General features: G+C 35.4%; 1 protein-coding gene across 1 annotated transcript; it reads left to right on the top strand.

Annotated features, from left to right (window-relative positions):
* The first annotated feature begins 5,578 nt into the window (after positions 1-5,578).
* Positions 5,579-40,566, top strand: HCRTR2 (hypocretin receptor 2). The gene is made up of 7 exons (XM_007471200.1): positions 5,579-5,627; positions 9,761-9,939; positions 16,933-17,176; positions 24,402-24,517; positions 33,802-34,022; positions 36,997-37,118; positions 40,062-40,566. The coding sequence occupies exons 1-7, from the start codon at positions 5,579-5,581 to the stop codon at positions 40,289-40,291; spliced, it is 1,161 nt and encodes a 386-aa protein (XP_007471262.1). The 3' UTR covers positions 40,292-40,566.
* Positions 40,567-57,051: the final 16,485 nt, after the last annotated feature.

Raw genomic sequence — 57,051 nt, 5'->3', positions numbered from 1 at the left:
CCGCTTTGCCCTCCGCGCCCCTGTTGCTGCGCTCTCCTCCGCGGCTCCGAAGCTCCCCGCTCCGCCTCCCGCAATCTCTGCCCGCGAAGGGGCTTCCTAGTGTGTGGAGACCTTTCCTCCTTCACAGCTCCCTCCCACTGGTGCAGGTGCCGTCCCTATTCTATTGTCTCTGTTTTTAATTAATTTTTTCTTTTGCCCTACCCAGATACGTGGGGAGTTTCTTGCTTTTTGGGAGGTCTGAGGTCTTCTGCCAGCATTCAGTAGGTGTTCTGTAGGAGTTGTTCCACATGTAGATGTATTTCTGGTGTATCTGTGGGGAGGAAGGTGATCTCCGCGTCTTACTCCTCCGCCATCTTCCCCCCCTTCCGATCGTGTTTCTGTTTTATAACCTTCTTCTATGCAGTTTCTCCAGGTGTATTTGTGCCTGTGTGAAGACCCTGTCTTTCAAAATCCCTTCCCAGATGATTTATTAATTGTGGTATTGTAATTATTCCCCATACTACCTCATTGGAATCAGCATGAGAATTCCTGCCTATGTTAAAATAATGAGCAGGCTCCAATGAGAAAGTTTTTGTCAGACTGTAGACTTTTATATTTTCTTAAGGAAACAAAAACTGAAATGCATTCAGAATATTGTTGTCTGTGCTTCTATAATAACTTTTTCTAAAGTTTTCTTTCTCTTAATATTAGATAACCTTTTGGGGGGGGATCATGTCACAGCACTGAAGTGTTTCTTGACAGTGTCCCATCTGTCAGATTTGCATGAAAAGTAGTGGCATCTTTGCCTGCTGCTCTTCTGAGCACAGACAGAGAGATTTGTAGACAACCTTGCCAAGATGTGTGGGTGGAGATGGGTTACTGAGTCAGGAATTATTGATATATTTTCCCAGGAAAAGAAGGAAGCATAAGTAACAATAAGGGGGGCCAAAGAGGTGAGGTGCAATGAAGATGAGAAAAAGGAAAATACCTGGGGATTTCATGGAGAGTTTGTTTTACCCTTGGAAGACCACACCAATAGTCAACTTTCCTATGTGTTAAATCTACACACTGTAATGATTCTGGATGAATCCCTTCCTGCTTTCAAGATAGATTCCTCACAAGAGTTAACAAGAGTTAAGAGGCTACCTTCTATGTGTATTCAATGGCTTTTTTGCTGTTTTTAATTTAGAAAAATAATTGTATTTCACCTTGACTCATTCATTTGTATATAATTTAAAAGATGTTAGTCAAATTTGTCCTTTCTTAAGGATTCTCTTTGGTCTAGAATATGGTCTAGAATATCCCACTTGAAACAAGTGTATTTACTTATACGTTATAAAGAATATTGCAATTCATTTAATGTTTAAAACTCACCTCTTAAGTGACAGGGTAAGCACTTTCAAAGTCTTTCACTGACACTTTGTGGCAAAAGGTGGAACTACAGCAATTTTTTTTTTTTCTTTTTCCGGTACGCGGGCCTCTCCCTGTTGTGGCCTCTCGCATTTCGGAGCACAGGCTCCGGACGCGCAGTCTCAGCGGCCGTGGCTCACGGGCCCAGCCGCTCTGCGGTATGTGGGATCTTCCCGGACCGGGGCACGAACCCGTATCCCTTGCATTGGCAGGCGGACTCTCAACCACTGCACCACCAGGGAAGCCCTACAGTATTTTTTAAAGTTGTTTTCTGACATGTTTTATATGGGTAATATAACAAATAACAATCAAGAAATTATCATCTTGCATATCTGTATACATACATATGTACATTAAATAAAGAACAATCAGGACATTGCATAATCATTTAAGACACTATCTAAATTACAATATCACAACCTACTACAAACAAAACTTTGATTTCACAAAGAAATAATTTAAATTATATATTAAAAAATCATGTGTTGTCTGTCTTTAATACTGCCATTAGAACTGAGGTATATTTGAATAATTGTGTTTTCTTTCATTATTTTAGCTGTTCATGAGTTTTTAAAAAACCATAAAATGAGCAATTAAGATTGTCCCCTGGAATTTTCATTCTATATTTAGGAATTTTGAGGAACATTATTGTCAAAAATTTTGCTTCCCATTTTATAGCTCCTTTTTCCATGGAAAGTGGTTTTTTAAATTGTGATAAAGTATACACAATTTAAAATTTACCACTTTAGCCATTCTTAAGTTGACAATTCATTGGCAGTAAGTACATTCACATTGTTGTACAACCATCAGCGCTATATATCTTTGTAACATTTTTCATCTTGCGAAACTAAAATTCTTTCCTCTTAAGCAATTATAGCCCATTCTCCCCTCCCCCCAGACCTGGCAACCACATTCTTCTTTCTGTCTTAAAGGATTTGGCTACTCTAAGTACTTCATATAAATGGAATTATATAATCATTGTCCTTTTGTATCTGGCTTATGTCACTTAACACCTATATCTTGTTTTAATGTTGAAAAATTAAATAAATGTGAAAATGCTTAAATAATTTGATATATATAGTACAGATCTTTCGAGATGCTCAGTAACATGCTAATTATATACCATGCACAGACTCCTCTTGATATTATAATATCAATTATTAGTTGACATTTTAAGACCTAAGAGTATGTTTAATAAAAGATGCAATCTCATCAACATTTTAACAGGATATCACCTTAGTTTAAATTTTTCTAAGTGCAAGGATTGATTTGAGAGAGAAATTCACTTTGTCCATATGCAGTGTGTTAGATACTAAAAGAAAAATCAGTTTATCATAAGTGCAGATTGAAGTTGCAAAGGGTTTTATTGTACCAATATTTTATTTTCCTATTTGAAAGCCAGTTTAATCTTTGGCACACCCAATAACAGGTTACTTTTAAAGACTGTATCTCTATATTATGTTTTAAATCCCTCTCTACATCACAGACTACAGATGCTGTCATACAGCTAGAGTCAGGTTCCGTCTGTTGGTCCTGCAGAGCAAAGATGGGAGCTATACATCTTTGGATTCTTACAGATGAAGAGATGATGAACCAAATGAGGGGTGAAAGAGGAAGGACTAAAATGGACTTTTATCTTGGCACCTCTGTATCTCAAAAGTCTTTTTTTCAAAAAATCTGTGTTCAAGGTGGATTTTCATTCAATCTGCATCCCTGCCTTCTGGCATCACCTTTCACCCCCATGTGCACAACCATTCCTCACTTGTTCCTGATTAATGCAGGCAGACTTGTAAGTGCAGACTAACCACAAACTAACTTTAACATTGGTGGATCATGATCATTCAGAGAACCGATTTCAAAAATAGTACCAAGTTCATGTCTCACATCCTGCCAAGGCTCATCAGAAGACAGTATATGGGGAATTGAGAGCCAAGAAAATAACTGGCAGGCAGCCAAGTTCTCTGTCAAATGTCAGGCCTTAAAAGGAATGAGGAAAATAAAAGCTCCATTCAGCCACTGGGTTTTTTCTCTTCTTTTAAAGAACCTCATGGGTAAATGTACAATACCAAAGGCACCAACATGCTACAAGTGGATGAACAAATCAATGTTATGAATATTTTTTATTGCAAAGTAAGTTTTAGGCAGTGTTTGTGTTGGAAGAAAAGCTTTCGAAACCAAGAAGAGTAAGAGAAAGGAAAAGCCCATCTCAAAATGAAAAAGAGCCTTTGAACCAGTAGAAAAATAAGAAAAAAAATACAAATACCCATAATAGTTCATAATAATTTTAGAATGTGATTCATGATGAGGAAATGTACAACATGTAATATGTTTTTATTTCTTTGTTTAAAATTTTTTTCCTTTTAAAAAAAATTTTTATTGGAGTATAGTTGATTTAAAATGTGTTAGTTTCAGGTGTACAGCAAAGTGAATCAGTTATATATATATGTGTGTGTGTGTGTGTGTGTATAGGTTATTACAGAATATTGAGTAGAGTTCCCTGTGCTATACAGTAGGTCTTGTTAACTATATTATATATAGTAGTGTGTATGTGTTAATCCCAAACTCCCAATCTATCCCTCCCTGTCACCCTTCCCTGCTGGTAAACATTAGTTCATTCTCTAAGTCTGTGAATCTGTTTCTGTTTTTAAAAATAAGTTCATTTATATCATTTTGTATTAGACTCCATATATAAGTGATATAATATGATATTTGTCTTTGTCTGACTTACTTCACATAGTATAATAACCTCTAGGTCCATCTATGTTGCTTCAAATGGCATTATTTCATTCTTTTTTATGGTGTAATACGGTTTTAAAAAAGAAAGAAGACATATTGAGTTCGGCTAATTAAGAGAAATTTCATGAAACCAATTTTTTTGTTTGATTGCTTTTGTTTTTTTGCTTTTGTGTTTGTTTGTTTGTTTTTTGGGGGGTAGGATTTAATTAGTTGAAAAGAGGATTGAAATGGAGTGTGGCCATTTCCAAAAGGAGGAATGGCATTAGCAATCACCTAGTGTGGAATGTTTGCTATAAAGTGAGATATCAAACTTATCCTGAAGCTCTGAGTATTTTATGGGAAGCATTGCAAGACATAGAGGGAAAGTTCAATGAGAACTGGGTTGCCACCTGAGGATTTTGTACTTAATTCCAAAGAAAAGGAGAGACTCCTATTGAAATGAAAGAGTTAATATAACTGGAGTGAATGGTATCACTGGATAAAATGGATAGGAGTAAAGAGAGGCAGGGTGCAGGACAAACTATTAGGAGGTAATTGTGACATCCTAGCTAATTATTACCACAATCTGACCAGGTATTTGCAAAAGGAATAGAAAGACAATTATAGAGGTAAGAGATATCTAAGGGATTTTAAACATAAGGTATCGGGGAGAAAAAGGAAGAATGTTATATTTCAGGGAGATATAAGGTCCAGGAAGAGTATATAAGAAAAGATGATGAATTTAACTGCATAAATTTGATGTGCTACCAGGAGAAGGTTGTTTCCCTTATATCTTTAATATTTTGAATGGGAAAATGAATAAACTAATGGATATTTATTCAATCCAAACTGAGGAGATATGCACCTGAAGATGTGTGCTCAGTTCTGGATAGCCAGCTCAGAGATATCTGCTGGTAATCTGCAGCATTTTCACAATAAAGAGACCAGGGTCATGAGAGAAGTAATCCTGCTATTATGTAGGAAGGGTCTGCCAATGTTTAACCCAGAGAAACAAAGTCTTGGGGAACAGGCATAGTCATAATCTTTAGTATTTTGAATGTACATAATGTAAACACCATACTTAAGATATTGTAATTGGCACAGTAATATTATTTAACATAAAGTCCAAATTCAAACTTCTCCAATTATCCCAATAATGTTTTTTAGAATATTAATTTTTCCCTCTCTTTTTTCTCCCTAAGATTTAGAGGTAAAGAAACATCTACATGAGGGAACCAATTTCTAGCAATTGTATACATATATGATCCAAAAAAAGTGTGACTTGGCTATTAAGAAATCTAACAAGATCTCAGGCTGTCTTAATAGAGAAATATTAACGAAAGCAGTCACCCTGTTCTTTTCTGTCCTGGTTAGACCACAGCTGGAAACATGTGTGCAGTTGCAGATAGCTCATTTAGAGCCATCAATGATTATCTGGAGTGTGCTCAGAATAAAGGGATCAGGGTGATGTGAGATGCGAAACCCTGCATTGCACATGAGGGTTCTGGAGATATTTAGCCTCGGTAAGCAGAGGCTTGGGGAATAGCTGTGGACTTTAAGTATCTGAATGGCTACTGTTATAGGCTGAGCTAGAAGAACAGAGCATCAAGCCACAGAGAATTATTCTTAAGCCTTAAAATTTAGTGAAATTTGCCCTGCTGACTTGAAAACTTGCTTTAGACTGGTGACCCGCTTTTTCTTCCAATTTCTACATTTTAGAATGGGGATATCAACCTATCCTTATCCCAAGATGACATTTTGGAAGTAGGTAACTTGTCTTCTAGGTTTCGCTGGTTCATAGATGGAGAGGAGTTTTGCCCTGGGAAGGCCCATACCCCAAATCTCACCCATTCTTGACTTAGATAATATGTAGGTGAGATTTGGGATTTAGAGTTGATGCTGAAATGGGTTAAGAATTTGGGGACCGTTGAGATGGAGTGAATTGTATTTTGCATGTGAGAAGAACACAAATTTTTAGGGGTCACAGGACAGACTATTATGAATTGAATTGTGTCTCCCCAAAAATATGTGAAAGTGCTAATCCCCTGAATATCAGAATGTGACCTTATTTGGAAATAAGGTCATTGCAGATATGATTAGTTGAGTTAAAATGAGTCATACTGGAGTAGAGTGGGCCACTAATCTAATATGACTGGTGTCCTTATAAGAAGATGCCATGTGAATACAGAGAGGCAGGAGAACTCCATGTTATGATAGAGAGAGAGACTGGAGTTACAGAGCTGCACCCTAGGGAAGGCCACGGTAGCCAGCAAACCACCAGAAACTGCGAGAGAGGCAAGGAAGAATTTCTCTACAGCTTTCAGAGGCAGCTTAGCCCTCCTGACACGTTGATTTTGGACTTCTGGTCTCCAAAACTGTGGGACAATAAGTTTATGTTGCTTTAAAACACCCAACCTATCATACTCTGTTAAAGCAGCCCTGGGAAACTAATACAGGTACAATGCAGAAAAAAGTAGATAAGGTTTATTCCTTGGGTTCCAGGAAAGAATAAAGAACCCATGAATGGAACTGAAAGGGAAACAGATATCAACTCAACATGAACAAGAACTTGCTGGTAGGTAAAGTCAACACAAAATGTAGTCAAGGACTTAAGCAAGTCATAAACTCCCGACTATTAAAAATATGCAAGTAGAATGAATCAGGAATACTGCAGAGTTGATTTATGCATCAAGTTAGACTGAACTCCAATTCCAGAATTTTATGAATGTATGTTAAAGTCCTGCCAAAAAAAGCCTGGCAGCTGCCTTCCACCTTCTGCTTCAATGATAGATGCTGGTATATAATAGAATGGCATGCAGAGTTTATAAGATTAAATCTAAGCTCGGCATTTACTAGCTATTCATCCTTAGGTAGGTTCCATAACCTCCCGAGCCTCAGTTTTCCACATGTTAGACAGGGATATTAACAATAATCATTTCATAGTGTTATTATGAAGATTAATAATTCAAATTGCTTAGCACAGGATATGGCACAGAGTAAATACTATAGAAGTGTTGGTTGAGAATCTACTTGTTCTCACATTGCTTAGACATCATGCATTAACACTGTCCTCCCATCATTGCCGTTCCTCACCTCCAAAATAGGGAGAATTGGGAGTCAAACTAGAATGGATTGCATTTTTTAAGTCTTGTTTTCTTTTCTAGATCCCAAATTGCACCATTTGGACCACTTATTGACCAAGGATCAGAAGTGTGATATTTTTTGTCAATTTTCTCTTAACAAGCTGTAATAATGTGTTAGTCGACTGCTAAGATGGGTTTGTGTGTGTGTGTTTGTGTGTGTGTGTGTGTGTGTGAGTGTTTCAAGCGTTTCTGAGAAATAAATGATTCAACAGCAGCATTTTCAGATAATAAAGACTATGATTTACCCTAATAAAGCTCACTTGAGCTTTTGGTACTTGTGTGCTGGAGCTAAAGGAATATGTGAAGTTTTCACAATTAAATCCTCAGAAATTCAGGTATTTCATTAAATTGGCATCTGTTGGTGATTGAGGGTAATTCCAGCTTCAGGAGCTAGTAAAAGCATTTTTCAGCATCTGAAAGTCATAATAAACTGGCGCATAATTGTCAAAAAGGAATCCTCACTCAGTGACTTAAATTTTTAAAATGTGCTTTTATTTCTTCACTGCATAAGGTTACTAATCACTGCATCATTTGGGTGTATAAGCGACAGCTCTGACAGGGTAATGATACCCCAGGTAAATTCACAGTTCCTTTCAGTGAAGCAAACCCATCAGTAGATGTGGGTAGCAGTGCTTACATCTATATAATTCTGGAACCAGTGATTATGTAACCTTTGGATATCTCAGAGGGCGGACAGAGAATCAAAGAACTATGTGTTCTTTCCATAAATAGAAGCTGAATGAGATAGCACAACTTTTACACAGGGGGATACACTGAAGGAAAAGGAGGAAGGCTTGGCTGAGAAAGTGTGTTTCATCTGAGCTGATGTTTAGAGGCCATCGAGAGTAATAGAAAGGAGAGAGATTGAGTTTCTAGAATTTATATGTGCTTTTTTATATAACTCCTTCATTTTCACAAAAGAAGGTAGCCAGTGTGGTGGAAAGACCAGCTCTTCACTTGGTGTATAAGCCCAGTTATAACTGTGGTTCTCTGTTTTATGAGCCATTTGTCCTCAACAAGTTCCTGTGTCTCACTGACGTCATAATATATAAAACATTGGTAATGATACATTTCCTTGGGATTGTCATTGAGGTTAAACGACCTAAGGATATGAACCATCCACTTCAGTATACAGCAATAGTAAGGACTTTTTTGGTTGACTTTGTCTTTAAGCCTCTTCATCTCTTAAAAGTCCCAAAGGCAGAGTTTGGGAGCAGGTAGGGGTCAATGTCATGGATGAGGCAAACATTGCAGTTCATTGAAAACTAGTGAACTCCTAATTCATCTCAACTCAGTAAATATTTCTTGAGTATTTGCTGACCACCGAAGGAGTAGAACGATAAATCAAAGATTGTTCTTTAACTCCTGGAAAATGAAATTCAAAATCGAGTAAAAATAAACACAGCCTTATGATCCATTGAAAAATGTCTTGAAAAGTAAATGAACTGATTTTAAGCATATATTCAGCATTCACACATATTGACCATTTTGCTGAAAACACAGGACAGCCTTAAATTATCTCCCTTGGCAATATTTATTTGTGGATTTGCAGGGGTACCAATTAGCTTGACAGTGTTCCCTCAATAGTTATTTTCTTTGTTTAGTCACTGTCTTAGTCTGTCCAGCCTGCTGTAACTGAGTACCATGAACTGAGTGGTTAATAAAAAACAGAAGTTTTTTTCTCACAGTTCTGGAGCCTGAGAAGTCCAAGATCATGACTGTGGCAGATTCAGTGGTCAGAGTCCATTTCCTGGTTCATAAACAGCAGCTTTTTTGCTGTATCCTCACATGGTGGAAGGGGCAAAAGATCTCTCTGGAGTTCCTTTTATAAGGACCTAATGCCCTTCACGAGGGCTCCACCCTCATGACCAAATCATTTACCAAAGACTCACCTCCTAATACCATCACACTGGGGGTGAGGATCTTTCTATTTTATTGATGTATAATTGATTTACAATGTTGTGTTAATTACTGCAATACAACAAAGTGATTAAGTTATACATATATATACATTCTCTTTTTATATTCTTTTCCATTATGGTTTATTACAGGATAATGAATATAGCTCCCTGTGCTATACAGTAGGATCTTGTTGTTTATCCATTCTATATATAATACTTTGCATCTGATAACCCCAAACTCCCAGTCCATTCCTTCCCATATCATCCCCTTTGGCAAGCACAAGTCTGTTCTCTATGTCTATGAGCCTGTTTATGTTTTGTAGATAGGTTCATTTGTGTCATATTTTAGATTCCACATATAACTGATATCATTTGGTATTTGTCTTTCTCTTTCTGACTTACTTCACTTAATATGATAATCTGTAGTTGCATCCATGTTGTTGGAAATGGCATTATTTCAGTATTTTTTATGGCTGAGTAATATTCCATTTGTATCTATGTACCACATCTTCTTTGGGTGGGGGGCACTGTCAGGATCTTAACATATGAATTTCTGGGGAGCACAGACATTCAGTCCATAACAGTTACTATTCCTTTTTCTTTCCAAATTAGTTTGTGTGGCCGTGTGGAAGAACCACCACATGAGGACAGTGACCAATTACTTCATTGTCAACCTTTCTCTGGCTGATGTGCTTGTGACCATCACCTGCCTTCCAGCCACTTTAGTAGTGGACATCACTGAGACCTGGTTCTTTGGACAATCCCTCTGTAAAGTGATTCCTTACTTACAGGTAATTATGTTTCACACTTTTGGGGTTCAAACACAGAAACTACTGAAAAAGTATAGTCATTTTCAATTATAGTCATGGCCTTTTGGTAAATTACCTAGTGAGCTAAGAGAGAAATATTCTTGCTTAAGGAACTGGTAAACTTAAGGAAAGTAATACTAGGTAAACAAGGTAAGTTCTGGGTAAAAATAAAATGTCAGAATTCTCAAGTCATCAATAAATGCTGCACAAACCTTTTACCTTTTTGGTATCTAATTTTCTGATTATAAAATAAGGAACTTGACCAAATTAATGATTCAGCCTTTCCCAGTCCAATTAATTGAAGACTACCTGTTTTTATAAGTTGTCTCATTTACTACTGAGAAATCAAAAGCTATATGATCAAAGCAGGACAGGGAACAGGTTTTAGTGCAAGTTTTGAATTAAACTACCAGGAATCTGGTAGAGAATCTTTGGAATCTCTATTCTGCCATTCACCTATTGTATGCTATTGAGCCAAATATGTAAGCTCTTTGAGATTCACTTATTTTAAAAGATTAATAATTTTAATTATAGCTATCTCCTATGGTGGTTGGATTAGTTTACTTAGATAATTTATATGAACCACTTGGCATAGGGATTACTCTCTGGAAGACGATGATCTTATAAAAACATAATATGTTCTCAGTAAACATCAGTCATGGTCATCAGAATTAGATGTTTTATTATTCAGTTCTGAAAACAGCTTTTCTATAACTAGTTTCTCTACAAGAAATTAAGAACAAACACTTCCAGAAAATAATTTTCTGATTGATATTCTGATAGCTGTAAAATCTTTAAAAATTTTCCCAAGCTGGTGTCCAGAGCCACAGTTCTAAAAGACATGGATTTTCTTTAGCAATTGGACAGTGAGTGAAATGGTGACCACTCCCTACTGGTTCCCTTGACCACCCTCCATCCCCCGATATTTATTCCATCCAGGCTCCCAGTTGGTTTCATAATATTTGGAGGAAATGACAATATGCTCCCAATAATGACAAGTTGGGGCAGTTAGAACAATTGAATCTAGATACAGACCTTACGGTCTTCAGAAAATGGACTCAAAATGGATCATAGACCTAAATGTAAAATGCAAAACTATGAAACTCCCCAAAGATACCATAGAAGAAAACCTAGATGACCTTTGGTGTTTTGATGACTTTTTAATATATAACCAAATGCCTGATGATTGAAATAAATCACTGATAAGCTGAATTCATTAAAATTAAAAACTGCTGCTCTGCAAAAGTCAATGTAAAGAGAATATGAAGACAAGGCACAGACTGGGAGAAAATATTTGCAAAATACATGATGATAAGGAACTTTTATCTAAAATATACAGAGAGTTGTTAAAACTCAACAGTATGGAAGCAAACAACCCAATTAAAATATGGGCCAAAGACCTTAACAGACACCTCACCAAAGAAGATATACAAGTAGCAAAGAAACATATGAAAAGATGTCCCTTATCACATATCATAAGCGAAATGCAAATTAAAATAATGAGATATCACTGCACACCTATTAGAATGGCCAAACTATGGAACACTGATAATACCAAAAGCTGACAAGGATGTGGAGAAAGAGGAACACTCATTCATTGCTAGTAGGAATGCTGCAAAATGTTACAGCCACTTTGGAAGACTGATTTTTTTTTTTACAAATTTAAACATAGTCCCAACATATGATCCAACAATTGCATTCCTGAAAATTTACATCCACACAACAACTTGCATGCAAATGTTTACAGCAGCTTTATCTATCATTACTAAAACTTGGAAGTAACCAAGATGTCCTTCAGTAGATGAATGGGTAAATAAACTGGGGTACAACCTGGTAATAGAATATTATTCAGTGATTAAAAGAAATGAGTTATCAAGCAATAAAAAGACATGGAGGAACATTAAGTACTTATTACTTAGTGAAAGAAGCCAATCTGAGAAGGCTATGTACTGCATAATTCCAATAATATGACATTAGGAAAAAAGACAAAACTATGGAGATAGCAAAAAATATGAGTGGTTGTCAGGGGTTGGAAGGGATGAACAGGCAGAGCACAGAGGATTTTTAAGGCAGTATAACGTAGGATATTATAATGTTGGATACATGTCCTTATACATTTGTCCAAATGTACAACATCAAGAGTGTACTGATTATGGTGTGCCAATGTAAGTTCACCAATTATATCAAATGTACCACTATGGTGGGGGATGTTGATCATGCAGGAGGCTATGTGGGAACAGGGGGTATAGGGAAATCTTTGTACCTTCTCCTCAGTTTTGCTGTGGTCTTAAAAGTACTCCAAAACTGAAGTCTTGGGAAAAACAAAAGTTGAGAGAGACCACAAATAGCTCATTATTAGAAATTATATAAATTAGGCTTTTGGATCTGAAATGTTACAGAGACCTTTACCACAATAGTTCTTCAATGACTCATTATAAAGAGAAATAATACATTTTTAGGTCAGAACTCACTGACTACTAAGTGGGAAATGCCATGAAAGTTATAAGCCTCATTGCAAGCATTAAGTTTAACTGCAATGCTAGTTTTGTCAGTCGTCTGAAAATCATGAGTGGTTTACAAAAATAAACTATAGCAAAATTTTTTGAGAGAAAGAGTACTTTGAGCAACAGAGAAAAATATCACCATAGAAAAACATCACTAAGCAATGGGTCTTATGATTACGTGGAGACACTGGGAAAATCATAAATAGCAGAGAATTCTAATATGTCACCATTTCTGTAGTGCTTCCAGAAAGTTTTTTAAATTTTTCTTGGTTCCAGTAACCACCCAGGGGGAAATTTGGGGGATCTTCTTAAGTTTTAAGATGGCTTAAGTTGCCCAGAATCTTTTGTTGGCTGAGTTGTTCTCTCTGCAAACCAGAAGTTTCCCTGATGGAGAGTGGGGTGATGGAGAGGGATGCATCACCCTGTAATAGGTGCAGCCCTGCTCTAATACACAGCAATAACTTCTTATAGACTAGGTATTCCAGATTCTCTTATGTGGATGCAAGGACAGCTTGAAAGCAATGTGCAACCATGAATGATGCAGGGCACGGGTGTCTCCTAATGTTCATTATGACAGTATTCTTTCCAGCAGCACAACTTAACAAGTCTTAAAGTTGAAAGAACATCTTCATCTCTTGATAGCTTCTATCTGATTCTCTATAAAGTGTCCAGTTTAGTCAACTTGACTAAACAACAGAGGATCAACAGTTGATCCTCTTCGCCAAAGATCAAGGACAAAACTATTGATAACCACAAGATCTGACCCATTCATTACCTCATTCAACATTACTTCTTGATGGAAAGTTGTAAATGCACAAAAATATTGAGGCACTGGTATAACTCACATCTCCAAATTCTCTCAATATTTATTGTCCGTTTTCCATACAATTTTCCCAAGTAGAAGGAATAGGGCCAATGTACAATAAGCCAATCATTTGAGTAGTTATTTTTTTCCCTTAATGGTGACGTTCTGAAACCAATGGTCCCTCATATGATACTTATGTCCTACTGAGTATTTAAAAACATATACAAAACACCCAGCTAAATTTTAAGGTTATTTGGTTGCATTTAAGATTCTTTGGACATTTACTAATTTCCTATTATTTATATGTTATTTTTCTTCTAAATACAATTCAATGCAACCTTTAGATTTATGAGTGGTATGCTGTAAGACTTCAGCAAACTCTCATCAATCTTAAAAATATTACAAATATAATAAAACTTAGCTAAATAATTAAAATGTCCCTTTTATATCTTTAATCACTCCATAGGTCCACTACCAGTAACATTTATTGGGCTATTTGCTGAATAATTATCATGAATTTCTAGAAAAAATATAAAATATTTCACTTTTCTTCTCACACATACAGGAGCAGTTGACTGATTTTTCAGAATGACTTTTTTTTGTAACTGCAGAAGAGATTCTGCACAGGAAATGCCAGGAAAAGTAGAACCAAAGCCAACTGAGTTTTTGGTGTTGGGTAATGGGACAGGCTCCCTCACTCTCAGTCACACTTCTCCACCTTCCAATCCATTAATGCCTGTCATCCAACCTTGTGATTTGGCAAAATTTCCATTTCTACTTGTCATGGATCTCTGAGTCCCTTTTGTCACATTTATATGCTAGTGTGAAACTGAGTCCTCTACCAAAGAAAGCTTCCCACATTGCCCTGAACACAGGGTACTCATAGGATGGGTGCAAGATAAGGCACCGACAGCAAAAGAAAGTTCACATCATCTCACTTCACTCACAATGTTCATGATTCACACTACATTCATTTCTCAAATGATTTATTATCAAGTTGACTTGAGCTAATATCAAAATCTCAATGAAAAAGGCACCTTTAAGTGCACTCCTACAAGTGAAAAGCAACAACAAAACTCTCATTTATAATCACTTATGATAAGGTGCAATTATATATCCCCTTCAAGAAAATCATGTAAATTGGATGCTAATTGTATACTAGAGTATATTATACACCAGCAGATGTAGTACAGTAACTATTAAAACACTGATGGTCAATGGTCCATGCAATGGATTCTACTGCTAGATTAACCAAACCAGCATGTTCTCTCATGAGAAGGCGCTGCACCTTGGCTTACTGTTGGCACTGGACAGCCAACTCTCAAGTGCACTGTTTTGAATTGATTATTACTATCTAACAGTAGAGAGAACTAATAGAACTAATAGAACTAATAGAAATGACTTCAGAATTTGAACCACACTACTTCTATCCCATTCACCCATGTTGATTAGAATTCATGAAAAATAAAACACTATGTCTTGATGAGCATTTTACATTTCTAATTGCTAGAGAGCATAAATACAGCCCTGGCTCAGCAGCTCTGAAAGGGCAACTGTGCAGAGCTAGACGACCACTGTCTTATTCCCAGATTGGCAAGGGTATGGAAGGACCCTGGGTGATTGACACGTTCTCAGGGAAGAAATGGAAGTTGGAGAAGAGGACAATTGAGAAAGAGGTGTGAATGCTCTCTGAGGCAGCACCAAGGAATTGCCAGATGCCATCAACCAAGCCTTCTCTGGTAGAGTTCATCCCTTTAGGATTACACCTAAAATGAAATTAACCTCCAAGAATTTAGCATAGTTTACACCTTTGTTTGTAATTTCTATGACTGCACTTCACTGAAAAGCAGTCTGTTCCTATTAAAAGCTAGAACTCCAAGCTCAGGAATAGAAGAGAATACTAATAGTATAATGACCATCATCATGTCATAATCATAATAAGGAATAACAAACACACAGTATTTATATACCAGCCCGGACTAGCTGTTTCACATCTCAACTGACAGTTCCTACAATTCCATGGACAGCTACGATTATCATGCATTCTCACACAGATGAGAAAACTGAGGCATAGAGAGGTTAAGTAACTTACCCAAGATCATGCATTTGGCAAGTGCAGTGGGGTACATACCCAGGAAACCTGGTAGTGGAATTGACTCCAACCACACTCTGCTGACTTTTCCAAAGAGAATCAAAAGAATCAGAGTTGGCAAGCATCTCATCCTATCATTTTACTCATTTAATAGAAAAACAAATGAAAAAACAATAATCCATCCACATTTTACCTACAGCTCTTACGTAAGGGACCCATACTGTGCAGCTAGCTGGGAGGAGATGAGAATGGATATGTGGTCCTAATGCTTAACCCAGAGCCTTTCCTGCTGTGCTGGATCAGCCCTTAGATCCCTTTCACTCATCTGCACCTACAGTCAGCGCATCCACAAGGAAGGTCCTGATGTAAGAAGCAGAGAGACCTGCTCATTCACATTTTATGGGATCAGTACAACTAGGACAGAAAAATATAGAAAGATGACTGTGCCATGTATATTACCTTAGATTGAGGCTTATGACTATTCCTTAATTCAAAAAAATATCTATTAAGCACGTCAAGCACTGCGTCAGGTACTGTTTGGTGAACACAACAGTCCCTCATGCCATTGGTCTTTGTTACAATAGAGAAGATAAACAGTAAATTAATGAATTAAACAAAATAATTGTACTATAATTGTTGAGAAGAAAATAAATAGAAATCTGTAAAAGAAATATCAGAAAAGAGCAAGAGACTTGTTTTTAAAGAGAGAGTTTTGAGATAATTGATTTTGTCAGAACCAGTGGTCCAATCATCCAGTATAGAATACACTAAATATAATTACATAAACTGATCATGTGGGGATAAGCATGCTTGACATGTTTCTTTACTATTTTCTTAAAGTTCCAAGTTAAAGTATTGTTTGTGGTGCTATTATGTAGAAATCTGGATTGGGTGAACCTATTTGAATTTTAGAGGCAGGTTGCTTATTCTAACAATGAGCAAACTATAATAAGGAGATTCATATAGAGAATTATATTTTATTGTGACTCATGCCTTTCTTTGGGTGTAACATGTTGGAAATGAACTAATGTACAAATAACCTTGATTATTTAAAAATAGGAAATGAGATACCTATAATTCAAAAATACTAATTAAATGCAATTTCAGCCAGATTCTTGTATGATAATTTAAAAGAAATACATGTCATTGCATTATTCTCTATAAGTGACAGAGAATTTTCCATTTCAGACTAAACATATATATTTTACTATTTTTTCATTCCAAGATAAGATTTCCCCTATCAATAGAAAAATTTCAAGACAAAATCATGGTTGTCATTATTTAAAGAATGCCATATTATAGATTAAAACATTTAGCATAAAAAAAGATTGCAAGTCTTGTATAGTACATTTTTATGTTTAATGGAAAAAAGGTATTATTTTCCCTACTACATTTCTAATATTATTTTTGGCAGAGTTTTTTCTTTTTTTAATGGAAAGCACTTGCGTGAAATGTTTTTTGACAACTTTGAATCTGGTTATCTGTGTGCCTATGTTTCTGATAGGGTAAAAGTACTGAGAGTGGTCCCTGTAACACCCGGTGCTTCCTTTGTACTACCTTCTTTCCCTCTCTAGACCGTGTCAGTGTCTGTGTCTGTCCTCACACTGAGCTGCATTGCCTTGGATCGGTGGTATGCGATCTGTCACCCTTTGATGTTTAAGAGCACAGCCAAGCGGGCCCGGAACAGCATCGTCATCATCTGGATCGTTTCCTGCATCATAATGATCCCTCAGGCCATCGTCATGGAGTGCAGCACCATGCTCCCTGGCTTAGCCAATAAAACCACTCTCTTTACAGTCTGTGATGAGCACTGGGGCGGTAAGTCCATTGTGGCCCTTGCATTTATATGACAGCTGCAAATTGAAAATCTAATTTGCATAGCCCTTGTAAAGCTGGCCTTGTGTATTTTATTGGCATTTGTTAATATCGTTTATTTTATAACATGGTAGAACATAGTATAGTCTCAGGTGTCAGGTTCCCTAATGGGCTTCAAATACAACTGGATTTTTCACTTTAAAACCATGTCTGGCCTGGGAACATGAATTTCTTGCCCGTGGACCTATGCTGTTCTCTGAGTCAGATTAGCTACACACGTTTTCTCTATTCATAATATAGTAAACTGATACATTTTATCACTGGAATATTTTCTGACTTAAGAATTACACTAATTATGAAATTATGAATCTTTTTTTGGTTTCCCATCTGATATGTTCAGTGGTTAAATTTAAGCAATCAAGTTAGGAGGCCTTATGCTCCTTTGGTTCAAAACTCTCAGCAACAGTCTTTGAGGTTTTTCTGTAATAGTGGAAACACCTTTATCAATGCCTGGTGGTGGCACAAATCTGGACACAGCAAAGAATGAAAGAAAATAAAATAATCCTGCATTTCAACACTAGTTACAAAATTATCACACGGAATTTAAAGGAAACAATCTGTTCTCTTCTGGGTAAGTATATTACAATGGCTCATATTTAAACTGTAAACATTAGGAAAGCACTTGTTTATTGGAAAGATGTACCAACAGAGGCAGTGCACACCAAGGTTGTTCATGGACCTGGTATTTTCAAGCATATGAATCTCTGAATTCATGTTAATTCCTACCTTGATTCTTTTATTGGAACACTGAAAAGAGGAAAATCAGGAACTGAAAAATTAGGCATATGTTTTCACTACAGCAAGATAAAACTCAAAAGACACTGAGATTATTCCATATGTTATCCAAAGACCTATAATACTTAAAATTTCAAAATTTGCTTTATCTATTACTGTAAATATTAAATACTCCTTTTAAAAATTGAGATTTATTCTTCCTTTCAATTGCAATTCTTTTGCTGTATTTCTTTCTGTATCTTCTTCAGTTTTTCCCAAGTTTCCCCATTAACAATGAAGACAAAAACAAAATGAGTAGAAAGTTCCAGAATGATAGAAATATTCCTTAAGTGTCTTCAGTCCCATTTATTTAATGTTCAAACAACATCTTGAGTACTTAGGATATGCCAGAAATTGTGCCAACCTGAAGAGAAATAGACTCTGCCCAAGGGAACCCGTTGTATATAATGAGGCTGAAATGCAAATAAATAAAGGTTTATAGTGTGATTAGTATTTTAATATACTTATATACAAAGTGCTAGGAGCACAAGTGAGAGGACAAACTCAGTCCTGGCCATGTGAACAAAAGTTTATAAGGACCTGCTAACATTTCAGCAAAGCATTAAAGATGAGCAGGGAGGAAGCTCAAGGGGCAGTTCATTTGCTCAGGGTTTGAACTCTGTTCTCTCAGAATGAACTTGTTTTGCCTTTTGATTTGACTATGTCTTAATGCTTAAGTATCTCACTTATTTTTCAGCTTAATAAAAACTTTAAAAATGTGGAGATTCACTAGCATGAGTGTGATTCTCTTTCAATGTACAATTTAATAATTTGGCCAATTAAATGACGATAATCTACCAAAAAAAAAAAAAAAAATGAGTAGGGCTTTTCTAGACAAGGAAGAGGGAAAATGGTGTCCTAAGAAGCAGGAAAACTCACACAATGGGCACCATTCCTTGAAGAAGAAAGGAAGAGAGTCCAAACTTGTAGTTTCTGGAATACAGTCTAAAGAACTGTGTTTGGGAAAAGGTGGGCTGGGAGCCAAATATGACATATCTCTTACTATTATCTAATTCCTATGCAATGAGTTATATTTGGAAAAGAGCCTAAAGATCTCTTGATCAGAATGCTTTAGTTAATCATGATGAAACTGAGCCATAAATTAAATTATTTGCTCAATATTATGAAGCACATTTAAATATAAGTGTTACCGAACCCAGATTCGGCTGCTCGTCCCTCAGAAGTCAATACTCGAGAGGCAAGTGTCAGTAGAAAGGAAAGTTGTGTTAATCAGAAAAGCTGGCAATCTGGGGAGAAGGTGGACTCATGTCCTGGGACCACCTCCAAAGATTCTGCTCAGCCATGACAGTTTTTGAAGGGAAAAAAGGGGGAAGAATCTCAGTGAATCATCTAGGCAGGAGTTTGGATTCTGCATCATTCTCCATTGAGTGTAGGCTGGCTGACTCTCTCTTCTTTATCTTGCCCATGTGGGCTGCCTGCAGGATCGCTAAGGGGACTGTTGTGGGTAGAGAGCTAGTCATTCTTTAACTATTTAATTCTTCATTCTTACTTCTTTTAATCTAGATAAAGAATCCACAGGTTATGCAAGGCACCGTGTGTGTTCAGGAGAGCATAAGTCAGGAGTTAGTTTGAATTGCCTAGTGATTTCATTCCTATAATTAGATTCTTTTAAGGTTAGAGGGGAACAGAAATGGGCAAACAGGAAAGGTGCAGAAGAGCTGCTTTCAGAAGCTTCCAACTCACAAGCTGGGATTCTTTAAGTTTACGGAGATGGTAATTAGATTAAAATTCCCACCTATTATTCAATATGTGTCAGTAGTAGTTTCTCTAAAGTATTTGGGTAATTAATTTCATTTATAAGTCTGTGGACTGATTTTATAAACTTGTCCTTTTTTTAGTGTTGCCCTGAATGATCAAGTTGCATTAACTCCCATGAGCAAAAGGATTGCAGAACTAGGGAATCCCGTTAGTCATCATGATTAAGTAAATAGCTGCATCATTTTCTAATTAACTTTAAGCAACAGATATAAATATATAAAAGGCATCCCAACCTCTCACATTTTATTACTTAAATATAGAAGGGATATTTTCCTTAAAAAAAAGAAATTATTACCAAATACCTAAAAATCTAAACTCAGTCTTCAGAAGTCATTTAGGAAAGCTATTTGAAAGTGATTTTATATTAGTGTAAAATTACTTAAAATGATTTTAAAAGCTAAGTGATACTGAATTGAGTTGATCATCCACAAAATCAAGCAATAAAATCTATGAAATTAGTTTTTCATATATTAAATGAAATTATCAATAACTTCATGTTCTTAAGAAGAATATGAAAAATTAAAAGCAGGTTCTTATTATTCTGCTCATTAGACATTTAGTTTATTTTAATGATTTTTACATTAGCATAAGCTTTGTTAATATAAGCTATTTATAAATCTAGGTTTAACTTAAAATTTTAAAGCTTGGATATGTATGTGATAGTCACAACTTAAAATCACCATAGAAAGGGCTAGCTCTCTAAAGTTCAAACATCTTGAAAGTCCATTTAGTCCCATTTTTAAAAAAATTGTTGTGAAATATCTTTTATTTGCTATTAACTCATAAACTGATTTCTTATCTTTATCCTAAGTTAAATTAATGATTTGGTTATAAAAGTAGACAGAGATATCATTATGGTCCTACAACCAATATTACAATGTGGAAAGAGTCAGTAAACTATGTGGTCACTTGATTCATATCTATCAAATAACTTTTGGGAAAGTCTTGCAAATGCTGTCTCACTCATGGTGCAAAATAACTGAGAACTCTGTCTTACTGGAAATAAGACCACAAATATGTAATATTTTATGGATACATTACTTCTGCAACTCATTATGTTGATCACTGCCTATGGTTTGTTCAAAAAAAGACCACAAACTTTTCAGTTCTTGGCAGACACACTTGACACTCAAAAACAAATAAAATGTGTTAATATTTATTTTAACGATGTTTAAATTATGTTTTTGTGTATGTTCACTGTTTGCATTAATCACATCCATTCACACTTCTGAAAGTTTAAAATTCTTCCAGAATTATAACCATACTTTCTTGATTGCTTGGTTTGTAAATGCATATTTTCACAGGATAGATCCTATTGGAAGAAATTAACTGTCTTTTCCCACTCAATCCAAGATATGTTTTACTAGTAATTCATCCAACTTTTAATGAGCATGTACTGTTTGTCAAACATTGTTTTGGATGCCGGGGATTTATAATCTCCCTCCTCTTGGATTGTACTGCCAAATTATTCTTTGGTGGTCTGAAAAATAATAATAATAGTGGAGCCCTTCCTTATATTCAAGCTAATTATGGTATGTGGCCTATTATGAGATTTGGAAAGTATATACATATGTGTGTTTATTAATAGGAACATTTATTGAAAACACTTATTAGGGAGAAGTTAATAAAATATATTACAGATTCAGATAAACTTTTATGGATACATGAACTTGGAAAAGACTCTCCAAATTGAATATTTGGAAAATTATATTTAATTTAATTTTCCATTGAATCCTTGAGAGGTGTAACATGAAGGAGAAAATGTTTGTCGTTTTTAGGTAATTATATTAACATGTTCACTCAACAATGGACCTTAACTCACCTAAGAGAGGTTAAGCTTTATCTATCTAATACATGACATTTTTCTTTAATCTCTGATTTCAAAGACTAAAGAAAGATCCACATTTGCTCCTTATTTGTTGGTTTGATATACATACAAGAATGTATGCAGATTATGCCTATTCATCCGTTGAGTAGAGACACGAAATTTTAACGGTTGTCAATCTTTAAAATGCTGTTTTCTAATTTAGGGAATGCTTAAGTGAACAAATTTCATGTAGCTACTTTCTAGACATATGAATGTCTTAAAATATATTTAAAAATATTGCTTATCAAGTGTAGAGAAACTTCAAAGATAGTTTCAACACATATAATTTAAACTTTCAATGACATTTCTGGGTTTTCAATTAGCTTAGACTCTAAGCATGAAATGAAGAATCTAAGACGATCATGTTTCCCCAATTACCTATAATAATCTCTTTATTAAAACAATCTATCTTAGCCTGCAAGTGTAATTTTGCTTGATCAGTTTTTCTCTCTGTTGATGTTCATTATCATAATATGCATTTACCAGCCAATTACATATTTTTCTAACTATTTATAAATATACCGGTTGCAGAATGAGCTTTCTTTCCCGTCTAAAACTCCAGACTGTTATCACAGCGATGGTATCCATCTCTGCAGTTTAAAAATAAATGACCTACCAAATCTACCTTTCTCCACTCACTCAATTTAATTGTCTGATGCAGACATCAGGGATTCACAGGTATGTAAGCTTTAAAGGTATATTTTTTTTTGTGGAAAGCTTATACGACACTTTCTTCAAAACAAATAGAAGTTCAAAGCCACTCAGGTGCCTGGGAAGTGCCGAGGTCACTCTCCAGCTCCTTTGAAATTGGCTCTGCAAATGCTGCATGGCACTTTGAATGCTGTGGCACTTCAAAGGGAAAAGCTGTTTGCTATTCCTCCAGTCAGGCTGCTCGGATTCTATCACTTTTTATGTAACTGGCTTGTTTTTCAGGATAAACTTGAAAGGAAGTTAGAAACTGAAGCTGATGAGCTAGATGTGAGCCACCTGGGCCCCAGAGAAGCTAAAAATGACACGTCAAATTGGTCTTTTAGACCTCCTGGTAGCACATACACCCTGCTGTGTGCTCTAAAGATTGTAGTGGAGAAAAACATCTGTCTGAGAAAGAAGACAGTTTTAGGAGTAAAAATAAGAAGAATATTAAACTCTAGAAGACTATGAAATCAATACTGTGGAGGATATGTTGACTTACTAGAACATATACAAAATTCCTCTCTAAGTAAGTTGTGCATGTGTGTTAATGCATGTACTTTTAATAAAAATGAGATTTTTAGGGATCTTTAAAGTTAGATTTCAAACCAATATGGGTATTTTCTTTTTTTGATATCCATCTTACTTATCAGGCATAAGCACATATAGGATTGTAGTGATTGCTTATTTATCATTAATTCTATGTGCGCAGGTAATACGTATCACATATTGATATGAGGATATGTTGATATGTTGAAAATATATTCACTAAGAATTCAATTAATGTTCAATAATTGTTATCAGTCATTATGGTCATCATCATAATTATTATTGGTTAATCCTCAGTATAAATTGCTCTTACCACGTTTGAGCACATAACCGAGTCTTCATGCTTCTACATATTTTCTGAAGTAACAAAAGTAATAAAATCCATGAAAGTGATAGCATTATCCTTCCATAATAGTGTAGAACCAATCCTATTGCCAATATCAAAGTCGAAATAAGTTACATAATTTTTAGAATTAAAAAAAAAAACTTTTGTTTTATTAGTTAGAATTGTATCAAATTATTGGCATTTAATGTCCATGGTATCCATTTAGGATATATTGTTTCTTGTTTTACATTTAAGTAAAAGTAGCTTGATCAGTGTGATATATTCAAATACTAGTTAAAGAGAAATATCCCTTAAAGTGTTTTAAAAGTCAGTAATGGATATAGTTTAGAAAAATTTAAAATTAATATTAAGCCACAGTGCCAATTGATTGACTCCTTATAAATGCCGTAATCTGATATGTATTACCTGTGCACATAGAATTAATGACAAATAAGCAATCACTACAATCCTATATGTACTTATGCCTGATAAGTAAGATGGATATCAAAAAAAGAAGATACCCATATTGGTTTGAAATGTAACTTTAAAGAACCCTAAAAATCTCATTTTTATTAAAAGTACATGCATTAACACACATGCACAACTTACTTAGAGAGGAATTTTGTATATGTTCTAGTAAGTCAATAAAAATAATCATTATCAAATGTTTGCTGTTTTATTTTTCCAAAAACTTTCTGAATTCATATTTGGAGATACAACTGGGAATATTTTCTCATCTCTCAAGAGGGAAATGAAGAGGAATCAACTTAGTTTACTGTCTTTTTCCATTTTAACTAAAGCATTAGCAATTAAGTTTTGATTGAGTAATGTCCCTCCTTGCAAATCCAAGTATAGGACGATCCAAATTAATTTTTATTGATTAATCAGATGTAATTAAGAGAAAAAAAGGCTTTTTGATAAATGAACACTTGACTGGATAGACTATAGTAACACAAATTAAGAAATGGCTAATTGTTCTTCCTCTGAGTAGATTACATGACACTAAGACTTTGCATTTAGTACTGAAATGTAAGTAGTTAATATTATATATCATTTTCCCCTTTTGTGTGTATGACATAACAGTGAAATCATATAGAAGGTAATTTTGAAGGCAAAACATTGACAGATGTACTTTTAAAAAGTCTATGAATTATAATATTTTATTATTTTAACTTTCATTCCAGGTGAAATTTACCCCAAGATGTATCACATCTGTTTCTTTCTGGTGACCTACATGGCACCACTGTGTCTTATGGTGTTGGCCTATCTGCAAATATTTCGTAAACTCTGGTGCCGACAGGTAAGTAATTTCAAATAACTTTCTTGTGTTTTCCTTAGGATGTCCTTAAAAACAAAATTTAAGAGTGAATTGAACCTATATAATATGCTTAGCAAAGGATTGTGTGTCCTTCTAAAATAATGAGGTCTTAGTCATGAACATATGTCTAGGCATTTTTTAGGGTGATATTTAGGGAATGTTATTTATGAACTGCCTTAATGACTAAATTTTAAACCTCTGTGATTAATCGACTTGATTTTTGTTTAGAATAATATTGTAAATTTTACTTTTTATGAGAAATAACAAATAAAAATTCCTTTAAAGTTTCCTGAGACTGTAAGTAAAGATGTATGTAATACATTTTTGATGAGATGTATGTAATACATTTTTATTATAGGGTTAAATCTCCAACTTCAAAGATCTTATTATTTTTTCAAAACAGTAGAAGAGTCAGACAGAATTGAGAATTTTAAAAATTGTTTATGCTAATTTGTATTGAAATGTTAGATAATTTTGCTATGTATTCATTCACTCATTTATTAACTCAGTGAATGTATTCATTCACTCAGTTATTCATTCATCAAATATTTATATTACTTTTGCATGCATATCTGATAAAAAGCTAAATGTTCTAGTCTGTGTCGTTGGTGAATTCATAGTCTAGAGGAAGGAAACAGTTCCAGGGCAAAACTCACCTTAAAAAATATAAGCAAAGGGGATCAGAAAAAAGCTTAGTGGAGGTGGATCTAATTCAGACCAGGAGACATTTAAGCTGAATCATGATGACTCTAAGGAAATCGACGAACATGTAAAGGTACAGACAAGGAATATAACTCAGCTTCTTGTACTTGTAAATTGTATCTTAAAGTGCCACATTTCTCAGAAATGTATCTCTTTTTTCCTAAATTTATTGCCAGTATTTTGAGCTTATCAGGCTTGCGGAAAGCCACACACTTAGTCTGTTTGTTCTGACATATTTTATCCAACTGAAAGAATTTACTGGGCCACTTTACTCATTTAAAGGATTTCATAAACCTTTTATTTGGTTTTTGTCTGAGGATGAGTCTTAATCTGGGTCTTCTTCAACCCTTGTTATTCAAAGCGATTTTTAAGATCATCTTTTACTTCTTGTATGTGAGCAATGGTTGTGTTTTTCAACCCCGTATGTCTCATAATTCCAAATGTTTTCATTTCCTCTATTTTTGTAAAGAAGTCACTTCTTTTCTGACGTTATAAATGCATTCTGTTCCCCAGTCTTTGTAACTAAAATAACAAATGTGTATCACTGTAAACCATGAGTGGTGATTTTCCACATCGTAGGGATAGTTTCCTTAACAATCTCCACCTGGCCAGTGGGAGTGAATGACCAGAACTGATATAATACAGAAGTCAAAAACACAGACTCAAGGTCCTGACTGCATGAGTTTAAATTCTAACCCTGCCATTTAACAGATGTGGGAGTTTTGTCAGTTACTTAAATTTCTGTGCCAAGAAGGGGTGCATAGCATCTACCTCACACTTATTAGATGAATTAATTCAAGTGCCTCAAGCATGGAAAGGGCTCATTAAATAAAATATCATAATAGTATATGCTGTTATTTAGCCTTTCACCTCATTCTGCTTATATTTCTAAAATAATAAGCATGTGTTGAATCGATGTTTGTGACTACTTTCTTAGATAGATCTCTTTCATAGTACTTTTAAGTAACATGAGAATGACTTTTTATTTGTCTGTCTGCTCTAATCTACTAAGATGGAGACAGTACACACTAGCCTTGATCTTGTAGCCCTCCACCTAGTACATGCATAGCACATATCAGTTGCTTGATAAATACTGTATAAGAAAAAATTTAGTGGAAGAATAAGAGAAAGTGCTGGGAAAGTTTAGATAGAAGAGGAAAGAGAGGAATCCATTGCTCAGTTACTCAGAACAAAGTTCATAGAAAAATTAGAATTTGAAAAATTCTTGAAGAAGATAAAACTTTGATGAGCATGTAGGCATAAAGATAATTTAGATTGATATTTTGACTAAGAATATTCAGTGTTAAGTGCATTTCCTACTTCCATATTTTTACTGGGTAGTGTGAATTAAATATAAGAGATGCTTATATTTGCTTATTCATTTATTTACAGAATGACATAACTTTAAAATTTCTTGGGTGTACATAAATCTATCTTGTTCATCATCATCTTCCCAACACTTAACATGTTACCTTGCACAAAAAAGTATTCAAAAAATGTTTGTTAAATAATTAGATAACTACCAAATCTCAACCAGTTTACTTCTTCATTATTTAAGCTTATAGTTCTCCATTTCTCAAACTCTAAAGTAAGCTCAAAATTGTATTGCAGGTTTAGAAATAGTCCACATTCTTTTGATGAATTGTCCTGGTTAGTACAAGCCACATGATCCAGAATATTTGCAGTAAAATGCTTGGGCTGTGAAACTAAAAACATTTACAAACAGATTGCAATAGAAAACAGCAAGTTCATCTGAGTTCACTTTAGCAGCCACGGTAAAGTAAATTAACCCCAAATGGTGATTATGTAGAATTCTGCTTGAGCAACTATCAAATTCCAACTGTTAATGTCTCTAAACAGAGTTCCAAGGCATTATGTGCGCCATAGTCTACATCAAGTAAGCCATCAATCAGAGGGCCTGTCTTATTTGCTTAAAATTACGGAGATGCAGGGAATCTGTTACATTCTTTGAAATATCTAAGTGTAAGATTATTAATGAGCAAAGTGTCTGTCCTTGTCTGACTTTCTCAAGAATTTTAAACCTCATTATGTTAGTGCAAGTTCATTGGCCTCATGCACAGTGAGGTGAAACAAACCCGAAACTTTGGAGTTTGGAGCAGAGAAAGTTTATGGCAAGGCCATGCAAGGAGATGGGTGGCTCATGCCCTACAAAGCCTCTGAACTCCCTGAAGCAAAACATTTTTAAAAGCCAGGTGAGGGAGGGGTGTCGCAGTGTATGTGATCAGCTTATGTACAATTCTCTGATTGGCTGATGGTGAGGTAACAGGGTGGTGTCACAAAGCTTAACATTATCAGTCCTTATCCATAGACTCCAGGAGGCCTGGGGCTATGTGCTCATGATTATCAAGTAGTTAACTTCTTCTATTTGGTGGGGGGTTTTCACATCTGTAAAACAACTCAGGATATGGAGGAAAGGCCTGTCCCTAGAAGACCCCATAGGGTCCTGCTTGGTTACAATGAAAAGAATTATCCAATGTTTTGCTCTAATCAAAGACTTAAATATTATCTTTATTTGACAATGTGTCTCAGAGAACTCATTCAGTCTGGAAATTCTACAGGATCTTCTCTAGAACTCCTCTTTTTAAGGCTCACTAAATCTTAACTCTTGTGTACCTGACAGCATTTTTTCAGTTCTAACTCTCAAATAATTCAACACTTCAATCTTACTCATTATATGAACTCACATTAATTCATTCCACAAATATTTATTGACCACCTACTATGTGTCTGGGACTGTGTGAGGAGCTGGGGATGAACTGTACTGATACTTGAGTCTGGAACTAAATTTCAATTTTCCAAAGACTAAAACTTTGAAAGAACATCCTTGTTCCAATTTTTATCACATTCTCATCTACTGCCCTTTATTCTTCAACATTCTTCAAAAAGAACTTAAAATAATTAACATTAGATGATAACAAGTTAGTTTAGTATGAGAAAATAAACAGCAAATTATAATTGCAGAGGCAGAATCAAATGGCAGTAACACAAGTTCACACAGAGAGATAAAAGTAACTATGTAGGTAAATATAGAAGAGAGTATAAATATATTTTTGTTTGAAATTCTTTTCTTCTCCTATTTGACTTGAGATAACATTGTAAAGCAATAATTATAAAACTGTGAATCTTCAGCTTATAATGTATAAAGATGTAATTCAAAGAAAGGAGGAGGGAATGAAGCTATATTGGAGCAAAGTTTTTGTATATTATTGAAATTAAGTTGGCATTAATCTAAACAGATTAAGTTGTTAATTATAATCCTCAGGGCAACCACTAAAAAAATAACTCAAAAAAAATGTAGCGGAAAAAAACAACAACAGAAATAAAATGCTGTACTAGAAAATATCTGCTTAGCACAAAATAAAGAAGCAATGGAGGAATAGAGGAACAAAATAGAAACTATACATATACACACACACACACACACACACACACACACACAAACAAACAGCAAAGGGAGACATGTAAATTACACCTTCTCAATAGTTACATTAAATGTAAATGAATGAAACACTCTAGAGGTTGGCAGAATAGATAAAACAACAAACAAACAAACAAAAACCTGATTCAACTGTATGATGTCTACAAAAACACACCTCATATTCAAAGACACAAATAGATTAAATGTAAAATAATGAAAAAGAGGTACTATGCAAACAGTAACCAAAGGAAAGCTGAAGTAGCTCTACTAATATCAGACAAAAGAAATGTTTATAAAAAGTATTACTATGGGTAAAGAGGGATATTTCAAATGATAAATCATTCCATCAAGAAGATATAAAAATTCTAAACCTATATGCAGTTAATAACTGAAGCCCACAGTACAGGAAGCAACAACTAGAAGAATTAGGTGGAGAAACAGACAATTCAATATTAATAATTGAAAACTTCAACACTCATCTTTCAGTCATGGATAGAAAAACTAGGCAGAACATTAACAATGACATAGAAGACTTGAAGAAAACTATCAACCAGGTAGACCTAATATATCTATGGGATACCTCTTCAAAAGTAGCAGAATACACATTCATCTCAAATGCACATGGAATAGTCTTCAGGTTACATCTTATAATAGTCTATAAAGCAAGCCTCAAAGCATTTTAAGTGATTGAAATAATAAAAATGTACATTCTCTTGCTACAATGAGACAAAATAGTTATGATCCTGATCATAAGAACTTAGCATATGCATCTAAATTCTAAAAGAGAAGTGCCAAGGTGGGGAAAAAAAAAAAGTTGTCAAGGAGTGATAAAGTTAAAAGATTGCTATTATTTTGAATGGGATTTATTGCATTAAATCTATAGATCAATTTGGGGAAATTGACATATTAACAATATTAAATCTTATAATCCATGAGCATGGTATATTTCTTCATTTATTTAGGTCTTCTTTAATAGCTCCTAGCAATTTTCATAATTTAAGTACACATAGTTTGTCCACCTTTTGTTAAATGTATTCTTAGAATACATGTTTTGCTATTGAAATGTGTTATTTTCAATTTAAATTTAGAATCATTTATTGCTAGTATATAGAAATACAGTTGATTTTGTTTATTGATTTAGGGTCCTGCATATTGCTAAATTCATATGTTTAGTTCTAGTGGCATTTTTGTAGATTCCTTAAGACTTTCTTCATAAGCAATAATGTCTTCTCAATAGAAGCAATCTATATGCCTTTTATTTATTTTTCTTTTCTTCTTGTACTGGTTAGGATCTCCAGTACAATGTTGAGTAAAAGTGGTGAGAGAAATCTTTGTTGGCTTGTTCCCAATCTTAGAAGAAAGTGTTCATCTTTCATGTTAAGTAGGATGATACCCTAAAGACTTTTCATGGATGCCTTTTATCAGGTTGAGAAAGATTCTCTCTATTACTAGTTTACATGCAAGTGTGTGAAAGTTTTCAAATGCTTTTCCTTTCTCTATTGACATGATCATAGTTTTTCTGTTAATATGATAAATCACATTGATTGATGTTTTTAAATGTTAAACCATTACTGCATTGCTGGAATAAATCTACTTTTTTGAGCAAAATTTATTATCCTTTTATTTATTGTTGGATTTGGTTTGATATATATACTTTGGGGAATTTTCATCTCTATTCATGTGAGATATTTGGTCAGTGGTTTTCTTTTGTTCTCATGTCTTTATCAGGGTTACTGACTTCATTAAAATTCATTGTAATATTATCTTTTCTTTGAATTTCAGAAAGAGTTTAAATAAGATAGATATTATTTATTTTTTATGGTTTGATTGAATACTACATCAATGAACTTATCTGGGCCTGAGTTTTTTGGTTTTGTTTTGTTTTGTTTTGTTTTTTGTAACAGGATTTGTAAAGACACTGTCAGTTTTGGTTATCTTTTTTTTCATGGTGTTTATCCATTTCATTTAAGTTCACTGAGTTTGCAAATTTGCTGGTTGTTCATAATATTCTCTCATCCCCTTTTTAATGTTTGCAGCACATTTGCTTATCTTGGCCACAAAGACTTCTTCAGACAGGGCAGGTTTCAAGGTACACCATCTACATGACAGTTCAAATTCATAACTGTTATAATACCTCTTCCAGGATGTATTTTCACCTCAAAGGTGATTTTAAAGTTTATTTATGATATTGGAATAAAAGCAGTGTGTGTGTGTGTGTGCTGTGTGTACTGTGCATTGTGTGTCTGAGTGTAAGGGTGTGTGTTGTGTTTGTGTATGTGTGTGCTGTGTGTGTGTGTTGTGTTTGTATAGCGTGTGTTGTGTGTATGTGTGTGTGTTGTGTGTGTGTTGTGTTTGTATAGTGTGTGTTGTGTGTGTATGTGGTGTGTGTGTGTGTGTGTGTGTGCTTTCCACAGTCAGGGATTTTTGAACCCCCGCTGAGATGACAAGGAAAAGACCTTCTCACATGGACAGTCCCATAGACTGGATCTCTCAAAACCCTTTTGTATGACTATTATTGCTTTTATGTAACTAGGCATGTGTTAAAAAATTTGCTAACTTCCATATCAGATTGTGTCAAAGTTTATAAATGGAAATGGTGTATCACAATGGGAAAAAATGAACTTTGCAATCAAACAGACCTGAGTGCAAATTCTGCCTTGTCACTTATTAAAGATATAGACTTGGATATTTTATTTAATCCCTCTCAATGTCTGCTTGACCATCTGTAGAATGGGATTTACAATAACTTATTTTTAAGAATGCATTAATGATTACTCCAGATTGTGCATCATTCCTGGTGCTCAGTTAAAATTAGTGATTTCTACTGATACTATGCTGACTTTCTCTAGACATACACAAATTATTGATGGGGATTATTGTATGTCTCTTCACAATGAGTGCAGGATTAACCATCTTCTATTTAGATCATCATCTAAGAGGGGACATCATTTCTGCTTTTTTTTTTTTTTTTTTTTATGATTGCAGGAACAATAGTTATGCTCCCTGTCGCAGTTTCTCTTTATGGGAACTCTTTCTGATGGTTGCAGAAGTCATCAGATGCAGGATATTGATTTTTTTTCCTCAGGGGAGCATTGAATAACAGATTGCTTAAGTTTAAATGATCTCTTAGAGATCATTTAGGAAACAGTTCAAGGCCATTTAGCAGACATTAATAGGGTTACTCATGTTGCAGTTTTTCTGGAAATTTCCAACATTCTTTGCAGCTTCTCCTCAATTATTTTTAAAAATGACTATCTATAAAAAAGACTCATAGAAGAGGAAGGAGTCTCAATCAATGGATAAGAAGATTGAGTGAGGCCACCACGATGTGAAAAGGTCAGCCTACATGGCAGGACATACAGAATACGAAGAGAAATCATTTATCAGGTGTTTTTCAATTTAAGGGCAGGTTTTCCTTAACTTCATTTGCTTCTTTTTGAGAGAGAATAGTTATATTCAAAAGGAGCACCATAATTAATTAATTATCATTAATTCATCTGTGTGGAAATCAAAGTAAAATTCTGTTCTCAAATTAAAGCTTATCTAACACACTTGGATCTTGTTATGGATAAAGCAACAGAATCCATCCAACATCCACTGTGAGAGACCCATTGGTCTGTTCTGGCTTGCAGCACAGAGATAAAAGCAACAGCTGAAAAATCTTAATAGAACTAGGATGTGCTTATGGTGTGCTTGTTGGCACATTTTACTCTTAAAAAATTACACATGCTGAATTTTATTGTTTTGCTCACTAAACCCTATCAATCTTCATGAGCTTATAATTAACACAATATTATACTTGGAGGGACTCCCTGCTATTATCAAATAACTTTGAAAAGAAGTGGAAAAGTACAAATTGTGTAGCTGTTGTTACAAATTCCAGCTATTTGAAATGTTCATGGAAGACCACAAGGGGTATTCAAGGTTTTATGTGCATTTTAAAGGGTCGGTCCTTCAAGAAATTTTGTAACAACAAATGATAAGCAACAGAGAATATTTTATTTTACTTTTATTCCTTTTATTCAAAGGTTTGCCTTAACCAAACCTGAGAAGCAGAAAACCTGATAAAAAGCAATAGGTAGTTAAGTCCTATCTCTCCATCTGGCAGCAGGTGGCAGTATTGATGCATGAAAAACTATGCAGGTTACTTTTGCAATTACCTGTTAGGTTTTCCTTCTGTTTCAACTCTAGGTATCTGAGCTGAATCAGAATTCCTAGTAAGAGCTCTTCTTCCCCAGTTTTCAGTTCTCTCCCTTTTAAATTAAGAAGGTTTTTTTTGGTTTCATATTTTTTTTAGAGTAGTTATAAGTTCACAGGAAAATCAAGTGGAAGGTACAGAGATTTCCCATCTCTCTCCAACCTCCATTCATGAACAGCCTCCCCATTATCAGCATCCCCTACCAGACTGATACATTTGTTAAAACTGATGAACTTACATTGATTCATCATAGTCACCGGAAGTTCACAGTTTACTTTATGGTTCACTCTTGATGCTGTACCTTCTATGAGTTTGGATGGTGTATTCAAATACATTGTATAATGTGTAATGACAGGTATCCATCATTATGGTATCATGCAGAGTAGTATTTTCCCTGCCCTAAAAATCCTCTGTGCTATGCCTATTCATCCCTTCCCCCATTACCCCTGGCAACCACTGATCATTCTTCTGTCTCCATTGTTTTATCTTTTCCAGGATAGCATATAGTTGGAATCTTATAATAGGTAGCCTTCTCAGATTGGCTTCTTTCACTGAGTAATATGCACTTAAGTTTCCTCTCTATTTTTTCATGGCTTGATAGCTCATTTCTTTTTAGTGTTGAATATTATTCCTTTGAGTGGACAACTTCTCTTTTTATAAAGAGATATCGTTTCCATTTGCATCTCTCTTTAGACCTCAACAAAATGGTGATGTTGCAACTTTTTTTTTCCACCCAGATTCCTATTTGGCACTCGGCTGTATTACTCAAGAACACACTCCACTCAGCAAACGTTCTGGGGAAAGAGGCTCGCAAACCTCCTAGACTACGGGTGTCTGGGATACTCTCCTTACTGTGTCTTCCAATTACTCCTCCAAAGTGGAACTTTCCTAAATCAGATAACAATAAAGGGTATCCGTTCCTTTCAGATTCCTGGAACATCATCTGTAGTTCAGAGAAAATGGAAGGCCCTGCAGCCTCTTTCACAGCCTCGGGGGCCAGGACAGCAGACCAAATCCAGGATTAGCGCTGTGGCCGCTGAAGTAAAGCAGATCCGAGCCAGACGGAAAACAGCCCGGATGCTGATGGTTGTGCTTTTGGTGTTTGCAATTTGCTATCTACCAATTAGCATCCTCAATGTGCTAAAGAGGTAAAGTTCACTTATTATTTGAAAATGAAGAGATCAGCCATTTTTCTTGGTTCTTAATTAAGGACTTTTTTTAAGCCAGAGAAAAATGGAGACCATCTGCCTAGATAGCTTGCCAGGCCAGATAACTCAATGTGTTGTTGTTACCAGCAGGTAGGGAACACAGTTTTTTAGAGCGCTGGGATTTTAAATGCTCTTATCCATGCAAATTCTCTATTGAATGGCAGACATAAAACAGATGTTCCTCTGACCTCTTCAAGCTAATTGCTAAGCCTTAGATGCAGAAGAAGTTCTAATGCAAAACACTCATTTACAGCTCGGAGCTCTTTTTTGATCAGAACAAATGGGTTTTCCAAACTTTGTTCTCAAAGACATAGGAAACGGTGACAGAACTTTATCTAAAGGATAAAAAGAGATAAGAATTTTGTTAGCATTCTAATTATACTTAAAAAGTGCATTTGTGAGCACACACACAAACAAATGGAATCACAGCACATACTGTGTTTTGACTGTTTAAATAGAAAGAAAGAAAATTCATTTCCTGACATCATTGAATCAAGTTTAGCATGAATATTAATAAAAATCAGTACAAAAGTTTTCAGTAAGAGAAGGTATGTTATTTCTAATGCTGCAGAGACACTTTTAAGTTCAAACAACCAACATGATCAACCAATGCAGGGAACAAGGAACCTTCTGGCCAATCATCTTTATTGGGAATTATCGTAATAGTTGCACAGAGACTGGCCCCAAGGTAATACTAATTCTGTTTATCAGAGGCTTCGAAATAAAACTAGGATTTCTTCCCTCATTTTTCCTGGATCCAGAGTCAATATCCTATTCCTCATGTCTGGGGACTGTGAAGAGAGGCAACTTTGGCTGGAATCACACAGTCTAAAGGTGGTATAACCAGCTGCAAAGATTTGTCATTCTCTTTTGGACCTCTTTTTTGATTGTTTAATGACTTTTTCTTTCTTTTTTTTTTTTTACTTCTTTAAAATAAATTTTTATTGAAGTAATGTTGATTTACAATGTTGTATTCATTTCTGCTGTATAGCAAAGTGATTCAGTTATACGTATATCTATTCTTAATGACTTTTTCAATGGAAAAGAAAGAGAAAATGAACTTCTGTTCAGCAGTTTTGTTTAGTACAGACACAGCCTTAAAGGTATAAGATATGTGGCAGCTTGGGTCCTTCAGATGTATACTGGCTCACAGGAAAACAAAAGCAACTTTGCCCTCCATATTTTTTCATAATTCCTTTCTTATTTTTCTTGCCCACAGAAATCCCATACAAATGTATTCTAGTCTGATGATAGATGATGATTTTTGCTCTAAAGAACCTTGTAAACATGCAAGGATACTGGATAGGTTCTCTCCTTTTTTTTTTTTTTTTTTGTACTTTTATTTTAGTCAATGTAAACTCAATGAAAATTGGATTTACTGCTCTCTGGATGACTCATTTGGATTTCCTGTATCTCAGCACTTGTACCTTCCCTTTAGCTGGTTCCAAATACCTACTTCTCCATAATATTTCTCTATTCTTCTGACTTACAGACCTCCCTTTCCAAGGAAAATAAATGGATTTCTAAGGAGAAAGTCCACGTTAAATTTAAAATAGTTTCCATTTTTTGAGACTTCTGCTCTTTGTCACAAAATAAAAATTTCAAAATAACCTTGAAAATTGTTTTTCTCTTTATCACACATATTTTCTTCAAATACTTATCTCTGTTTGCCCTTGCATTTTATGCTTGTGTTTTCTTTCTCTTACAAATAAAGTCCTAAATTCTTTTCTTTGAAACTTAGTGTTTTGTCTGACTAGTCAAAACCAACTTCTTTAAAGCAGGTCTGGTTTGTCTAGGATTTCAAAGATACATTGTGGTAGAGGGTCATAACATATTAATTCTATTTATCCATGTTGTCTTACTATATATTATATTTTTGTAAAACTGTAGTACTCCTTGGAACACCACTTTATTCTGGCAACATATTTCTATCACGGGCACAAATTCCACAATCAGTGATGGACCCTCTGGCAGGAAATGCATTATAATCTTCAGCCTATACATTTATTGGGTAGTTGCAAGTTGCCTGCTGTTGTCTAGTGAATAGAATTTGATAAACGGGTATTTTGAAGTACAGAACAAATCTTAAAAATGACCTTTAAGGAGATAATAATAACATATTTTTCAGAGTTTAAAATAATAAAAAAAAAAATTAAAACTCATGAACTTAAGAAATTACCAGAATTTTGCCTATTGAAAACTAGCTCTTCTCTGCATATAAAGAAATCCCAGAAGTCAAATTTCAGCAAGGCTGTAAGATTGGAGTTGAAGAAATGTAATATTGATCAATGCACAAATGAAAGTAGGAAGTGCTTACAGACTGCAATTTAGAAGTGCTTTTGTATACACTGCTATGTTTAAAGTAGATAAGCAACAAGGACCTACTGTATAGCACAGGGAACTCTGCTCAATATTCTGTAATAACCTAAATAGGAAAAGAACTTGAAAAAAGCATAGTATTCAGTATATGTATAACTGAATTACTTTGTTGTACACCTGAAACTAACACAATATTGTTAATCAACTATACTCCAGTGTTAAATAAATAAATAAATAAAATACACACAAAATGAAACAGTAACAAAAGCTGCTCCATTGTGTTTAGAAAAAAATGAAAGAAGGTAGATAGATGTATATTCAACCTTTGTATTCTTATTGCTGTTGTTTACAGGAGAGACCTTCTCTGACCTGATTTGGCTTTTGATTTACTAATTGTGCCTTGGAGGTGCCCTTCAGGTACTGAAGTTATTCTAGCCCCACTGTGTGCCCTAAACCTACAAGTGGTCTGTCCTGCAGGGCAGCACTGGAGTCAGGGAACTGCCACCAAGGGCTGTGTTCACCCTTGAATTTAATTATTTAAAAGGTACTTTCCAGAATCGTACTGCATTTCATGTTACTGTTTCTTTTCCTACAGAGTATTTGGGATGTTTACCCACACGGAAGACAGAGAGACTGTATATGCCTGGTTTACCTTTTCACACTGGCTTGTATATGCCAATAGTGCTGCGAACCCAATTATTTATAATTTTCTCAGTGGTGAGTTTTCAACTGTTTCTTCTGTACAAACCACAGGCCAGGGTGAGGGATTGATGACCAGAAGGTCTGAACACTTTTGAACAGTATGAATATATTAGTTGTGATACAATGAGAGTATTTTTCCCTGATCTGACTGGTCTTGAGTTTTTTCCCTTATAAGAGGGAACATGTGTTACCTAACGCATCAGAAAAAATTATCTAAGTAATTTTTTCCATAAAATCTAGAAGAAAATTTGAAATAGGAGGAAGGTGAGAACTGTGAGAACTGAATAAGAGAACCTTGCTTGTCATACATTAAACTTATGATTTATAATGATGTAAAATCATTTCATCTGAAAATAAAACAGCCTTGCTTGTATCATTTCCTTTGACAACGTTTGTAGCCTAATTGAAATGGAATTGGAACCTTTCCACTTTTAGGTATTTCTATGTATTTACAATTCTCTTGTGGGTAACATCTCTTGGGTTTATCTCAAGATTTCTCACTGATCACAAAAAAAATTACATTCCTCTAAATAACACATAAGCTAAATGAACCACACATACACACCTCTACAATTGATTTCACCCATCTGTTTATGGAATCAATATAATTATAAAAATCATTTAAATATTGTTTTATCTACCAACATTTTGCCTGATTAAGTTTTAGAATTGTGTTTTAATTAGCTGTATCTTTACATTGTCTTCTTTCCAACCGGTTAGCTATTTCTTTTTTTTTTTAATTAATTAATTAATTATTTTTGGCTGCGTTGGCTTCGTTGCTGCATGTGGGCTTTCTTTTTAGTTGAGGCAAGCGGGGGCCACTCTTCGTTGTGGTGTGCAGGCCTCTTATTAAGGTGGCTTCTCTTGTTGCAGAGCACGGGCTCTAGGTGTGCAGGCTTCAATAGTTGTGGTTTGCGGGCTCTAGAGCACAGGCTCAGTTGTTGTGGCACATGGGCTTTGTTGCTTTGCAGCATGTGTGATCTTCCCAGACCAGGGCTTGAACCCATGTCCCCTGCATTGGCAGGTGGATTCTTAACCACTATGCCACCAGGGAAGCCTGACTATTTCTTTTTTATTTCCATCTCCAAATATATGATGATTTTATATGAAAGAATAAGCAATTCATTTTATTGCATGCTGAATAAAGTATGTGCATTTTCTAACTTCATCTTTGGCCTTCCAGGTTATATAGGTTATTAAAAAAGATAACCAATTAGGCTTTTTGTTTTAAATAACTTTTTGTTTTTCAGTCATGGCATGTACCCTCTATATACCTGCTTTATTTCACCTTTTGGTGAATCAGGTGGTGTATATGTGAGGGGTGGTTTGTATTCAGTTGCCCCTTTTCATGCCTTCCCCTTACACATTCAACCTCAGTCTCCAAAATAAAGACTACATTCAGACTGGGATAAGCAGAGACCACTGCCCCAGTGCTGTTTGAAGGAAGAAGTCACAGCTGAGGAGCTGTGACTAAAAAAGCAGTGGGGAAACACTTGCTCTGGGCTTAGGGATGACTAAGGCCCTGAGCTTGTACTAAACAGGGAAAATCTATTAGAGGGTCATAGGGAGAATTATCTGAAGTAGAAGCCACAGAACCAAGTCAAAGTGCCATGGTGGGGGTTAAGATGAGGCAAGAAGGCAGCTGATAATCAGTGGGAACCAATTTTAATCACTCAACAACCCAGGTAGGTAATCAAAGCTCAGAGAAAAGAACTGGTGATTTCCAACACTGCCATTTACCCTTAGAGGCTTAAAAGGTCAGTGTTTCATCCTTCTCCTTCTCCAATGTCACATCAATAATTTAAAGATAAAGAAAAACTTCTAAAGTTGTTTGTTTTTCTTTCAGTTTGTTCTGCCTTATGCAGATTATGAAACGTTAGAAATTTTCTAGATATCTTGTTGAACTGATTGTGTCAATAGAACAGTTTCTTCATAGTACAATGCAGGGATAATTTCTGTGTACCTTTGGCCATGTATAACCTAGGTTTCATCATTTTTTAAATTGTTAAATATCTCTGGGTAGCTTTCTGCTGATACTCAGCTTTACTATAGTTATCTAGTTAACAATAACCCACATTCACAAGTATAGGTGGTTTGCCTCTAAAGGCATCAAACAAACTCCAAACACTGGGCATGAAAAGCAGCCTCACTATTTTATGGAAATGTGTCAGTGTTTCAAGAGTGTACCAAGCATTATTTCATTCTTTTTTATGGCTGAGTAATATTCCATTGTATATATTTGCAGCAAGATGTATGGACATAAAGATTATCATACTAAGTAAAGTGAATCAGACAAAGAAAGACAAATATCATATGATATCACTTATATGTGGAATCTAAAAAAAGTGATACAAATGAGCCTATTTACAAAACAGAAATAGACTCACAGACATAGAAAACAAACTTATGGTTACCAATAGGGAAAGGGGTGGAGGGAAGAAAAATTAGGAGTTTGGGATTAACATATACACTACTGCTACTATATATAAGATAGATAAAGAATAAAGTCCTACTGTATATCACAGGGGACTATACTCAGTATTTTGTAATAACCTATAAGGGAAAAGAATATTAAAAAGAATATACATGTACATATGTATACATATATGTATATATATGTGTGTGAGTATATATATATATATATATATATGTATATATATATATAGCATTCACTGTGCTGTACACCTGAAACTAACATGATATTGTAAATCAACTATACTTCAGTTAAATAATTAATTTAACTGAATAATTATTAATTAATTAATAATTATTTAACTGAATAATTAAAATTAAATTGATTAATTATAATTAATTAATTAATTTAATTAATTTAATTATTAAAAAAGCTTCCAATAGCCAATTTCCTTTTCCAAAATAGGAGCCAGTCAGTTGTATTTTATTCATGATTGGTTAAAACATATTGAATTCCTTTTCCTTTCATTCTCCCTGGTTTGCCAGGAAAATTTCGAGAGGAATTTAAAGCTGCATTTTCTTGCTGTTGCCTTGGAGTTCATCACCGCCAGGAGGATCCGCTGGCCCGGGGACGGACAAGCACTGAGAGCCGAAAGTCCCTGACCACCCAGATCAGCAACATTGATAACATATCAAAACTGTCCGAGCAGGTTGTGCTCACGAGCATGAGCACACTCCCAGCAGCCAATGGTGCGGGGCCGCTTCAAAACTGGTAGAAGATTGATGCCTAGGACAGGGATGCCTGAGTACCACTCTTCTTTTTTTAAATCTCTGTACACAGAAATTTTATTACTTTGTGGGCCCATTTTTTTTAAAAAAAGAAAATGATCTCTTGCTCTTTGGAAATAAAGTCAGTTTAAAATCATTTCTCAACTTTTGATTGAGATATGTTAGAAGTTGAAACTTCCACTGAACTTATTTTCAGGCTGTTTCACTTTTAGCTTCATGTATAAGGATTTGTGTCAATTAAATGTATGAGCATTTCCAATTCTAATTGTTATTTTAATCTTACCTTCAAATTGGTAGCTAAAAGTTGCCCAAACTTATCCTTTGGTTTTCTTTGGCTACTAAAAGAAGTAGCAATTAATAACTCTGGATTAACAAGAAATATGTTAGTTGACATTATAGTTTTAAAAAATCACTAAAGAGTGTCATTATGGTGTGACATTTGAGAGTATATTTATATACAAAATAACATTATATTAGATAACTCAAAAACTATCTTTCAGAACTATAAAAACATGTATACTATTCAACTTTATTTTCCATTAATTTTATAACTCATTTACACAGTTTTCTTGGGTTTGTAACCTTACCATTGCTAACATTTATCATTTCAACATATGGACAATAAGACTCTGTATTCAGGTAAAAACTGTGGAGTAACTATAAACACACAATTTCCATCTCTAAGGGAAGATTTCAACATTTAAGACTAAGATATCCCATTATTGTATTCTTCTAACCAATAAAAATGAGGTAACTGGCCTTGCTAGATGAAATTAAGAATTCAATTTACAAAGAAAAATGGTAGTAGAATACCAAATCACATCTGGGTCCCATATTGGACAGGGTAATGCCATGGAGATCTGATGGTAAATATTTGCATTTATTTACGTTTTGTAAACATCTATCAAACACCTCCCAGAAAGCACCCACCGTGCTAGGTGCTGGGGTGTGAATGTGCCTTCAAGACAGCTCCAGTCCACTGAGGGGGACCTGTTGGTAGAGGCTGCAGAGCAGCAAGGCATTCTGGGAGATGATTCAGACTCAGAGCAGGAAGTAACCAATGTTGGTGGTCCTCACCATGATATGGACAGGGAGGTTGCACTTTTTTGTTTCTATTTAATTACAGTGACTTTATTGATGTTAGTGAATTCTACCTGGGCCTGTGACTGAGAGCCAGGTGACTAGGAGAAGGGAGGGGTTTGCTCTTACTCACACACAAATGAACAGGAGTGCAGTACGTTCCATACAAATATAAGATCTGGGGTTCAAAGTACTGAATTTGAACCAAATTTGCTTCTCTGCAAAATTATTCTGATTCAAATAGTCACTTTAAAAGTAAAAGAGATGTTCATGGAAAGTTGCTCTTCTTCTTATAGTATAGTAGCAGGCATTCTTATTTTATTGAAACAAAAGATATGGAGAATATTTAAGAAAGATTTTCATAGAACATAAAAATTATCTTGCTCTTTTCTTACTTTTTTTTTTTTCCCACTCATCACTTTCAGAAAGAATATAACCAAATTATCCACAAATGGTTTTTGTGCCTTAGAACTGGGGATTACTTTGTGCTTCTTACTACTCAAAGCAAAAACTACCCTCAAATATGAGGTTTATTGAAATTATATTGCTAATTTTCAGAACAATATCAATGAAAGCAAAGTATTGTAACTCTCTGCTTTCTCCCCTTTGTACATCTGAGAACTTTTTTTCTTATTTATGCTGCATGAAAGAAGAGTTGTGATTTTCACATTGCTGTGGACGTTAGCACTTTAGTTTGAGGATGAGGATAATGTTAAATAATAATGATCATATGCCTTAGTAGCTAAGTAGATTTGCCGAATCAGAAATTCTGAGATCAGAGTAAGAGCTAAATGTTTTAGATCCTAATATATCTAGTTATTTGTCATTTAAGAAGAGAGATTGAGAGAGAGAGCAAGAAAGTGAGAGCCAGAGCTGGAGAGACACAGAGAGAGGCTCAGAGAGGCAGTAGTTGTGTGATTTTGTGAAGAACAGACTCAGAAGTCAGAATTCCTTTGCTCTAAATCAGTGATTTTCAAAGTGTGCTTCCTGAGCCGTCAGATTCAACATCACCTGAGAACTTATTAGACATGCAGATCTTCACCCTATCCCAGATTTGCCGAATCAGAAACTTTGGGGTGGTACCCAGGAATCTGTGTGTTCACAAGCCCTACAGGTGATTCTGAAGGGCCTTAAAATTTGAGTATTTTACTGCCCAGGTATCTACAACAGGGACCACCGTCATCACTACTGTCAACCTGATTGGAGGTCAGAAAGAAGAGGCTGAGTACCAATGTTGAAAGTCACTCAGCATTATCTCACTCAAAGAGGTAATGCTTTATGAAATAGTGCCCCTGTGTTACAAGTGCAGTTTGGAAGAAGACAGGATTTAAAGCCCTGGTGTGCTTTATGGCTACTTGAATGATTTGAGTTTCTTTCTTTTTTTTTTTTTTAAGATTTTTTTGATGTGGACCATTTTTTTAAAAAGCCTTTATTGAGTTTATTACAATATTGCTTCTGTTTTATGTTTTGGTTTTTTGACCCCGAGGCATGTGGGATCTTAGCTCCCCGACCTGGGGTCAAACCCGTACCCCCTGCATTGGAAGGCGAAGTCTTAACCACTGGACCACCAGGGAAGTCCCTGAATTTCTAACTAAAACCTTCAAATCTCCAGTTTTATTTACCCTTACAAAAACCTAAGTTTGTAGAAGCAGACAGTTGCCAAGAATGAGCATTTCTGGGAAGGAAAAAGCAAACACACACCAGTCCTTACAAGAAACTATGGGAATGGCATAACAGCCCAGGCACACTGCTGTCAACTTGTTGATACAGGAATCCTCCTAAGAGGTCTGGATTTAGTACTGACCATCATAGGGCAAATGGGAAAGAAACAGGTGTTCCCCAAACCTGCCAGTCTTATGGAACAAAGGGTCAACTACTTATGTGCTAATAACACAAATTAGAAGACTTCTTCTGAAAGCAGTGTGTTGTGACTGTTTGATGCTACACATAGAATATATCTCTCTCTTGTTTTGCTATATTTCACAGATTGAATGTAAAATGTCATTAATTTTACTGAAATTTTGTTATCAAGAAGAATGTGCTAATAATTTTACCTAATATAGAATCCATTTGAAGTTTATTATTTCTGAATTTCTACAAACTTATGATAATGTTGATATTCAAATTCATTCATTCTTGGCAAAAAGGTGATTCTCAGTTTCTGAGGAAAATGTCTTCTAAATTCTCCAAGCCTTGGAACATTTCTTAGGTATGAAATAACTGTTATAAATCATTGATAAGTTAATTGCAAAACTGTCAGGCACAATGATATTGAGCTTCACTCCCAGTGTACATTGTTTTAATGAAGATAAAGGAAAATATGCTTATAAAATGTAATCTGAATATACATAAACCTGAATGACAATATCAGAATGACAAACCTCATAGATACTTTTGGACACAAATTGTGAAGAGGGCTATTACTATTTTAATACTAGTATAATAATAGATGTTTTACATTTGATATAAATAATAATAATCAAATGCATTTCAAAACCAATCTGGGAAGTCATTATAATTTAGAAAACTTTTCAATTCCAATTAATTTTACAACAGAAGATTTTTCTACTTCCTACAAGTTAAAAGTCAAAAAAGAGTAAATTCTATTAAGTTATGTGCAATTAGCTTTCAAATGGCATGAAGCAAAATTATAGGTTTTTTTAGAGACAATATATGTAAACAGAAAATATTGTTAATTTAAGTCTATTCTATTATCTTATGCACATAGAAAGTGAAATGCAAAGGCATGAAAAACAGTGTTATCTCCCCAAATTCAAAGGGGATTGTTTTCTAGAGAACTATTGCAATTAAAGAGGGAGAAAATTACTCCCGCCTTCTTGCCACGTATTTCTATGATCTCAAAATTTCTTTGTAAGTTTCCGAGTCAGAACGTCTTTTAAGTTTTTCATGAAATGTATTTCTATAATTGTTGTATGCCACATGTGTAACATCATGTCACTTGACAGTTATTTTATACATTTAAAGTTCTTTATGCCTGATTTACTGTGTCTTTAAGATGAAATTTCTTATCCAATCAAACGCGATTGCACACCAACTACCCTGAAGGATGCTGCTTAGGTAGTTTTAAAGTAAAAACCATATCGAGAATTCTATAATCACATTCACACTGCCCTCTCTATTGTACGAAAAATCTTGCTGCTGTTCATTAGATAAGTTGGATATTCACTCATAACTAGTGTCAAATCTTTGCAGTTAAGAATTGAATTAAGCCCTCTGGTGCAGTACTTAATGACCAAAACATTTTTCCCAATAAGTTTTTATAACCAGGGAAAATCATGATATAAAAGGTTTTTAATGTTGTTTTTAAGAGCAGATACTATAATAAAGATGGTTAGAATTAATAAATATTTCATAAAAATTATGTAAAACTTCCTACATAGAGCATTAAATTTAGGAGATTTATCTGAGTTAAGAGATTTAGTTAGTCTTGTTTTGACTTAGAGGAAATGATGACCTTGTGGTTTTCAATTTGTTATTAGAATAGTAAGTATGGCATTTACATAAATAAGCAACTTTTTTCTTGGTCATTGTATCTAAACTTTTAGGACTATTTTAAGCTCATTGATAAATTTTAAAATGTATATTTTCTGCTTTCCATTCACCTAAATGATTCTGATAAATTGTGGAATCAACGGCTAAGGATTTTAATTTAAAAATCCATTTTTATTCAGCACTGTTGTTTCTAACTGATCAAAATGGAGCCATAGAAACTGGGGAAGGTCAATGCTTGGCTCCTTCCAGGGAAATAAGATTTGAATGTGGGGTGGTTTCAAAACATAAAGTGAAACTTTCAGGGTGAAATCCCAGGAAAGACCAGCTGTTTTAGCAGCGAGGGTTTTTGCTTTGAGTGATCCATTTCACACACCAGGTGCTTGGCCAAACCTCCCCCCAGAGTCATGAAGAGAGGTCACTCAGCTTCATGTTCATCGGGGCCAGTGGCCAGGAATGGGAAGGAAGTAAGAGAGGAAAGTTCTCGAAATGCCTCTTGGGCCTTGCCCTTCTGACGCTGCTGTCCCATTATCCAGCTGCTGTCCTTCCCTCAGGCCCACCCTAGCCAAGCAGGGTCCACCTCCCCCCACCGCCTGCCATGCCCTACAGACCTCCCTGGTCTTCTCTAGCCCAGCCCTAGCCAACAGGTAAATAGGTTTGATTCTTGTCTTGGGTCATCTCCTGAAGTGAATCAGTGGCAAGTGACTCATTTGAGAACAAATGAAGCAAAGCTCAAGAAAAAAGAAAAAAACCTTTACATTTCTCTATATACAAATATTTACAATTTTACATCCCCCAAAACCCCATTTTTGGTCGCCAATATCTGTGTATCGGTGGTCTTCTCGATATGTGTTAGCTCCCTTTTCAAGCCCCAGCTAAGCTTGCTGCCTCAATTTATTAGGGATCCCAACGTTGAGACTCTCAGGCCAAGGCCATAGCAGGTCACTAGGGATGTACACCTGAGCAGGTGCTGCTGCTGCCACCTTTGGAAACAAAACATCTCTTCCATTACTTTTCATTGGTTTGGCCCCTGTGCAATGGCAGAAACATAAAACTCAATTTAAAACAAACAGAAAACATGGTTGTTTATTAAGTAATCAATTTCTAATTAATTTCCCAATGTTTGAGTTAATATGTTAACTCAAAGGGAGAATAGTACAAACAAAATATTTGTGAGATTGGGAAATCTTCAGCAGACCATGGCAACATGAAGATGAATTTATTGCAGATGTGATAACAAGAGCATCTCCAGAAAGAAGTGCTGTTCCCTTTTACAGGGGCTCAGATTTGGAAGCTCCCCTTATACAGTTCAAGTGGACAGAGTGGAACTTGTTTATAAAGCTGTGTCTAGATCATGTACAATATCCATTAAGGAATAGGAAAAATGGTCATTTTAGAGTATTATCAACATGTATACATGCATATATGCATGTATATGTATAACTGAGTGATACATACAGTAGATCTTGCTTTGACTTAGAGGAAATGATGACCTTGTGATTTTTAATGTAGTATTAGTCTAGTAAACATGGCATTTACATAATTAGGCAATTTTTTTCTTGGTCTTTATATTTAAAATTTTTAGGACTATTTTAAGTTCAATAATAAATTTAAGAATGTATATTTTACATATATTTTATATACATATACGTATATATGTGTATATATATATATATATATATATATATATATATAATTGACCTTGAATGACACAGATTCGAGCTATACAGGTCCATTTATACTAGGAGTTTTTAATAGTAAATTCTACAGTTGTAAATACAGAAGACCCACTATAAAGTTATATACAGATTTCCTACTGAGTGAGGGTGGGCATCCCTAACCCCAGCATTGTTCAAGGGTCAATTGTATATAGATAGATGATAGATAGATAGATAGATAGATAGATAGATAGATAGATGATAGATAGATAGGCAGAGAGATAATCTCACTGAGTTATTTAGTCTGAGAGTATTTCACGAAGTATATTAGTTTTATATTCCAGCCTTTTAAAGAGTTCCCTTCTTTATCTAGCTTACCCCTCTCTTAAATTATACCTTTTAGTTTGGTGGCTAGTTTTCCTCACTCTTACAAATATACAGGTTTCATTTCCCTGCTATTCTAGACAGGCTTTTACCTAAGATTATTATTTTTTCTTTGTTTCTTCCTTTGTAATTCCTTCCTTCCTTCCTTTCTTTCTTTCTTTTTCTTCCTTCCTTCCTTTCCTCTTTCTTTCTTTCATTTATTATTTGTTTGCTGGTTGATTTATTTTACTAGCACTCATATAGTTATACCAGTTTGGGACAAGTGAAAAGAAGTCTGTAAACTATCTGTAAATCACCTTTAAAATAATCAATAAGAATCTAAAGTCCTTGAAGCCACAGACCTTCTCTGTGTTTTTTATGGCTATATCACTGGTTCCTGGAACAGTGCCTGCCACAGAGAAGTCCCCTGATAAATATCTCTTGAATCAATGAGTTAATAATAATTGCATGGAAATTCTTTCCCCAGCTCATTCTTTTATTCCATGTTGTCCCAGTTCTTTCCATAGAAACTCCCTTTCCACTGTGAACAATCAATGCCCTATATTTTCAGTGTCTACACCACTCATGCCTTTTTTTTTAACCAAAACTAAACCACATATTAAGGTTGACAGCATTGATTTCCATTCCCTTACCACCACTGAAGGGGGAGGTGGCACCAGAACTGTCTTTTGCACCAATCCTAGGCCCAGATTACTCCCCTTCCATCTGTAAGTGAAATCTAGACCCTTGGAGAGCTTCGTCACTGTGGACCTCCCTCTGTTGCTGCCTTGTCTGCCTCTTGATCTCTCTTCCCTTCACTCATACACATTAACACATGGATCTGTGTGGGTGATGCATCTAGGGATCCAGCTTCACATTTCCTGTTCTCTTTAATGTGAAAGGGTTGGTTTCCACACTTCTTCAAATCCCTCCCACAGTCCCGCATAGTGCAGATCACAGGCTCCACATTGTAACTTACTGTCTCCTAAGGCAATAGATCCTCCACTGAAATGCAAAACCCTCATCATATTCTGAGCCAACAATTGCTTAGCCATCATTTCTTCTCACCCTTAGATTTCCATTACAACCTCCCTCCTCAACCCCAAAGGGACGACTGGACTCTTTACCTTTATATTTTATCCCAGTTCATCTGTCTCATCCTGGACTTACCTTCTTCCCCACTCAAAGAAAAATAAAACCACCAGGTGGTACTGCACTCATTAGGAGACTTTTTTTTTTTTTTGGTAGAAAATCCAAACTTCTATTATTTATTTGAAGTATAGTTGACTTACAGTGTTGTGTTAATTTCTGCCATACAGCAAAGTGACTCACTTATACACATACATATATTCTTTTCCATATTTTTTTCCATTATGGTTTATCCCAGGATATTGAATATAGTTCTCTGTGGTATACAGTAGGATCTTGTTGTTTATCCATTCTATATGTGACAGTTTGCATCTACTAACACCAAACTCCCAGTCCATCCCTCTCCCTTCCCTCCTCCCCATTTACAACCATGAGTCTGTTCTCTATGTCTGTGAGTCTGTTTCTGTTTCATAAGTAAATTCATTTGTGCCATACTTTAGATTCCACATATAAGTGATATCTTGTGGTATTTGTCTTTCTCTTTCTGACCTTACTTCACTTAGTATGGTATTCTCTAGGTCTATCCATGTTGTTGCAAATGGCATTATTTCATTCTTTTTTTATGGCTAATATTCCATTGTATAGATGTACCACGTCTTCTTTATCCATTCATCTGTTGATAGACATTTAAGTTGTTTCCATGTCTTGGTTATTGTAAACAATGTTGCTATGAACATAAGGGTGCATGTATCTTTTTGAATCATAGTTTTGTCTGGATATATGTTGAGCAGTGGGATTGCTGGATTGTATGGCAACTCTATTTTTAGTTTTCTGAGGAACCTCCATACTGTTTTCCATAGTGACTGCACCAATTTACCCTCCCACAAACATTGTAGGAAGGTTCTCTTTTAGGAGGCATTATTTACTTAAAAAAAATTCTTACTTTTTGCCCTGATGAAGGTCATGACTGTTTTTATAAAAGAGAGTCTGCTGTCCTACAGCTTTGAGAATAAATGAGTATAAAAAGGCATAAAAGCCTATTGAGTTCAGTTGCTAGGCAGCTACTCCTCTCTCACTGGGGATTGCACTCCAAAGATTTACATCTGCAGGTGGAAAGTGGGTCATGGCATCAATTACATCACCTTCTTTACCCTGTCTCTGCTATCATGAGCCCTTATTGTTTTTCCTCCTGCGTCAGAAGCTGTTTTGAAAATAATTTCATTATTTAGAAATGCCTATTAAGACTGTATAAATTTGCTTAATTTGATCTTGCAAATCATCTCCACTCTTCCTTCTCCTTGTCCAATCTTCCCTTATCACCATGTGTTTGGGTCATCTCAATTTCTACTGAGCTAGCTATGAATACTTTATGTATTTATTATCTTTTAAAAATAGTAGGTTATCCTTTTCAAATGCATCTGTGGCTGGGATGCTTTACTTTCTAAATCCTGTCCTTCGTTCCTCCCACTGAGCTGTTGTCATAGTGAAACTTACCTTACCATCCTCTGTGTCATGACAAGGCAACAACACACTCTTCATCTGATTATAAAGCTAATCACGTTGCATTCTGTCCTACTCTAAGGAAAGTATTCTCCATGTGCTCTGTCCAATGTTTTGGCTTTTAAGAACTGACTTAATTAATTAAAATGTTTTTATTCAAAAACTGTACTTTTCTCTTTACAAATTATGCATCTTCCCTTGCATCTGCCAATTCTCAAAACTTACTTTCCACATGTGAAAATATAGTCTAGGTCTTTAGGATGTATTATTATAAGGATACTTTTGGGTTTTGTTTTGTTTTACTGATATAATCTGATTATTTCAGTTTTACTGATATAATCTGATTATTTCATTGCAACTATTACTCCCTGGTTGTTATTCTCATCTTGTTTAAAGGGGACATCTTTTCCTTACCTTCTTAACCCTAAAGGGTGCTCTTATAATGACTTATTTTACACATTACTGGAATGGAGTGAGAAGGTGGAATTCAGAAGATTGAGAAAGACAAAATTGTTTCCTCATTCCATTAGCAGAAATCTGTGGTTCAAAACTTAATAGCATTCTAAACATATTAAAAGCAGCAAGAGAAAAACAGCAAATAACACACAAGGGAATCCTCATAAGGTTAACAGCTGATCTTTCAGCAGAAACTCTGCAAGCCAGAAGGGAGTGGCAGGATATATTTAAAGTGATGAAGGAAAAAAAACTTACAACGAAGATTACTCTACCCAGCAAGGATCTCATTCAGATTTGATGGAGAAATTAAAACCCAAAAGCTGAGAGAGTCCAGAACCACCAAACCAGCTTTACAACAAATGCTAAAGGAACTTCTCTAGGCAAGAAACACAGGAGAAGGAAAACACCTACAATAACAAACCCAAAACAATTAAGAAAATGGGAATAGGAAATTACATAACTATAATTACCTTAAATGTAAATGGATTAAATGCTCCCACCAAAAGAAACAGATTGGCTGAATGGATACAAAAACAAGATCCATATATATGCTGTCTACAAGAGACCCACTTCAGACCTAGGGAAACATACAGACTGAAAGTGAGGGGATGGAAAAAGATATTCCATGCAAATGGAAACCAAAAGAAAGCTGGAGTAGCAATTCTCATATCAGACAAAATAGACTTTAAAATAAAGACTATTACAAGAGACAAAGAAGGACACTACATAATAATCAAGGGATCGATCCAAGAAGAAGATATAACAATTGTAAATATTTATGCACCCAACATAGGACCACCTCAATACATAAGGCAAATACTAACAGCCATAAAAGGGGAAATCGACAGTAACACATTCATAGTAGGGGACTTCAACACCTCACTTTCACCAATGGACAGATCATCCAAAATGAAAATAAATAAGGAAACACAAGCTTTAAATGATACATTAAACAAAGTGGACTTAATTGATATTTATAGGACATTCCATCAAAAAACAACAGAATACACATTTTTCTCAAGTGCTCATGGAACATTCTCCAGGATAGATCATATCTTGGGTCACAAAATTTAAGAAAATTGAAATTGTATCAAGTACCTTTTCCAACCACAATGCTCTGAGACTACAGATCAATTACAAGAAAAGATATGTAAAAAATGCAAACACATGGAGGCTAAACAATACACTACTTAATAACGAAGTGATCACTGAAGAAATCAAAGTGGAATCAAAAAATACCTAGAAACAAATGACAATGGAGACGCGATAACCCAAAACCTATGGGATGCAGCAAAAGCAGTTCTAAGAGGGAAGTTTAGAGCAATACAATCCTACCTTAAGAAACATGAAATATCTTGAATAAACAACCTAACCTGGCACCTAAAGCAATTAGAGAAAGAAGAACAAAAGAACCCCAAAGTTAGCAGAAGGAAAGAAATCATAAAGATCAGATCAGAAGTAAATGAAAAAGAAATGAAGGAAACGATAGCAAAGATTAATAAAACTAAAAGCTGGTTCTTTGAGAAGATAAACAAAATTGATAAACCATTAGCCAGACTCATCAAGAAAAAAAGGGAGAAGACTCAAATCAATAGAATTAGAAATGAAAAAGGAGAAGTAACAACTGACTCTGCAGAAATACAAAAGATCATGAGAGATTACTACAAGCAACTCTATGCCAATATAATGGACAACCTGGAAGAAATGGACAAATTCTTAGAAATGCACAACCTGCCGAGACTGAATCAGGAAGAAATAGAAAACATGAACAGACCAAACACAAGCACTGAAATTGAAACTGTGATTAAAAATTATCCAACAAACAAAAGCCCAGGACCCGATGGCTTCACAGGCGAGTTCTATCAAACATTTAGAGAAGAGCTAACACCTATTCTTCTCAAACTGTTCCAAAATGTAGCAGAGGGAGGAACACTCCCAAACTCATTCTACGAGGCCACCATCACACTGATACCAAAACCAGACAAAGATGTCACAAGGAAAGAAAACTACAGGCTAATATCACTGATGAATATAGATGCAAAAATCCTCAACAAAATGCTACCAAACAGAATCCAACAGCACATTAAAAGAATCATACACCATGATCAAGTGGGGTTAATTCCAGGAATGCAAGGATTCTTCAATATATGCAAATCAATCAAGGTGATACACAATATTAACAAATTGAAGGAGAAAAATCATATGATCATCTTAATAGATGCAGAGAAAGCTTTCAACAAAATTCAACACCCATTTATGATAAAAACCCTCCAGAAAGTAGGCATAGAGGGAACTTTCCTCAACATAATAAAGGCCATATATGACAAGTCCACAGCCAACATCGTTCTCAATGGTGAAAAACTGAAAGCATTTTCACTAAGATCAGGAACAAGACAAGGTTGCCCACTCTCACCACTCTTATTCAACATAGTTTTGGAAGTTTTAGCCACAGCAATCAGAGAAGAAAAGCAAATAAAAAGAATCCAAATTGGAAAAGAAGAAGTAAAGTTGTCACTGTTTGCAGATGACATGATAATATGCATAGAGAATCCTAAAGATGCTACCAGAAAACTACTCGAGCTAATCAATGAATTTGGTAAGCTAGCAGGATACAAAATTAATGCACAGACATCTCTGGCATTTCTATACACTAATGATGCAAAATCTGAAAGTGAAATCAAGAAAATACTCCCATTTTCCACTGTGACACAAAGAATAAAATATCTAGGAATAAACCGATCTAAGGAGACAAAAGACCTGTATGCAGAAAGTTATAAGACACTGATGAAAGAAATTAAAGATGATACAAATAGATGGAGAGATATACCATGTTCTTGGTTTGGAAGAATCAATATTGTGAAAATGACTCTAATACCCAAAGCAATCTACAAATTCAATGCAATCCCTATCAAACTACCACTGGCATTTTTCACAGAACTAGAACAAAAAATTTCACAATTTGTATGGAAACACAAAAACCCCGAATAGCCAAAGCAATCTTGAGAACGAAAATTGGAGCTGGAGGAATCAGGCTCCCTGACTTCAGACTATACTACAAATCTCCAGTAATCATGACAGTATGGTACTGACACAAAAACAGAAAGATAGATCAATGGAACAGCATAGAAAGCCCAGAGATAAACCCATGCACATGTGGTCAGCTTATCTTTGATAAAGGAGGCAGGAATGTACAGTGGAGAAAGGACAGCCTCTTCAATAAGTGGTGCTGGGAAAACTGGACAGCTACATGTAAAAGTATGTGATAAGAACACTTCCTAATGCCATACACAAAAATAAGCTCAAAATGTATTAAAGACACAAATGTAAGGCCAGAAACTATCAAACTCTTAGAGGAAAACATAGGCAGAAAACTCTATGACATAAATCACAGCAAGATCCCTTTTTACCCACCTCCTAGAAAAATGGAAATAATAACAACAATAAACAAACGGGACCTAAGGAAACTTAAAAGCTTTTGCACAGCAAAGGAAACCATAAACAAGATGAAAAGACAACCCTCAGAATGGGAGAAAATATTTGCCAATGAAGCAACTGACAAAGGGTTAACCTCCAAAATTTACAAGCAGCTCATGCAGCTCAATAACAAGAAAATAGGGGGCTTCCCTTGTGGTGCAGTGGTTGAGAGTCCACCTGCCGATGAAGGGGACACACGTTCGTGACCCGGTCTGGGATGATCCTACATGCCATGGAGTGGCTATGCCCATGAGCCATGGCCACGGGCCTGCGCGTCCAGAGCTTGTGCTCCGCAATGGGAGAGGCCATAACAGTGAGAAGCCCGCGTACCGAAAAAAGCAAAAAAAGCAAAAAAAACAAAAAACAAAACAAAACAAAAATAAATAAACAACCTAGTTCAAAAATGGGCAGAAGACCTAAATAGACATTTCTCCAAAGAAGATATACAGATTGCCAACAAACACATGAAAGAATGCTCAATATCACTAATTAGAGAAATGCAAATCAAAACTACAATGAGATATCATCTCTCACCTGTCAGAATGGCCATCATCAAAAAATCTAGAAACAATAAATGCTGGAGAGGGTGTGGAGAAAAGGGAACACTCCTGAACTGCTGGTGGGAATGTGAATTGGTACAGCCACTATGGAGAACAGTATGGAGGTTCCTTAAAAAACTACAAATAGAACTACCATATGACCCAGCAATCCCACTACTGGGCATATACCCTGAGAAAACCATAATTCAAAAAGAATCATATACCAAAATGTTCATTGCAGCTCTATTTACAATATCCAGGTGATGGAAGCAACCGAAGTGTCCATCATCAGATGAATGGATTAAGAAGATGTGGCACATATATACAATGGAATATTACTCAGCCATAAAAAGAAATGAAATTGAGTTATTTGTAGTGAGGTGGATGGATCTAGAGACTGTCATACAGAGTGAAGTAAGTTAGAAAGAGAGAGACAAAGCTCTCTTTAGAGCCAGTAAAGCATCAGTAGCAGCCTTACCTGTAGTCTTTGATAGGAAGGGAGGTGGTTTTGTTTTTTGAACAAACTGCATTCAGGGCTGATTTAACCTGCATGTAAGTTGCTGATGAGTAACAAGTGTGAAAAAATCTCTTACAAGAATACAAGAATGCTATTAAGTTTTTTTCTTTTTAACATCTTTATTGGACTATAATTGCTTTACAATGCTGTGTTAGTTTCTGCTTTATAACAAAGTGAATCAGTTATACATATACATACGTTCCCATATCTCTTCCTTCTTGTGTCTCCCTCCCTCTCACCCTCCCTATCCCATCCCTCTAGGTGGTCACAAAGCACCTAGCTGATCTCCCTGTGCTATGCAGCTGCTTCCCACTAGCTATCTATTTTACGTTTGGTAGTGTATATATGTCCATGCTACTCTCTCACTTTGTCATAACTTACCCTTCCCCTCCCCATATCCTCAACTCCATTCTCTAGTAGGTCTGTGTCTTTATTCCGGTCTTACCCCTAGGTTCTTCATGACATTTTTTTTCTTAGGTTCCTTCATTCATCTAAAGATGAATATTTTCTAGAATCAGGATCTGGTAGATGGTGCCCTCAAAAGGTTTTCCAATGCAATGGCATGTTAGTGAGTTCTTCCTCCTCCTTTAAATATTTGAAAAATTTAGTTTAATACAACATTACATCTAATAGAACATAGGATCCCTTTCCCTGTTACAGAGCACAGAGTAAAAGCCAATCTTTTACATACATGTGGCAAAATCATGTTGCCACTAGGAGTATCCAGAATAGATCACTGAAACCGCTTTCCAACTACTACCATCTAAAGAGGCTTTAAATACAGAATTTTAAATAAATATCATTATTTTGTGTAGCTATGCCCAAACAAGGCCACCAACCAATAGTTGCACAATTCAGTGCTCCTGCCCTAAGATTTTAGCTGGTGTGAAGCATGGTCATTCATACAGCAAGACACCTTATCCAATCATGTTGGTGTTTATTTTTCAACCAGGTGGTCTTAGAGCGTATATCAAGGTAGTGATGCTTAAAGAAGCTGGGTTTTCTGTGAATGATTTACTAGGGTGTTTTTAAATGGCTGCAGCATTTGATTATCTTTTGTTACCAAGCTAAAATTATTGTGGCCAGGCTTTCTGCTTCAGAATCCCCTGAGATTCTTGTTAAAAATGCAGCTCCCTGACACCACCCTGATACACCATTTTAGTTAGGTGACACTCAGTTATTCTGATTCAGCTGGTCTTGACTGGCATTTGGCCACTGAAATGTTACCTGGGGCCCTCAGGGGTCAACTGTTCATGTCTGTTTTAGCCTTGACTCCATTATGTCTTGAGATTATTTGTTATCTGTGAGCCTCTCGGCCTGGAATGGGCAGCATTCATTCAAACTATTGTCTTTTTTGGGCTTCTTATTTGCAGAAATGTCAACACAATACCAGTTTCATGAGAGTTGAAGCATACAGCTCTGTTCTTTTCTGGTTAACATAGCTGCATTCCAGGTTCTTATCAAGATTTATGGGTACTTTCCTAGTTACAAATTTTCAGCTAACAATATTTGATAATGAAAAAGTTATAAGCCAAAGCAAAACTCATTCTGCCAACACCAGGTAGTGTTAATTTGGGCTTACCTATAAATATACTTCCAAATGACCTTTTAGAAAGTAACTGGAGATAATTAGAAGATAATTAGAAGAACTTAAAAAACTCACTATTCTCCTTTGCATATCAAATCCTATGACAGGAAGCAATACCTTTAGAGTTTTCTGTTGGATATGCAGTCATTTTTTTTCTCCAGTTAAATTAAAATCCATCCTTATTTTACCCCCAGTGGGACTGTGTTCTCTTATTCTATTGTGTGTGTGTGTGTGTGTGTGTGTGTGTGTGTGTGTAGATAGATAGATAGATAGATAGATAGATAGATAAAATAAATGGTAGGTTTGGGTCTTTTGATTTAGGCATTTTCTTCCCTATTAGCACATAAGATATCTGAAGGCAGGAACTGGGCAATATCATAAGATTTGTGTGACAGCCCCTGGGCTGAGCAGTCCCTCATAAGAGGTAGGCACTCAATAAACCTTCATCGATTAAACCAGTAGATAAAAAACTCCTATCCAACATTGTACTTTATTTCGCTCAATTCTGAAAAGTGTTAGGAGCAATATGACACATTGTTCAGGAAGGAAAAAAGATACAGTTACTACTTACCTGAATACTGTTCTAAGAAGGGATATACAAATGAAAAACATTCAATCCCCTCTCCCTGAAGTTAACCTGTCTGGGAGAAAGAATGTAAACAAAGTTGAAACATCACTTTTCAGGGAATTCTCTAGCTGTCCAGTGGTTAGGACTCAGTGCTTTCACTGCTGTGGCCCAGGTTCGATCCCAGGTCCAGGAACTAAGATCACACAAGCCAGGTGGCATGGTCAAAAAAAACCAAAAATCACTTTTCAGGTTCTAGATATAAGGATGAAATATTGGCTCTCTCTAGAGAAAGGAGGCTTTGGAAGGAAAAGGCCTTGCTGGCATTTGAAGGCATAGCTGAGGAAGGTGTTCTGGGAAAAAGGGACAAATCCACAATGGAGTAGATGTGGTGGAACGCATGAAACC

The sequence above is a fragment of the Lipotes vexillifer genome, unplaced genomic scaffold, assembly GCF_000442215.2.
Source record: "Lipotes vexillifer unplaced genomic scaffold, Lipotes_vexillifer_v1.1 scaffold302, whole genome shotgun sequence".
In the NCBI taxonomy this organism is placed as follows: domain Eukaryota; kingdom Metazoa; phylum Chordata; class Mammalia; order Artiodactyla; family Lipotidae; genus Lipotes; species Lipotes vexillifer.
The sequence above is the reverse complement of the archived record's forward strand: the minus strand, read 5'-3'. Positions and strand labels throughout refer to the sequence as shown.

What these genes read in the sequence shown, in the direction of transcription:
- HCRTR2 (XM_007471200.1), top strand. Translation starts at nt 5,579, where the DNA reads ATGCGAAACCCTGCATTGCACATGAGGGTTCTGGAGATATTTAGCCTC. An exon ending in CTGTGATGAGCACTGGGGCG is followed by an intron (nt 17,177 to 24,401) that starts GTAAGTCCATTG and finishes CTTTCATTCCAG; the next exon opens with GTGAAATTTACCCCAAGATG. An exon ending in TATTTATAATTTTCTCAGTG is followed by an intron (nt 37,119 to 40,061) that starts GTGAGTTTTCAA and finishes CTGGTTTGCCAG; the next exon opens with GAAAATTTCGAGAGGAATTT.